Source organism: Triticum urartu, chromosome 5A (assembly GCF_056163025.1).
Source record: "Triticum urartu cultivar PI428250 chromosome 5A, HENAU_Tu73, whole genome shotgun sequence".
NCBI classification, from domain to species: Eukaryota; Viridiplantae; Streptophyta; class Magnoliopsida; order Poales; family Poaceae; genus Triticum; species Triticum urartu.
The window spans coordinates 649,851,157-649,923,245 of NC_141877.1; the positions used below are offsets into that span (position 1 = coordinate 649,851,157).

The following is a 72,089-nucleotide window of genomic DNA, read 5'->3' on the forward strand; positions in this document are numbered from 1 at the left end:
CACCAGCAACTGAGCAGGTACCAGTTAATGATTTCCTCGGCAATGGAAGGTACATGGCTTAATGGACCGACCAGCTCGTGCCTGTGCAATTTGTATATGATGTCCCATGACCTATATCTAAAAAAGACCATTCTGCCTTTTTTATGAAAGGGGTACGGGCTAATCTCAGCCGTTGATGTGTTTATGAAGGATGTAGCGAAGGAGAATTGTTAACAAAAATGGCCCAGCATCACCCGTCTCCCTGCAACTATAATTGCTAGCCCTCAAGCCCTCAATCTTCACATCCCAAGTGGAGAGGCTTTTGGTCAAGTACCACCCCCATTGTAACGCCTGCCACCAACAATGTCATATCGCAAGGTAGGAAAGATTTTTGGATTTTTTTTTCTTTGAGAGTACGCCACGACGTACCATATTTTTATAGAAGACATAAAACAATTACAAGAGACTAAATCTCGCTGTGAACAGCAAGTGTAGAACACAACCACACACATTACACACAAGACAATGAGCCTGTTCTAAGCAAAACATCAAAGTCGCATCTCGACCGACACGAGTCACCTCGCAGAGCAATGATTGCAATCAGACCTTCCTTGCTAACACACCAACCACCCCTGAATTTCCAAAAGGACATGGCGAGTGGGTGGCGAGACTCAATTGGTCCCAAAAAACCATCGTCTTTCACTCACCAGCTACGACATGCATTACGCCGATGCGGATCTACTTGGACTAGTGGCAAGCATGGAAGAACTGCAAAACATAACCTCCAAGTCGCGTCTCCCCACATGATGCTCCCAACAGAGTAACAAAATCGAGACGCCATCGTCGCCGATCCGGAAACAAATATAGGCTTTCGCCCACAGACAACAACCCAAGCAAGAAAGGAGAGATGCCGACACACCTTCGCTACACCTCCAAGAGGAATGACACCCACAGGCACCGTCATTGCCGCCACCGAACGAAGACAAGCACGATTTTCGTCTGTAACGTCAAGCACCTCCATCCTTGCCCACCGAATGGAGGCCACTATCCATGACGAGTCACCCCGCCACGACCGCAACATCTTTCCAAAGTGATCATAATGTCGTGGAATACTGACACCCTGCACAGCCAATGACACATAGCCCTTCTTCCTCCTCCCTCACGGCCAAGAACTTGCAGCTCTAGAACATGCCCCACTTCCAGCGCAGCCAAGGACCGCCACACCACTCCAGGAACCCACGCACCAGCTCCAGTATGTCGCAACACGGCAACCGCATCCCTGAGCCCCAGATCAGGCAACCATAAGCCCCAGATTAACCCAAAGCCGCAAATCGAAAACGCTCCTCCGCCTCCAACGGGTTTGTGGCACCACCAGGAGACCGTCGCGCTATCCAAACTACCTCAGCAGCACACCGGTCGATACCACCAGGAGGCCACCACGCTCACCAATCCACCTCAACGGGACCCCGCTGACGGCAATAGGAGGCCGCTGCCACACACCTAGCCGAACCGCGCCGCATTTGTCCTCTCCCACGCCGGTGGGCCACCAACATCTCCTCCGCGAGATCTTGAACGCACTCCGCCACGCCGTAGAAGCCTTCCCACGCCGCCCACTTGACGTCGTTCCCCCGGGTGAGGGGGGCATGCGGGAGCACAAATGGGGGGATTTCACTTTGACGAAAAATAAAAGCACCTGGTGGGAATCGAACTCCCAACCTCATGATACAAACTACTGGCTACAGATGGCTAAAATGCAGCACTAATGATAAGGTAATAACTACAATGGGCAAATCCATTGATTTATTTTTCATATTTTCAACATTTCTTAGAAAAAGGTGAACGAAATTTCTTACAAAATGCGAACAATGTTTGAAAATATTGATCAAATTTGGAAATTCTAATACAAAATTTTAAAATGTTAAAAATATTTTGAAAAAGGGAACAAAATTGAAAACGAGAATATTTATTAGAAATATGAACAGTTGTTTTGAAATTGCGAACAAGTTTAGAATTCTGAACCATTTTTTGAACTGTTAGCAAAAAATATTAAACTGAATTTAAAATACACACCGAACATTTTTTAAAATATACGATGATTTTTTTTCCAAATACATGTTACAATTTTTCAATACATGATGAACACTTTTTCAATGTACCGTGGCATTTTTTGAAACTTTAACAATTACTGAATACCTGAACAGAAAGTATAAAGTGATGAAAAAAATATAATACATGATGAACATTTTTCAGTTACATTATGAACATTTAAAAAATATATTGAACATTTTTATAATCTAGGATCTACATCTTAATAAATACACCTTAGCATATTGAACAATTTTATAATATAGGATGATTATTTTATGATACACGACAAACATTTGTGAAAATATATAATGAATTCATTTTTGGAATTGGTTGACAAATACGGTCACTGATTTGAAAAAAGTTCGTCGATTCAAGAAATGTCTCCGCTATGAAAATTGGTTCTCAAAATTCAAAAAATATCACCTTTTTCCAAAATGCGCTCACCATTTTTTTCAAAATACAAAAATTGTTCAGTGAAGGCATGCTTTGAAAACTGAAAAACAGAAAAATGTAGGTATATTTTTGAAATTCAAAAATAAACAAATTTAAAAAATATGAAATAAAATTTCATATGCAAAACAAAATTATGAATTTATGAAAATATAAACAATAAACCGAAAAAGGGAAAAGTCAAATAAAACGAAAAAGGGAAGATAAGAAACATAAAAAACAAAATAGGAGAGAAAATAAAAGGAAAAAGAAAGAAACACGGTTCAGGAATCTCGTAGAAGGTTCACAAAACTAGAAAGAAACCGGCTAGGAATCTGAGGTTCCTATAACTGGAAATGCTTTTCTTTGCAACTTTTTTAGTGAACTTTTTTAAAAATCTTTGAAATATTAAAATTCATAATTTTTTTCCAAAAATCAATAAAGTTTTTTCGAATCTGCGAGTGCCTGGGCCGGCCCAACAGGCGCCCAATGCGAGCGATGTCCTATTCTAGTTGGGCGGAGGCCTACATATTTTTTATTTTCTTTTTTATATTTTTTCTTCTCTTTTTTTCATTAATTTATTTTTCTAAGTTTTGAACTTTATTGTTCTTTTTGACCTGTTTAGAATTTTGAAATATTTTTTGGAATACCAAAATAATAGTTTTAAGTATCTATTTTAAATTCTTGTTTTAAGAATATATTAACTGTTTTTTGAAAAAAAACTTAAATTATGATTTTTATCTGTTTGTATTTATTAGTTATGATAGTAACTTAAGATAACAGTTTTATGTACCTGCTTAAATTATAATTATAAATAGTTTCCCCCCAAACTCGATATGGATGTCTACCATGGGCATGCCCACCTACTGGCAAAAGTTTGGGTCGTTCCAAGAATGTCCAAAAAAACTCCATCTTCAACATGTGGTGTGTGAGTAGGCAAGGAGGCTTTGTTTGAGAGCAAGTTGTTTCACTATATCTGTCAAATGGCATGAATTTTTTTCATTGGCTCGTATGAAAAATTCAATCACACCATGCCAAGTTGTTTTGGGCTTTGCTACAAGTTTGTTTTTTCTGGTGTTTTCTGAGTCAAAAAGGGCGATAAATGGTCTAGATAGGCGAGGGAGGCTCCATCTGAGAGCACATTGTTTCTCGATATCCTTGAAGTGGCCCAAATTTTTTCCATGGCCTTGTGTAACCAATTCAAGGTACCATGCCAAGTTGTTTTGATGTTCAATGAATTTTGCATTTTCTCGAGTTTTCTCAGTCAAAAAGGTCGATAAATGGCTGGACATGTCACAACTTGCGTATGGTGACAAAAATTGTTCAAACCTGACATGGATGCCTAACATTGGCATGCCCACCCACTTGCATAAGTTGGGATCATTTCAAGGATGTACAAAAATAGACCATACTGAATGGAGGGTGTTCAGGTAGGGCTAGAAGACTTTGTCTGATAGCACGTTGTTTTTGTACTTCCTTCAAATGGACCCAATTTTTTCATGGACTTGTATGACGCATCATGCCAAGTTTTTTTTGACAAGTTCTGGATTTGGTGGAGTTTTCTCGGTTAAAAAAGCTCGATAAATGACCGGACGTGTCGCAACTTGTATACGATGTCAAAAGTCGTTCAAACCAGACATGTATGCCTATTATGGGCATGCCCACCTGATTGCAAAAGTTGGGTTCATTCTAAGGGTGTTCAAAAATAGACCATATTCAACGAAGGGTGTTTAGGTAAGCCAGAAGGGTCCCTTTGAAAGCACATTGTACGTCAAATGGCCTCAAAAATTTCCCACCAGCTTATATGACCAATTCAAGGCATCATGCCAAGTTGTTTGTATTTTTGACAATTTTGCATTTTCTGGAGTTTTCTCTATGAAAAATGGTCGATAAATGGTTGGATGTGTCGCAATATGCCAACGATGTCAAAAGTCGTACAAATCTGGCCAAGATGCCTCATATCTCCATGCCACACTGCTGCAAAAAGTTGGGATCATTTATCCATAGTCTAAAAAACCTACCAGCTAAGACGAGTGTGCCACACTAGGCAAAATGGGTGCATCCGCGAGCATATAGTATTTCCTAATTTGAATGTTTTTTCATTTTTAATTTCCATCATTATCAATCTGCATCAACATTTTTTGATGTCCTAACCATTTCATGGAATTTGATAATAATTTTGGAATTTCAGATTGTGTATGAAAATTTTAGAAACTTTAACACTTTTTTCATTTTTTACAAATTCCTAATAATTGATGAAATAGTCTGAACACAAATTGCAAACAATACTTTTTTTAAAAAGTCATCAACTTTTTTGGAAACATAAACATTTCTTCAATTTGCGAACATTTTTTTAAATGGGACATATTTTGCTATTCCGGAACACTTTTTAAAATTATAAACAATATTTGAGCACAAGATCAGTTTTGGTATCCAAGACAAATTTTAAATTTTTTGAATAGGTTTCAAAAAGAACATACAGTTTAAAAAGGAGAATAACAAAAAATAGAAGAAAAGAAAAATAAATAGAAAAGAAAAAATGGTTAGGTCTTGGCCTAACTAGCGGACGACATTGTTCCCGTTTCAGCCAGCAATCCGACCCATGGGCAGCATCGCCCATGGGCTTTTGACCCGAATAGATAGTGTATGGGTCGCCATCTTCACCCATGGGTAAGCCCGATAGGCAACCCGATTAGTCATGGGTAGGATATGGACATGAGGTCCTGTCATGGGTCGCCCAATGGGTCACACGATTAATATTAATAAACATATAAATGTTTTACTTTACATGACATCTGAGCAATTTTTGTGAAGATTTGGTTAGAATATGATGCATCCATATTGCTTTGTTACTTTTGGATAAAAAAGGAACCATCAATAAATTGACGCTTAGCTAAGTGACAGCTCCTCTTCGTCACCATCAGCGCCACTTAGGGTAGGGGTGCCCAAAGGTGCGCAATAGTGGGCCAGTCCAGCTTTGCTCGCGTCCATATGCTAAAAAACAAACATCAAGGAAAATATACAAGGACAGGGATTTGAACCCACATGCTACCACAAGGGACTTGGCCTAGTAACTACCACATCACTATGACTTTGATGTGTTCGTTCCGAAAACAAAGTATATGACCATTGTTTCGGTCCCAGTTCAAATCCTTTATTTTAAGAAAACATAAATTTGAAAAAGAATCCACATTTTTCAAAGTTCATCGATTTTGAAAAACAATTCATGGATTTTCAAAGAAATGTTCACAAAAATCGAAAATATTTCATCAACTTTGAAAAATGTTTATGGTTTTCAAAAGTTCACCAGATTTTGAAAAATATCACAGACATGAAAAAAGTTCATCGATTTTGATAAAGAACTTTAAAACTTTTACCATATTTTGAAAATATGGTTCATGGATTTTTAAATAGATTCATTGATTTTTAAAAAGAAAGTTCACGAATTTGTAAAGAGTTCACCGGATAATGAAAACAGTTCACATATTTGAAAAAAGATTACGAATTTGAAAAAAGTTCATTGATTTTCTAAAAAAGGTCCATGAATTTTCAAAAAAAATTCCATCGAATTTGAATAAACTGTTCGTCGAGTTTGAAAAAAGTTCATCAATTTGCCAAAAAAACTCATCGATTTTGAAAGAACACTGACAAATTTGAAATAGTTCACTAATTTTGAAAAACAGTTCATGAGTTTGGAAAAAAAGTTCTTTAAAAAGTTCATGAATTTGGAAAACAAATCACACATTTCCAAAAAGTTCATCAATTTGTGGCATGAAAAGGAAATAAAAACCGATATAAACGGTTTGGGGGCACGGACATATAAAAGAAATAAAAGTAGGAGAAGGTAGTAAATGGTCGCAATGGATCAGCTGGCCGGGGTGGTTACTATCGCGCACACACTTTTTGCAGGTTTTGGCTGAAAAAAATAAGGCAGAATGGATCGACCCAGTGCATATGAGGGGTGTGCGTCCATTTGCAAATTGTATTGTTGTGGGAACTTAGGGCGCCGAATAGGATTTGGTTAGCTAAGTAGCCACAACAGAGCAAGTTAAAAAAGTAGCCTCAACGGAGCAACAATGAGGCAAAACATGAATTTGTCGTAAAGATACTCTACACGTATCTTTGAAAGTATTTTTGGATTTCATGGATTGAGACTGGAATTTGTCACTTCGTATGACAAAGAGATATCTCTAAGCCCTCTCGGTAATACAATATTCCAAGAAGCTTGCAAACATGTGACTAACGAATGCTCTGTCTTCCGCATATCATCTTTGGTGTTCTGCAACTGCCTCAATTGCTACACCGCCAATTGTTCTAACTGAAGGGCGACACTTTTCCTCCTGCCATGGTGATGAAAGGAAGGCATGTTTGACTTTCTCCCATTGTTCATTCCTTCTCTGTCCCGGTGACAATGAAGTGATGGCAAGGTCCCCTTCCCGGGACCGTGGTCGTCCGTTTCTGCTTTGCCGGCCAATAAGATCACTAAGGTTGACCATCCAGCTGGATAGGTTTGGCCATTCCTTTCTATTGAAAATGAGTCAGTTGTTTGCGTGATTAACCTTCCTTAGGCTCCGAGTAAGTGGTTTTGTCCCCAGTGAGGGGGATTTTTGGCCTAGAGGTGAAGCTTAGAGATGGTAGATTGTGGATCACATTGCAATCTCCCTCTCGTGTCTAGGGTCTTTTCTATAAAGTACTCCGGTTGAGTGTATTTCTGCATTTCTTTGGGGTCCTTTCGCAAAATGTATTCCAAAATGTTTGATGAAGCTGGTCCACATCGTTCTGGACCGTTTCCTGTTAAAAAGGGAAAAAACCAAAGATTTGTTAATTTTATTTTTATGGAAATTTAAATACCAAATTTGAACCAATCCAAACTAGTATAGAAATTTCTCGTAAATGAAGTTACATATTTAGAATCCAAAAAGCATATTTTGGCGGACATTTTTCTAGTTACCCGAGCCTGATTTAATCCAAATACCTTCAAATTAATTCAAATACAAGGCGTGCTACGCGTCTGCCGGCTAATCTTTTTATAAAAGATCGGTCGGCTGATCTTTTTAAAAGATCGGCCGGCTGATCTTTTTAAAAGATTGGCCGGCTCGCAGGCCGTTAGATTTGGCGTAGCAGCGTCCTCCATTATTGGAACATAGGTCTTATTGCAGAAAATTTCTGCAATGATGATCTTGTTGCAGAAATTTTTGTAACTGAGGTTTTGTTGTAAAAAAATGTGCAACAAAGGGCTTTTTGCAGATTTTTCTTTTTGCAATGAAGGCTTTGTTGCAGATTTCTTTTTTCGTCTTCACTCTTTTTTGTAACATAGGTGATGTTACGGGAGAAATTTTTGCAACATTGGTTTTGTTGCAGAAATTGCAAAATAAATCGCCAGAAGTCAGGAGTCAAGATGGCAACGGGGACGAAACCAATCGGGTTTTGCCTTCCCAAACCCATCCCCATGAAAATATCGGAAGCCCGTCCCCGTCCCCGTCCCCGTCACCGTGCGCAGGACTAGCCTTTTGCCCGTCCCCTAAGGGTGTGATCAGTTGAAGGGATGGCCTGGAATGGCACGGGTCCGACTCGCCCCTAGCCCCCGTTCTCGCGTTCAGTTGAAATCAGGACCAGCACGCACTCGTTCCTCCCGAGCGAATATTCCGCCCAGATGCGGAACGAAGTCATACCTCGAAAACGGCCGGACCACGCGGAACGGCTGCCTCCCTCGCACTCGTCCTCAGCCCCGCAGGTGCGCCGCCTCCCTCCCTTCCCCCCCTTGGATCTGGGCAGCGCTGCCAGTCAACTCTCCCCGTCGGCCGGCGGCTGCCTCCCCCTCCCCCTCCTCTCCCCCCTCCTCTCCCCTCCTCCCCCACTCCATGGATCTGAGCTGCAGCGGCCCTCCCTTCCCAGTCGGCCAGCGCCAGTTCGTCCCATCCCTGGCCGCCCGTTCCTCCTCTTCCCGGCCGCGGCCGGGTCCTCCTCTCCATGGCAGCCGGTTCCTCCCATCCATGTTGGCCGTTTCCTCCCTTCCGGATGCCTGCTAATCTCTCTTTCTCTATCGTTTTGCAGCAGCTCGACGGAAGGACTCCAAGCAGCGGGTGCTCGACGGCGGGAGCTGCTGTTTTTGTTGCACTAGCTGCAATGGCTGCTGTTTTTTATGCTTTTGGGAATTTCTTATGTGAACTATATGGTTGTATGTGCAACTTGTTGAAAATTATGTTATGTGCTGTCATGCATGTGTTATAAACTTGTCAATATCTATTGTTATGTTGTTTTTAATCAAATTACAAACGAAATGCTGCTGAAATTTTAAATTTTAGGTTGTTCCTTTTTCATTACGTGCTTCCAACCAAATAGCAGAACGGAACCGAAGGAGTACTATTTAATTATTATTTATTAAAAATGTTAGACACATAAAAATAGCCCGAGTTAGGATGCGGTGCTGATATCTAGTCCCGTCAACGAAAGAAAAACAGAGGGGCGTTTTCGAAAAGTGGCATAGGACACCTGGCCACCTGGTGGGGTGGGGTGGCCGGTTGGGTGGTGGCGTTGGGACGTTTTCAGAAAAGTAGAGGGACGTTTTCAAAAAAATGCACAGCGGTTTGGGCGGGGTGGGGCGGGGTGGGGTGGGGTGGGGTGGGGTGGTGGCGTTGGGGCTAGGTGGAGTCCGGTGGTGAGGCTGCCTCCTCTACATATTTCCCCCCTCTCCTGTTTCCATCTAAAACAAACAAATTCTGTCTGCTCGCTCCCCCCAAATCCCCAGCCCGCCGCTGTCCTGTCAACCTCGCCGGCACCGTGGTCGATCGATGGGGGACTCCGTCGATGTCATCCCCGATTGGGTGGGCGACTTGGGCGAGTCCGTCGGCCCCGTCGACTACGGCTGCGTGCGCCGGTGCCGTCACCGCCGCCTCGCCACCTACCTCTGGCTGCACGGCTTCCGCGACGCCCTGCGAGGGTACGTGCATCCCCACCCCCTCCGTCCTCCTAAACTGCTTCGCTCGCTCACCGGCGGCCGCCATTGCCCAATCAATCAATCACTCGCAGGCTGCTCAACGAGACGGACGCGTACATGAGCGTCATCCACCTGTCGCGGCTGGTGCAGCAGGGGCTGTGGGACGACGCCGTCGCCTACGTCTCCCGCTTCCTGCGCCCGACCTCGCACCCGCAGAGCGACGAGGCCCAGGTGCTCCTCCACTTCCTCGTGCAACACGCGGCCTTCGCCAGCATGGTCGCCGGCAAGCCCGACCGCAACCTCAGCTACTTCAACCACAAGTACAACACACGGTACCTCAAGCACGACGACTCCGTCTCCTTCGACTGCCTCAGGATCCGCTCCATCGTCCTCTCCATTCTCCATTCGGAGCAAGTCAGGTACTAGCACTAGCTAGACGATCACATCTTCAGTTCATGTCTGCCTGTCTGTCGATTCCTGCAATTTTCAAGCCATCTTCAGTTCCTATCCAAAATTTTCATCTTTACATCTTCTCAACTTTAATACTGTACTGTTACACACATATATGTGCAAGCAGATCCTCGCTGGACTGGGAGCGCGTTCGTTGCAAGGCGTCTCAAATCGTCCAACACTTGGCTTATAAGGCTCCAGAGTTGAGAAACGTGGCCCTATTGCCGGGCGGCCCGATGATGCCGCACGATGTGCTTCCCATCGGATTCAGGTGATTCCGGCTCCATACTCTATCAGTTTGGTCGCCCATGTTCACTTGATACATTCCATTCTTGGAAATGTGTAAAACTTGGCTGTCGATTTCACTGTAACTCACTTTGATTGCCCTGCAATCTTGCTTGGCCTAGGTACCGTCGGAGGCGTCATGTGAAGGAACAAGACCTGCCAGGACCTAAAACACTGGCCAAGATCTACCTTAGGACCAAAAAGGGGTAAAAATATGACCTTGAAACATGGCAAATTCAAGGGGTCCCTCGATTCTGCTCTTGCTGGCTCTTTCTTGACCAACTCAGCACATGTTCCATGTTTTGCAGGCTGCCTTCGTCGACCCGCAGACATGAATTAAACAGTGGTACAATGCCCTATTTACAAGCATCTTATGACTAAGCAATATACTTCCTTGTAGATTCTATGTCCGTGTCTCTGTGATGCTAAAAGCCATCGTTACTGTTTTTGGTGGCAGGATTGACGGACAAGACAAGGAAGTGGCTGATAGATCTTATTGGTAAAACTAGCCTCTGCTCTTCTGTCCTTGTCTTGTTTACTTTGCATTTTACACATCTAGACCTGTGCTCGACTTTCCAGATATATTTGGTAGCAAGCTATGAGGCCCTTTGATTTTACTCTTCCAAAAAACCTCTCGGATCATGTATATGCATATAAACTGATCAACTTGTGTCATCTTCAGATGAAAGTTTGCAAGCTGGTCTGGAACTTCAGTCAAGTGAAAAGGAGAAGGAAGGTAGCCTTAGCTTACTCATCTCAATTGTCATTGTTCCTACTTATTATACGGGATCTCCACTACCCGTCTAATTTGTTAAATCCTTTCAGGCTATGTTTGCACAGCATTTTCCCAAACCAAATTTAGTGGTTCCTTCTCTTTCAACTTCACAATTTTCTCTTATGATATGGATACTGTAGCTCTGTTAGTTATGCGCAAATGCCTCATTTGCATGTTTGAACCAGGTCTTTGTTCTTGCTTCACCAATTTTTATTATTATCTTTCAGTCATTTTCTTGATTATTTGTTGCTTTTAAAATGCTCCATTAGGTTATGCTTTGGATCTTCCTGTTTTGTGGCTTATATATGACCATTAGTACCTCAGTGAATTGTTTTGTTCTTATGTGAATTACCGACTCTTACCTGTAGATAGAAGTTACCTTTTAAGTATCTGTAGTAAAAAATACATTGTCCTTTGATTTTTCAAATCTGCCATTCTTACGTTGGTTGCTCTGCATTCTCTGTTTGTTTGATGTGCACATAATCCAGAACTGCAGTCTTGGTTGGTCTTGATGATGTTCTTTTTGTATTAGTGCTGGGCTGCTTGCTGCCATTTTTGACCTTTTAACTGGTTGCAGGTGTTCCTGGTGCTACAGCCTCGCATACCATGTCGAATACCTTGACAGATCTTACTAAAAACTCTGTGTCTGGGACCTCATCATTGACAAATGCAGGTATGTTAGTCGACCGCCCTTGATCATTTCCCACCCAGGACGTCCATCTATTTTTGCTCAATTGATCCCTGAAATCAGGGGAGACATAAACTATGGCAGCACGGTCAATAGACACCTACGACCAAGAACATATGCCACATACATGTTAATTAAGAGTAGTTTAGCATGAACTAATAAAAGTTAGCAGTACAAGCTCTGACTCTGGCGATCTTTTATGCTGGGTCCACCCCTGCCTGAAATTGTTTGTTATTAGAAATCACCGAACATATGCATCAAGGGGATATATTCACTATTGATGGTAATATTTGATTTAGTGATGATGTCCAGTGGTTGAGATGTCAACAATTATTCATCGATATCTATATATTGTTGAGAATAGCCACAAAAATGTGTAGGCATGTTTTGGAATTCATAGATACATCTTATAGTTGGCAGATAATAGCCAAAGTTCTGTTTTTTTTTATATTGGTCAGTGTCGTAGAGGAAGCACATTACAATTTAAGGCACTCAGTTTTACTTGACAGTTCACACTGGCCTCACAATGTATAATACCAAGCCGTGTATGTGTTGTGTGCCTATCACCATGTAAAACCATGTCGTGCTACAGTCTGTTCCACTACTTACCTTCTCATTCCTATGTACAATGTTTGCCCCTGACTATAGCATCTACTTTAAAAGATCTGCAGTGGAAAGGTTTCCCCCTTGAGTTTTTCAATCTATCATTTTTAATGGATTTCTTCTCTTTGTTACTGTTTTAGCTACATTATAATTCTTAATAACACTTACCATAAGGCTCATGTTGATTTTTTGCCCTTTATCAATGCTTGTTTACCTGTTGCCTTTACTAACTACTGGATCTGTTGCAGGTGCTCATGTTGCTCCAGTTTCGCAGACTATGTCTGGTACATTGACAGTTCCTGCTAATATATCCGGTATCTCATTTGTGACAAATGCATGCAATTTTTTTCCACTATCATAGACTCATAGTGTATCAAATGTACTCATGGGCTACATGCATCAGCATAATGATTTTTGCTTTGTTGATGGCATGCAGTTGTTCATATGTTCCAAAAGGCTGTTGCCAATTTCAGTCTATAACATATGTGCCTGTAATCATTGCCATGTTTCATTATAATGCAACACTTAATAATTTATTGTTTGATCCATGGTCCCAACACTAATAATTGATTTATTGTTTGGTTCACATGCACATTGTCTGCCCGTAGTTACAGAAGTTAGTCTTAAAGTATCTCTACACATTGGGGAACATCCCTCCCCTTAAGCTTTCCATTGCCAATCTTTTATTTATCCATTCACATAGTGTACCTGTTTTATGCAACAACACCATCATGCTTTGATGGTGTTCATTACACTTCCTTAAGTACCTGTACCTGCTGCACTTCTAATTGCTGAACTCGTTGCAGGTGCTCCTGTTGCTGCAGTTTCACAGACAGTGAACTTGACAAGCCATGCTGAGAACTCTGGGATCTCGTCAGTGATAAATGCAGGTAAGTTGTGTGAGCACTGCCAGTTGTTTCTATATCAGGATGAAACTCATCTGCTCAGCTGATGCCTGATATTGTTAGTTGCGAGCACATCAAATGTATATTCAAGTAGATGCATGCATTACTGATAATATTATATGCAATACACCATGTTTCAGTTTCATTTGTTCAGTCCAGAGGACTGGCTGTGCTGCTTTCTGCTGTCGTTTTACCACTTTGTTCCATTGTAAATTTATTACCTTTTGAATAAGGGTTGTGGAAGGCATCGTTTTGTCTATCAAGTATATCTGTTATCTGTTTTTGTTGCTTTGCTTATATTACGTCCATGGTAGTTTCAGGACTGAGTTTGGATTGGAGAGGCTAATTTTTCATGTTTATACTGCATAACAATACTTCAAGCAATCATTTTTAACGCTATATATAGTTCCTGCTTAAAAATAAAATAAACGTTCCTCATAGGAAGAAAGTGAATAAGTTGAGATTCTTTCGTGCACAAGCTTCTTCACCTTGGGTCCTTGTAAAAGCTGCATGTTATGGCATGGTGTTAGTTACTACTTAATCCAGTGATCCTTAAGAGTATTATTAATTCTTGGGAAGGCACAAGCAAGGTTGTGAGTTCGAAAATCTCCAACCTCAGAAAGCATCAAAGGACAGAAGAAGCAACTTTTGAGCATCCAAAAATGCAACGGACAAGTGGGGCTTTTGGTGAAGCATGTCTGGTAAGAAAGCAGGTTTCATTTCCTTAGTTGTTGTTGTTGGTTCCTAGTGTTCCTTTCTTATATATATACCAAGTAAGTTGGACATAGTCTTGGCTCACTCCATGCAGCCTACAGCATTAGTAAACAGGGGGCTTTCATTTTGTGTTACTTTGTACGCATCATCTGGCAAGGTGTGCTACTATTAACCGGTGGCATACATTTGTGGGAGTGCAGGCATCAGTGACTAAGGCTGGAGCTGGGTCACGCGCTGGTACTGTCCTGGAACTGGAAGGTCCTAAGCAAGAAGTTGAGCACCGCTAGCTTCTGGACTTGCGAGTGAAGAGGCGTTTTTTTATTTTTATGAAACAAGATGCTGTTGGAACAAAAGGAAAAAAAATTCTGCTGCTGCGTGTACTGCACTCTGCTTATGTGACCCTGGAATCTAATGTTATGTTATATGATGATGCAACTATTTTTATGAGTTTCTAATGTCAGCATATTAGTTTTTATAAGTTTCTCATCCATTAATAATTAAGAGAGTTTTTATTTGAGAGAAAATTAAGAGAGAGTTAGACAAAAGCCTTCACAACCAACAAACGGGCATTTTCAGTTAGACAAATCTCTCCTCAAAATCCTTGTAGTGAAACGTCATTATACTCCTGGATGTTGGAGTACCCGCCTTCCTGGTGATTCAAGGGTGAAGAGAGCCTCCCTGTTGTTTGTTTGGCATGTTACGAGGGCTTCTCGGGGGCTCTCCGTGCCGTCCGATCTGCTTGGACGGCACGTGCTCGAGCGACTCGGCTGGGAGCACCCATGTCGGTTCACTAGTGGCCCGGCTGAGAACCCCCATGTTGGTTCACCAATGGGCCACGTCGAAGCGGCCCACGGCGTATGAAAGGAAAATTCTCAAAGACTTGGCTTATAACCGAAGATATTAGAAACCATCTACCCTGTACATAGCCAACCAGGATGTGACCCTAGACCCCTCGATATCGCTCTACTACCGCTTATAGAGGTACTACCACTCGGGAGCAGTACTACCGCTTAGAGCAGTACTACTGTGAAATACGTGACGAGTTTCAGAAGCATTTTCCCAAGCGGAAGTAGCTGCGGTAGACCACAACGGAAGTACCGCATGAAGCAGTACTACTGTGGTACCGAGCAGCATTACCGCTTGGGTGCTGCAAAATAGCCCAAGCAAAACAGAAAAACCAGGTAAGACCGAAATTGTCATAACTTTTGCAAATGGGCACCGAAATCAAAGGGTACGACAAGCCACATGAATAAAAGATATGATGATTTGGGCAAAGGAGTGTTCTAAAGAAACTAGAGGAGCTCCCCATGATTTGTGCACTATTTAGAATTTTAGTGTTTGGATACAAAGTGCACAAAATAGGATCATCGCTCCCCCAAAATCAATAAGAACACAAAACACGTGCAAGTGAGCATAGATAAGAAACTAAGCATAGCACTTGCAACGAACATATGGTTGAGCAACATGTAAACGACACAACTTAAGAAAAGGCTCAACCAAAAATGATGGGTGTGAGTAATGGGCAAAGCACTTGATAAGACTAATATAAGGGTGAGCATTAAGCATCAAGATAGTCTTAATGATATGGGACACAAGGTGCACGAGATGTCCTGCCCCCCCCCCCCCCCCCCCCACATACACGTAGCAAATGGGTTCACAAGCTCACTAATAAGCAAATTACAAACCAAAAGTTGTGACAACCCATGATGAAGATAGTAAGTAATAGACTTGTCAAGACAAGCATGAGGACAACAATCTTCACCACAAATGAGTGCATAAAGATGTAAGGATATAAGACCCGCACTCAGGAAGGGGGGGGGGTGTCCTTTGAGAGGCTGGGAAAAGAAACAAGTAGCAGCCTCATGATGTCTACCACGCAACTTTATTCTTGTAGACTCTGTTGGGCCTCCAAGCGCAGAGTTTTGTAGGACAGTAGCAAATTTCTCTCAAGTGGATGACCTAAGGTTTATCAATCCGTGGAAGACATAGGATGAAGATGGTCTCTCTCAAACAATCCTGCAATCAAATAAAAGAAATCTCTTGTATCCCCAACACACCCAATATAACGGTAAATTGTATAGGTGCACTAGTTCAGCGAAGAGATGGTGATACAAGTGTAGTATGGATAGTAGATGTAGGTTTTTGTAATATGAAAATATAAAAACAACAAGTTAGTGATACATCTCCAATGTATCTATAATTTTTTTATTGTTCCATGCTATTATAGTATCAATCTTGTTGGATGTTTTATATGTCATTATATGCAATTATATATCATTTTTTGAGACTAACCTATTAACTTAGTGCCCAGTGCCAGTTGTTGTTTTTTTGCATGTCTTTGGCTTTTCGAAAATCAATATCAAACGAAGTCCAAACGGAGAAATAACTTTGAATTAATTTTTTCTGGACCAGAAGAGACCCTAGAAGGTTCAGGAGAAGGATAGAAGAGCCACGAGGGAGCGACAAGCCCTACAGGTGCACACCGGGGGGGGGGGCAGGCTTGTGGGCCCCTCGTGGCACAACCAACCCTAATTCCACCTCTATAAATACTCAAATATTCCCCTAACATCAGGGTAACGCTCGAAATACTTTTTCCGCCGCCGCAAGTTCCAGAACCACGAGATCCCATTTGGAGGCCTTCTCTGGTACTCTACCGGAGAGGGAATCGATCATGGAGGGGCTCAACATCAACCTTGCTGCCCTTCCGATGATGCATGAGTAGTTTACCACAGACCTATGGGTCCATAGTTAGTAGCTAGATGGCTTCTCTCTCTTTGTTCTTCAATATAATGTTCTCCTTGACGTTCTTGGAGATCTATTCGATGTAATGACTTTTTGCGGTGTGCTTGTTGGGATCCGATGAATTGTGAGTTTATGATCATATCTATCCACGAATATCATTTGAGTTTTCTCTGAACTCTTTTATGCATGATTATTATAGCTTCGTATTTCTCTCCGATCTATTGATTTGGTTTAGTCAACTAGATTGATTTTTCTTGCAATTGGAGAGGTGCTTTGTAATGGGTTCGATCTTACATTGCTCAATCCCAGTGATAGAAGGGGACAAAAAACGTATGTATCATTGCTATTAAGGGTAAAAAGATGGGGTTTATTCATACATGAGTTTATCTTGTCTACATCATGTCATCTTGCTTAGGGTGTTACTCCATTTTCTATGAACTTAATACACTAGATGCATGCTAGATAACGGTCGATGTGTGGAGTAATAGTGATAGATGCATAATTGTTTTGGTCTACTTGTCTTGGACGTGATGCCTATATATGATCATTACCTTGGATACCGTCATAATTATTTGTTTTTCTATCAATTGCCCAATGGTAATTTGTTTACCCACCGTATGCTATTTCCAAGAGAGAAGCCTCTAGTGAAAACTATGCCCCCCGGGTCTATCTTTTACCATATATTAAAACCAAAAAAACCTTGCTATGTTTTTCTTTTATTTATTTTATTTTGTATTTTTGCCCGATCTATTTATTAAATATCATACAATTTAATCTTGCTCGTAACTATCAAGGGATTGACAACCCCTTGTTTAGGTTGGGTTGCAAGGATTTGTTGTTTGTGTGCAAGTACTGCTAATGAGTTGTTGCTTGGTTCTCCTACTGGATTGATAACCTTGGTTCTTAACCGAGGGAAATACTTATCTCTACTATATTGCATCATCCTCTCCTCTTCAGAGAAATCTCAACGTGGGTCACAAGTAGCAGGTAGCAACTAATAAAATGGAGTACAAACGGTATTGCAATGCTTGAAAACAAGGCCTAGGGTTCATAATTTCACTAGTGCAATCTCTCAACGGTGTTAATATAATTTAATCATATAACAATCCCTCACGTGCGACAAAGAATCATTCTAAAGTTTCTATCGGAGAATGTAGGAGTAAAACGTGTATCGACCCCAATGCATAGATTACCCCAATGTCACCACAGGAATCCGCAAGTTCAATACCAAAACATACATCAAGTAATCGACTCAATAGAATACCCCATTGTTACCACGGGTATCCGCATGCAAGAAATACATCAAATGATCTCAAATCCAATATTCAATCGAACATAAGGAAACCTCCAAGAGGAAGACTCAATTGATCACAACAAAGATAGAGGAAAAAACACCATATGATCTAACTATATTAATAAAGCTTGCAGTGCATCAAGATCGTGCCATATCAAGAACACGAGAGAGAGAGAGAGAGAGAGAGAGAGAGAGAGAGAGAGAGATCGAACACATAGCTACTAGTGCATACCCTCAACCCCGAGGATGAACTAATTACACATCACCATGAGGACGGATGAGAAGTTGGTGGCGATGGTGATGGTGATGGAGGAGATGTCCCCGACGGCGTTCCGGTGCCACCCGAGGAGAGGGGTAGGGGGCCTCTCCTTCTTCTTCTTCCTTGGCCCTTCGAGGGGAGAGGGAGCTCTCCCCTAGATTAGATCTCTCTGTTGTCTTTTATTTTTTGGAGCCCTTCACCATTTCTTGTATTCTCGGTGATCCATAACTCTGATTCGGCTGAAATTTTGAGGGGATTTTATCCAAAAATTATCTCTCGTGCGGCGAAAGAAGGGCCAACCGACTTACAAGGTGCCCATAAGGCATCCCGGCATGGCCAGGGGGTAGGCCGCGCCCTGTTGTCTTGTGGGGCCCTCGAGCACCGTCTTGCGTTGATTCTTCCTCCCAAAAATCACATATAATGCCTAAAAAATCTCCATAAATTTGTATCGCGTTTGAACGTTGTTTGGTACGGATTTTCTGCGAAACAAAAAACATGCAAACAACAGGAACTGGCACTGGGCACTAGATTACTAAGTTTGTCCATAAAAATAATATAAAGTGCACCAAAACCATATAAAACTATTATAAATATGGCATGAATACTTTATAAATTATAAAAACGTTGGAGACGTATTAACATCCCGAAGCTTACTTCCTGCTCGTCCTTGAGGAGGTAAATGATAAAATAAATAATTTATGAAGTGTGAATGCTAGCATAGTGCATACGCTTGATCAATGATAATTTCAATCACTTCTCCTAGCACCAGAACAACAACTCTTTCTCATAAAACTCATCATGATAAAGTAGAAATCATTTCACATGTTATGGTTCAAACAATGCATTCTCTTGAAACGTAACAATCTATGTTCTTAGTCACTAAATTTTTTTAATGCACCTTATTTTCAACAAAGTCTAAGTAAGAGCTCCACATACTCAATTATCATATAGTCTTATATGATTGCTAGTACTCAAAGCATATTTTTTTTAAAAATAGTATCCATCAAACACAGAGAAAGATAGGGGCTTAATGTTTCGCCTTGCTCCTTCTTGAGCTTGCGTTGATTTTTCCCTTGAAGAGGAAATGGTGATGCAGCAAAGTAGACATATGTATTTTCCTCAGTTAATAACCAATGTATCAATCCAGTAGGAGGCACAAGCAAGTCCCCAATATATGCACCTGCACAAACTAACAAACACTTGCACACAACGCAAAAAAGGGGTTGTCAATCCCTTCATGGTCACGAACAAGAGTGAGATCTAAAAGAGATAGGTATAAAAGATAAATAAAAGAGCAAACTAAAGTAAATATAAATAAATTGCAGCAAGGTATTTTTGAGGTTTTTGGTTTATAGATCTGAAAATATATGATGGAAAATAGACCCGGGGCCATAGGTTTCACTAGAGGCTTCCCTCTTGAATAAAGCATACGGTGGGTAAACAAATTACTATTGAGCAATTGATAGAAAAGCGCATAATTATGACGATATCTAAGGCAATGATCATGAATATAGCCACCACTTCCATGACAAGTAGACCGAAATGATTCTGCATCTACTACTATTACTCCACACATCCACCGACTCCTGCCTGCATCTAGAGTATTAAGTTCATAAGAATAGAGTAACGCCTTAAGCAAGATGACATGATGTAGAGGGATAAACTCAAGCAGTATGATATAAACCCCATCTTTTTATCCTTAATGGCAACAATACAATACGTGCCCCACTGCCCCTTCTGTCACTGGGAGAGAACACCGCAAGATTGAACCCATCACAAAGCACTTCTCCCATTGCAAGAAAACCCAATCTAGTTGGCCAAACCAAATCGATAGATTGATTACTAAGCTATCTTAATCCTGCATAAAAGAGTTCAGAAAAGACTCAAATAATATTCATATATAATCTGATCATAAATCCACAATTCATCGGATCTCAACAAACACATCGCAAAAGAAGATTACATTGAATAGATCTCCAAGAACATTGAGGAGAACATTGTATTAAAGATCAAAGAGAGAGAAGAAGCCATCTAGCTAGTAGCTATGGACCCTTATGTCCGTGGTAAACTACTCACGCTTCATTGAAAGGGCAACAAGGTTGATGTAGTGGCCCTCCGTGATCGAATCCCCCTCCGGGGAGTGTCAGAAAAAGCCCCAAGATGGGATCTCACGAGGACAGAAGCTTGCAGCAGCGAAAAAGTATTTTTGGTGTGCCCTCTGGCATAGGGGGATATTTGGGTATTTATGGAGCAATAATTAGGTAAATACGATGCACGAGGGGCCCACAAGCCAGGGGCATGCCCCCATGGCTTGTGGCCGCCTCGTGGGTCTTCTGCCCTCCTCTCCAAGTCTCGTGGGTTTCTTCTGGTCCAAGAAAAATCACCATAAAGTTTTATTCCGTTTGGACTCCGTTTGATATTATTTTTCTATAAAATTCAAAAACAAGGAAAAGCATAAATTGGCACTGGGCTCTAGGTTAATAGGTTAGTCCCAAAAATAGTACTCCCTACATTCCTAAATATAGGGTGTATAGTTTTTGGCGTGGAAATTAAAGAACAAACGTGGAGGGAAAATTTCACAAGTTTTGGGCGGGATTAAAGCTTACTAATTGACATGAGAAAATAGAGGAGCTTGCCTGATATAAGGAAATGTAATCAAATCCCTAAAAAAATATCCAAATGAGTGGTGCAATGCAATACACCTTATATTTCGGGGTTTTTCTCAAAAATCTATACACCTTATATCAAGGAATAAAGGGAGTATAAAATAGCATATTAATGCATATAGAACATCCAAAACAGATAATATAATATTATGGAACAATCAAAAATTATAGTTATGTTGGAGACGTATCAAGCATCCCCAAGCTTAATTCTTGCTCATCCTCGAGTAGGTAAATGATAAAAGAAGATTTTTTGATGTGAATGCTACCTAACATATTTATCAATGCAATTTTCTTTATTGCAGCAAGAATATTTAGATCCATAAGATTCAAAACAAAATTTTAATATTAACATAAAACAATAATACTTCAAACATACTAATAAAGCAATCATGTCTTCTCAAAATAACATGGCCAAAGAAAGTTATCCCTACAAAATCTTATAGTCTGGCTATGCTCCATATTTGTAACAATTCTTTGTGGAACCAATTCATCTTTATCATTAGGAACAACAGTAATACCTCCATCCTTAGGGACACAATGGACATGACTTACCCACTGACTATTAGCAACGGGATAAATTATACCTGCCTCTAGAAGCTTTAGTATTTCTTTTCTTACCACTTCTTTCGTCTTAGGATTTAACTGTCATTGGTGATCAACAACCGGTTTCGTGTTTTTCTCCGATTTTATTTTGTGCTGGCATAGAGTGGGACTAATTCCCTTAAGATCATCAAGAGCATATCCAATAGCAGAACGATGCTTCTTCAGAGTTTTCAATAATTTCATTTCTTCATGCTCTGAAAGGTTAGCACTAATAATAACAGGATATATCTCTTTCTCATCAAGAGAAGCATATTTAAGAGTATCAGGTAAAGGTTTAAGCTCAAACACGGGATCTCCCTTGGGTGGAGGAGGATCCCCTAGAATTTTAACAGGCAAGTTATGTTTCAAAATAGGTCCCTGTTTAAAGAATACTTCATTTATTTCCTTCTTCCATTCATAAACATATCATTTTCATGGTCTAACAAATATTGTTCTAAAGGATCATTAGGAGGCACGGCAATAGAAGCAAGACCAATAATTTCATCTTTACTAGCAATTCTTTATCATGGGGTTGTCTACGAAATTTAGCAAAATTAAACTCATGAGACATATCCCCCAAACCAATTGTAACAACATCCTTTTTGCAATCTATCCTAGCATTAACAGTATTCAAGAAGGGTCTATCAAATATAATGGGACAAAAGTCATCTTGTGGGGAACCAAGAATAAGAAAATCAGCAGGATATTTAACTTTCCCACACAAGACTTCAACATCTCTAACAATCCCAACTGGTGAAATAGTGTCTCTATTGGCAAGCTTAATTGTAACATCAATTTCCTCTATCTTAGCAGGTGCAATATCATGCACAATTTCTTTATATAAGGAATGAGGTATTGCACTTGCACTAGCACCCATATCACATAAGCCATGATAGCAATGATCTCCTATTTTAACATGCCTACAACGGGTCTATGTTTATTTTTAGTATCAGGTCTAGAAATTCTAGAAGCTTCATCACAGAAGTAAATAGCATGCCCATCAATATTATCGGCCAAGAGATCTTTAACCATAGCAACACTAGGTTCAACTTTAATTTGCTCACAGGGTGTAGGTGTTCTAGTATTACTCTTACGAACCATAGTTGAAGCTTTAGCATGATCCTTTATTCTAACAGGGAAAGGTGGTTTCTCAATATAAGGAGTAGGAACAATAGAATCATTATAAGTGATAGTCTTTTCTTCAACTTTAATAGGTGCAACTACTTTTACTTCAATGGGAGGATTATATTTAAACCACTTCTCCTTATGGAGATCAACATGAGTAGCAAATGATTCACAGAAAGAAGCTACTATCTCAGAGTCAAGTCGATATTTAGTGCTAAATTCACGAAAAGCATCGGTATCCATAAAAGATTTAACACAATCAAACTTAGGCGTTATACCTGACTCCTTACCTTCGTTGAGATCCCAATCTTCAGAGTTGCGTTTAATTCTTTCCAATAAACCCCATTTGAATTCAATAGTCTTCATCATAAAAGAACCAGTACAAGAAGTATCGAGCATGGAGCGATTATCGAGAGAAAGCCGAGCATAAATTTTTTGAATAATAATTTCTCTTGAGAGCTCTGATTGGGGAATGAATATAACATTGACTTAAGCCTCCCCAAGCTTGAGCGATGCTTTCTCCTTCGCGAGGCCAAAAATTATATATATAATTACGATCACGATGAACAAGATGCATAGGATAAAACTTTTGATGAAATTCCAATTTCAATCGGTTGTAGTTCCATGATCCCATATCATCACATAGACTAAACCATGTCAATGCCTTTCCCTTCAAAGATAAAGGGAAGACCTTCTTCTTGATAACATCCTCGGGCATACCTGCAAGCTTAAATAATCCACAAACTTCATCCACATAGATTAGGTGCAAATCGGGATGTAATGTTCCATCTCCTGTAAAAGGATTAGCTAGCAGTTTCTCTATCATACCCGAAGGAATTTCAAAGTAAACATTCTCAATAGGTTCAGTAGGTTGAGGAGCAACTCTTTGCTCTACTGGTCAGGTTGAAGATACCCCAAACAAGACCCTCAAAGGATTATGTTCCATAGTAACAAGTGACAGTAAACTTTAGCACACTATATGAATTTTTCCTTACCAAATTCCACCTACCAAAGGCGCTTCACTCCCCGGCAACGGCGCCAAAAAAGAGTCTTGATGACCCACAAGTGTAGGGGATCTATCGTAGCCTTTTCGATAAGTAAGAGTGTCGAACCCAACGAGGAGCAGAAGGAAATGATAAGCGGTTTTCACCAAGGTATTCTTTGCAAGCACTGAAATTATCGGTAACAGATAGTTTTGTGATAAGGTAATTTGTAACGGGTAACAAGTAATAAAAGTAAATAAGGTGCAGCAAGATGGCCCAATCCTTTTTGTAGCAAAGGACAAGCCTAGACAAACTCTTATATAAAGGAAAACGCTCCCGAGGACACATGGGAATTATCGTCAAGCTAGTTTCAATCACGTTCATATGATTCATGTTCGGTACTTTGATAATTTTATATGTGGGTGGACCAGTGCTTGGGTACTGCCCTTCCTTGGACAAGCATCCCACTTATGATTAACCCCTATTGAAAGCATCCGCAACTACAAAATAAGTATTAAGGTAAACCTAATCATAGCAGGAAACATATGGATCCAAATCAGCCCCTTACGAAGCAAATCATAAACTAGGGTTTAAGCTTCTGTCACTCTAGCAACCCATCATCTACTTATTACTTCCCAATGCCTTCCCATAGGACCAAACAATGGTGAAGTGTCATGTAGTCCGCGTTCACATGACACCACTAGAGGAGAGACAACATACATCTCATCAAAATATTGAATGAATACCAAATTCACATGACTACTTATAGCAAGATTTCTCCCATGTCCTTAGGAACAAACGTAACTACTCACAAATCATATTCATGTTCATAATCAGAGGGGTATTAATATGCATAAAGGATCTGAACATATGATTTTTCACCGAATAAACCAACTAGCATCAACTACAAGGAGTAATCAACACTACTAGCAACCCACGGGTACCAATTTAAGGCTTTGGGACAAAGATTGGATACAAGAGATGAACTAGGGTTTGAGATGAGATGGTGCTGGTGAAGATGTTGATGGAGATTGACCCCTCCCGATGAGAGGATCGATGGTGATGACGATGGTGATGATTTCCCCCTCACGGAGGGAAGTTTCCCCAGCAGAACAGCTCCGCCGGAGCCCTAGATTGGTTCCGCCAAGGTTCCGCCTCGTGGTGGCGGCGTTTCGTCCCGTGAGCTAGCTTATGATTTTTTCCTCGACGAAAGATCTCATATAGTAGAAGATGGGCATCAGAGGCCTGCTAGAGGGCCCACGAGGAAGGGGGGCAGTGGGTGGCCCCCCTCTGGTACTTTCTTCGCCCAATATTTTTTATATATTCTGAAAATAATTCCCATGGAGTTTCAGGACTTTTGGAGTTGCGCATAATAGGTCTCTAATATTTTCCCCCTTTTAAGCCCAGAATTCCAGCTGCTGGCATTCTCCCTCTTCATGTAAACCTTATAAAATAAGAGAGAATAGGCATAAGTATTGTGACATAATGTGTAATAACAACCCATAATGCAATAATTATCGATATAAAAGCATGATGCAAAATGGACGTATCACATATGCCCACGCACGTGGGGAGGGCTTGGAGCACGCGCGCGCCGCTCACATGGCCGACCCGGCCCCGATGAGGTGCCGGCAAAGAAGGACGCGCGCTGCGTGTCGTGCTCATCTTGAAACCACGTGTCCCACAAGTCGGAATCGACGGCGTACCTAGGGTCGTAGTAGAGGTCGTCTGGCAGGAGGCGGCGACACCATTTGATCTCCTCGCGGCATGCACGACCGCTCGTCGGGACCGGCGGGATAGGCACCCGATCCCTGGACAGATGCTAGTTATTGGGGAGATGAACATCGCTCTAGGGGAGCGGCGTCCTCATCTCCCAATAACGACGGCAAACATCCACGTGGATGTACTGCCGGTCCGCTCGCCGTCGGCCGTAGGGCCGATGGTGAATGGGGCAGGCGCGGGGGCCCTCCGTGGGCCATGCCGTGGGGGTGATGCAGGCTCAACTTTGACGCCACGGCGGCGGCGGCCCGAGGACGAGCCAGCCTCGTGGTCGCGCGCCCCCTTGCGGCCGGTGTTCCACCACCCCATGGTTGTCGGTGGCCGGCGAGCCCGAGAAAGGGGAAGGGAGAGCTAGGGTTTGGGTGTCGGGTTTCGAGGAGGCCGCGACGACTGGAGTGGGGGCATGGACTGCGGTCGGTCCACGGCTTCCCATTTAAGAAGGACGCCGACCACGCATCTGGGCGGATGATAGGTGGGGCCGACCACACGTGCATATTTATGTTGGGCGATGGGAGGTAGGTGGCCGCCTGCCACGCGGCCCCGATGTGGATGAGCGGCGTGTCCGTTTGCTGTCCGCCTGGACCCAAGTCGGACGCATGTTTGCGCTCGAAATGAGTCGGGCCGGACACTAAACGAACAAGATGGGTCCAGGGTGTCGCGCGCTGGGTCGTGAGGTCTGTTCGTTTTACCCCAAACGAACGGGGCGGACGGGATGAGGTCGCGCGCAGGAGTTGGCCTGAGACCCCTAGCATGGATTCCACTGGCGGGTACACAACCAGTACAAGCTGCGGAGGACCCATAGAGATCACATTGAAGGACCAGTTCTTGCGCGGGTGCATGGTCTGGATGGCGCCGTCCATCTTGCTGGACTCGGAGGACTCGTACTTCTGCTTGACGCAGATGACAGCGAGGTGGTTAGCGGCGGCATTGTCTGAGGGCACGATAAAGGCGAGGAGCTCAGTGACATAGATGAACCGTAGTCCATGATGAGGGCCCAACAACGCTACCCGGCGAGGTAAGGGGTGAGGAAGAGGGTGAAGGAGAAATTGGTGCTATCCGTCGTGGTTTGGATCTGGGCGATGGTGACTGGTGAGAGGAATGTGGCGACCGAGCACACCGTAACCTCTCTGTGAACCACTACCAGCAGACCGAATTGACCCATACCCCCATGCGACCCCACGAGAAGACCAAGTCAAAATAGTGATGCAAAATCAAAATCGAAGCCTCAATTGATTCTCAGCGCTTCCCACCCTACGGAGCTTAGTGATATACTCCCTCCATTTTGAAATAAGTGTCTCAGATTTAATACAACTTTATACTAAAGTTAATACAAAGTTAAGACACTTATTTTGAGATGGAGGGAGTAGTAGATATCGCTGGCTTCTCAACATTGCATTGGGTCGGTAACTAACTATTTCTATAAGGATTTTTACTTTAATGAACTTGTTAGTACTCGTGAATGCCTGCTAATAGTTCTAATTATAAATGCATTATATTTTAAGTCAGGGATAACAATTCTTTATTATTTTATTATTTCAGTATCCGCTCCAAATTAAACTTCAGTACTTTATTATTTTGTCAAACGACATTTTGGTTACATTTTTCACCAATTCTTTGCTGAGAGCACAACTCCAAAGAAAACCACAAGAAAAGAATACACACTTTAATAGAAATCCAACTTCCATAACTGCTTTCACTAGTTGGAGTAATAGTTTCTCTATGTCTTTATTGTCTACGTTGTTGGTTTCTCAATTGGCTTCTTGTGTGTGCACATTTTTTATTCTTCTTTGTTTCCGCACAATTAGATATTGTGTCGTCTCTAGTCTCTTCTATAACAAATAGTGCACAAACATCTAGAAAATTTCTTGCTATCAATAAATTGATGTACTCTTCTTGGCAATACCAAAACTTGCATCCATTCTACATATAATTCTGAGCAAAGTATAACTTATAAATTGCAACGAATCTAAAGAACAACCGTACATAAAGAACACCCATCTGGTATATTTCGGTGTGCTCGAAACTCACCAGCTGCGGAAAAGTGGTCACACTTGATGACCGGCAGCGGGGAGCCGACGAGCTGCTGGGCTAGTGCTGAGCCCAGCCGATGGCCGGATGTGCTTCTGCCGGTGATCGGTCAATGAGTGAGATCCGAGTGCCGAGAGGAGGAGGACATACCAAGATGCGGCGAAGAATCATTGTGGGAGCTCCGCGATGCGGTCCCTGTCGAATCCATCCAAAACCCGAAGGTGTCGGTGGCATGGATGCGTCAAATCTGGCACCTGCGACGAGGGTCGTAGATCTGCCGATTTAGACGGCGGCGGCAAGAGAGGACTAAATCCGAGAGGAGGACGAGCGCGGCGGGTCCTACTAGGGGTCGGTAGTGGCACGTGGTGGCCGATGGAGGCAGAAAGGGAGGCGCCAGAGTAGATGCGAGTGGGATGGGATAGGTGTGGCTGAGGGAAGAGGCGACTATTTTTGCTCGAGCAGGTGGGCAGCCAACTAAATATAGGAGCCCGTGGTGTCGTGGAGTAAAAATATTTTTCTCCTCTTCGGCTAGGAGCCGGTAGAGGAGTAAACTGAATTATTATTTTCTCCTCTAACCGGTTTTAGGGATCAACTGAAGTTGCTCTTAGGTCTTAGCCTTGACGAAAGGTCATACCGAGTCAAACCGGATGATATGCTTAATTTTCAAGTTAAGTTTTGCAAAAGAACGACCAAGGAGCAAAATTCCAAACTGAAGTGGGAGAAAATTTAGGAAAGAGGAACGACTTAAAAGGGCTATGCATGCAACATTTAGAGAGAAAAAAACAAGTTTGGACAATGATGGTCTCGCTCGATCTCATGCATGCCCAACCACAACCAGGAGACCTTAATTAGCAGACACGAAATATTCATCGTTCCTTTCTAGTTGCAGAACAGAATGGCAGACAATAGCTGTTTAGGGGTAGAATACGTTCTGTTGAAAGCTAGCCGAGAAACCATCCATGAGTGTGCTCAATCAAACTCCACGTACATATACATAACAGGCGCCTGAACTGAAGCACTGCTACAGCTCCGGCAACTTGGGAAGGGAAAGGATACCATCAAACAGCGAGTAGTAATCAGGCACACCGTCTTGACGTGCAGGAGCAGGCGGCAGAGGAGGCACGACAGCGCCTTGCAGAGCAGGAGGAGGCACCGGAGCATCTTGGGGTGCGCCTTGAAGAGCAGCAGGAGGAGGAGGCACCGGAGCCTCTTGGGGTGCGCCTTGAAGAGCAGCAGGGGGAGGCACCGGAGCCTCTTGGGGTACGCCTTGAAGAGCAGCAGCAGGCGCCGGAAGGGTGGATGCAGCAGGGGGAGGCGCTTGGTGTGGCACGGCTGCAGCAATGATGGCCTGAGCAGGAATAGGCGCTGGCGCTTGTGCTTGTGGAGGAGGTGCAGCAGGTTGACCTTGCATTGCCAAGGCGACAAGACCCCCAATGTTGTCCAGGATTCCTTCAAGCGAATTGATCCCCAAGTTGACATTGCTCCTCATGGTATCCAGCACTTGTTTTCCGTCTTGCAGCTGCAATGCACACGCACTTCAGTTCAGTTAGCGATCGATCCATGTTTCAGTTTGAAACAGGACAGAGAGAGGAGAGGACACAAGTCCAGGACAGGAGAGCACTGGAGCAGTTAGTTAATTTGCAGCATGATCGGATCGATCGACTCACTTACCTTCTGGTAAATCAAGTGAAGGGGATCAACTGCAGGGATCGCAGTCAGCTTGGGAGCCTTTGAGACGTTGACGTCGACGGCGTTGGCGCCGTGCCTCTTCTTCTTGCCACGACCTTTCTTGAGCGCATCGCGATAGCGCAGCTGCGCCTCTGGAGTCATGCCAGGGCACTCCTCCAGGTGCGCCGTCATATCCACCCCGATCCTGCACTCCTTGTACTCCTTCACACTGCAGACGAGGCACCGCACATGTGGGTGCCTTTTGAGTCCGGGAACAGGCACGCCCAAACTCAGAGCAAATTCCCACAAAGCAGACTGCTTCCCTTTCGGGCGCTGGTGACTGAAATGCAGAGCAGGAGTATATATGAGGCATCTCATACGGAGCAATTGACATGCACATGCATGGTAAGTACTCCCTCCGTTCCTAAATATTTGTTTTTCTAGGCATTTCAAATGGTCACAAGATACGAATGAATGTAGACTTATTTTAGAGTGTAGATTCACTCATTTTGTTCCGTATGTAGTCACTTATTGAAATGTCTAGAAAGACAAATATTTAGGAACGGAGGGAGTAGATGCAATCATCGGTTACGAGTGTAATGTACGTGTACATACCCAATGACATTTGGCAGATAAAGCCGCATATAGTCGTTGATAAGCTTCATCATAAGCTCCGTCCCGCAGTGGGCATGAGCAAAGCTGGATTCACATGCATATACACACGTCTTGGTTAGTACTCCAACATAAGAGTATCTCACATGCATGCATGGCTAGCTGGCTGAAGAGGAAAGCAAGGAAACAAGTTTGTATACCTGGTTCTCGATCCCACACTTGTCTCAATCTTGGCTATCTCCTCAGACAGCTTACCAGTATCAGCATAGGCGGTAACAACAGCTTTGAGCGGCAAAATCTTCTCAACAAAGATCCGCGCTGAGTCCTCGTACCTCCCTCCATTAATTAGATCCATCAGCTGTAGACCAAATCAGCAGGAATAAATTTGAGAGAAAGAAAATAACTAGGTAATCTATTGCATATATGTGTGTCTCAAAGCCAAACCTGACGCCTCCATATGGTAATGAAGGGCGTAGGATGAATCAGAGATGGGTGGACATTGTCCTGAGATCTTGGCATCGCATTGGCGATGTGTTGCTCCAGCAGGTTCCACTGATTCGTTTCAATGAAGTTATTAACGTCAGCCACATTATACACCCCATGAGCAAACATCCTACACATTTACAAAACAAAAAACAAAACAATAGATGAGTGGATTCAGCATTGCTGACTGAATCTATGAATAACAATGCATGCGAATCAATTGCAACATACAATATAAGTATATAGAGAAATAGGGAGATAACACTGCTGCCGCTATAGCTAGCTTGTATAGCAATGTTGGCACAGCCGATCGATGGAGGTTACATGCATGCATGAGCAGTACTGTACCAATGCATCTACGGAGAATCAGTTTCATCCACTTAAATAACCAGAGCATGATCCCCTTGAGGCCGGCACAAAACATTGGAGACAAAAAAAAGAGCCAGCTTTGGAGACTCACTGGTGCTGCTGGTTAGGATCAGCCAACATCTCCTCCTCCTCACCATCATAATCAACGGGAAGCACCCCCGGATCCATCAAGCTGCTGCAGCCAGTTAAGGGAGCAAAAGGAACCATGCATCAGCAAAGATCCATCTACGGAGAAGCAACCAATTCATCAAATTGACAAACCAGAGCATGATCTACAGGAACCAGAGCATGATCTACAAGAAGCAGAGCATGTTCACGCGCAATCAAGCTGTCCTCTTGGGATCAAACCATACTACATAAGTAGATTCGGGGATTTACAACTTACGGTTGCTCCGCGAGGATGTATTCCATATGTTCCTCCTCATAGTCGACCAGAAAGCTGTTGGGATCAAACCTGGAGACAAACAAAAACGACTAGGAAATTGAGAGAGAGGTCGGCGTGGAAATATGTTGGCGAGCAAAACCAGAAACGCCGCCGGCCGGATCCATCAAGATGTAGCGAGGGAGCAAAACCATGAGCAAAGGAAGGTCGGTCAGCGCCCGGTGCGCGTGGCAAGGGCCCTCCATCCCGCCGCCGCGCCACCCTAGGGGACGATTCGGGTGCCCCCAGGGCGGTGTGACGTACGGCGAACGCGGAGGCCATGCTCGACCAGCAAGAGGGGGCTGAGACCCTCCTAGACACGCAGATTTGGCCCCGGCGGTACAGGGGAGCGTGCGGGAGTCATCATAACTTAAAAAGGAGGTACCTTTCGTCAATGGGATGGTCGTCTTCCTCGTCGGCGCCGTGGCCTCCTCCGCCTCCGACTCCATGCGCGGGCGCGGGCAGATCCATGACGAGTCGACCTGCTCTGCTGCAGGGAGGCAGGGGTTAGGAGGGGGAGGGGGGCGGAGGAGGGAAGGAGCCTGTGGGGAGAAGCCAACCTGCTGTGCTCCGGCGGAGAAGCGGAGCGGAGCGGAGGGAGGAGGAAGAAAGACGCAGGCAGGAGTGGGAATTGGGGTTTATACACCAACACCGCAGTGGCTGGCGGATCCATGCCCTCTCCCTCCTGGGCCGCCGCCCGCCAGCCCAGGCCCATGTTGGAGCCGAATATCCATCCAAGCCCAACGCATTTTTTCTGTTTAATTTATTTAATTTAAAGAGTAGAAGGTGTTTTCTCTAGTGTGTGCGACTACAGCTTAAATAAAAGTGCATTATTTACAACAACAACAACAACAACAATAAATATTGCACTAAAGAAAAATACACATATGCTGCTAGCCCACGAGCTCCGGTGCTCTCGATATTTGAACATTTTGAAATTCGTGTTTTTCAAGTTTCAAACACAATGTGAAATTTTTCCGCATACCCGTGGCAAGTTTTGGCAGAAATCTGGTGTTGCTTTGGGCTATAAAAAACAAATTTCTGCCAGTATATAGGAGAAAAACGGTGCCATTTCTGTCAGAAATTTCCCGTTTTTTGTATTTCCCAAAATAGAAAATACAAAAGTATTTCCTTTCCAGATTTTTACCATGCCATAGGGATGTGTGTATGTATTCACGTATTTGTTTTAAGATATGTTTGAGCAAGGAAGTATGTTTTCCAAAAATTTCAAATACCAAGAGCCATGGGGCTTTGTAGCTGCAGGCACTTTTCATGGACCTTGCTCGATAGTGATAGTGGGTCTGGGCTTATAGGAAGAGGCGCACGACAAAATAAGATACAAATCTGATTTCTTCATCGTCAAATGTAGTCATCCAATTATTGAATGAATACTTCTCCAAAAAAAAATTGATTGAATCTTGTTGCCATCAGGGAGGAATAATTGTTCAGTTAATCCCAAAGAAACAAATAACATATCTATTTATCCAGACATACATTTTATATACTTCATCATATATCACATGCATGCATACATTTGCCGCTGATTTTCGGACATATAACTCATCACTGTCAAGACCTAAGCAACAAATTAGAGCAACTCCTAAAAGCGTCTCTCTCTCCATCTTCAATCAACAAGTCCACAAGGATACACCACCCCAGCCTGACTAGCCTAGACTCCATCCATATGCATGCCCTCCAGCTTCAGATGCCTGCACATCAACATACATAAAACTCCACATAAGAACACAAATCCTCCTTCCTTCCTCTTTACCAACTGCACCCAACACACATATGTATAGTGTCCAACTTACTTAGTTAATTCATCCGGGAAAAAACTGAACAAGTTTGGCCATTTCATTCACGAGCATCTTGAGAAATCGCCATAACTTGCGCTCGTGTTTGATTTTATTCTGGTATAACATGGGAATAACCCCTATTTCAACCTACCAAAGGTGTGCGCAAAATCAATTTGAATTTCACCCCTACATTTATTTATTATTATTAGTATATTATTGCACATTTAATTAACCACGCTCAGTTTCTTCACTCGGTATCTTAAGGCGTTGCTCCCAAAAGCCCCACTTGTTCCTTGCATTCTTTAGTTTAGGATCCTGCTAGAAAGTTTTCTGTTCCGTCCACCGATTCTTTCTGAGACCGGAAGCTTCTGGACTCAAATGCTTACTTGTGTGTGCCCAACAGATAATATCCTTAAGGAACTTGACTCAAATATTATGTATGATCCATGCTTTCTTAACAATGATCATTTCAACACAAAAGGTGACAACAGAGGCATGTGCAAAATTAAAAGGAAGGAGCCCGACTTTTATTAGTTTGTCATGAGAAACAAGGGTTTTCAGGAACACGTCACTGTAAAAGCCAGCGCTTACACAAAGTGTAAACATGAATGGTTAGCCTCCGCAATGCAAACGTAGTCCTCAAACTATCATGGATATAACATATGCAAAAAAAAAACAAAAGGAACAAAGAAGTAGGCAAGTAGCTAACAAATGCAGACTCATAAAGAGATATCTTCCACAATATCCATAAGCTATATTTCCACAGGAAACAAGTGGCAAAAAGGCAGGTAAAGGTAGCAAGGCCACCTCTGTAACTGAACAAATGAAATTAAAATACGGATATCACATGTTATATTTACAATGCAAGCAGACACTTGACTATATATTTGTTGTTTTCTGACAACAATATCAGGGATCAACTGAAGCAAAATGGAGTTTCTTCCTGGTATAAAAACAACTGGTGGTGTTCAACTAGTTTAGCTGCATTTGTCACTGATGCGATTCCAGTGTTCTGAGCACTGTCTGCGAGACTGAAGCAGCAAGAGCACCTGCAACAAGTTCGGTAGTTAGAAACGCTAGCAGGTAACAAAGTACCGGCGAAGTGCAGACTGTCAAAGCTTGATTGTTGACGTTCTCTACAATTAATACTTCAGGAATTAACTGTGGAAGTGTGTTTATGTGTGAGAAATGGGCGGTCAACTTATTTACCTGGATTTGTGACCGATGAGATACTAGATACTTCCGCACATGTTGTAAAGATGCTGACATAGTTTGCACCTGCAACAAATCTGGCAGTTAGAATTGGCAGCAGAAAGCCAGGAGCTGACCAAGTGCAAAGAACAACATCAAGCAAACAACAAAAGAATGACAGAACGGAAAACTCCAGGGGAAAGTGTTCCCATAGTACCACAGATCTTTTAGAGATAGCCCCTATAGTAATAAATAAGGGCAAGCAATGCACATATGAACCAAACTGTAAGGCCTGGAAGTGGAACAAAACTTAGCACTACAAAGGTATTACAGGCTAGTTGAACCAACTTCTTCTATGATTCAACTAAAACTTTGGCCAATATATTTTCAAAGGAACCTTGGTTATTAAATATGATTTTTTTGCAGGGTGGTTATTATTTATGGTTGATATACTTTTTGGAGGAAGCCATAAATAGTATTAAAAAATATTAAAGGAATCCTAAGTGGCATATGAATGATTATTTTGGGACATCTAAACTACCAGGCAGCAATGACATGCATTTGGTGATCGCTAGAAACAAACAATTCAGGGATAAGTTGTGACGCAAATGGAGGTTTGAGAATGACTGAGGGTGGTCAACAAAATTACCTGCATTTGTCAACGACGAGGCCCCAGAATTTTTAGTAAGATGTGTTGCGGTACCAGACATGGTGTTCAACACTGGAGCACCAGGAACACCTGCAAGGCATTCAACAATCAGAACTGGTAGTAATTAAGCAGCCAGGCAGTATAATAAAGTAATAAACTGCAAAAAATAACATCATCAAGCCAGATCGGGATAGTGGTTCTGAATTTACCATGCACAAAAGCAGACACAAAATGGCAAACAAGTGACCATAGAACGAAAGAATGCAAACGCAAAAGGAAACGTATTTCTACCGTGCATCGTTCAAAACATATGTGTTGCAATGGGTCATAGATAATGGCCACATAGCCACATAGGCCACAGCATAGGAATATCTAAAGCATAAACATCGGGAATCACTTTGGAAGCAACAAATATAGAAATGGCGCACTGATACAAATATGGAAATGAGGCACAGTAGTAAAAAAAGTGCACCAAGAATTAATTCATTCTAATTTGGCATATAATTAACCAATAGGGCTATGGTCTCCAACATATGATGTGAAGTGTGACTCTATTTTTTTAACTGATTCTAAAATTGGAAGGGAAGGAAACGTTATTGTGCAGATGTGTGCCAAAAGGATTCAGCCTATTAGAGAGCTAGTAAGGAGCACATATAAGCAGTGGAGATAATGACAAAAATGACTGTACTAAGCCAAGGTTACCTTCCTTCCCACTTGATTGAAGTTCCAGACCAGCTTGCAAGCTTTCATCTGAAGATGACACAAGTTGATCAGTTTATATGCATATACATGCATGATCCGAGAGGTTTTTCGAAATAGTAAAATCAAAGGGCCTCACGGCTTGCTGCCAAATATATCTGGATTGACAATAAGTCGAGCAAGCTATAGATGTGTAAAGTGCAAAGTAAACAAGACAAGGACACAAGAGCAGAGGATGGTGTTACCAATAAGATCTGCGTGCCACTTCCTTGTCTTGTCTGTCAATCCTGCCACCAACAACAGTAACGATGGCTTTTAGCATCACAGATATAGAATCTACAAGGAAGTATATTGCTTAATCATAAGATGCTTGTAAATAGGGCACTGTACCCCTGTTTATGTCGTGACTGCGAGTTGACGAAGGCAGCCTGCAAAACATGGAGCATCTGCATGAGTTGAGTTGGTCAAGAAAGAGCCAGCAAGAGCAGAATGAATTTGCCATGTTTCAAGGTCATATTTTTACCTCTTCTTGGTCCTAAGGAAGATCTTGGCCAGTGTTTTAGGTCGTGGCAGGTCTTGTTCCTTGACGTGGCGCCTCCGACGATACCTAGGCAAACAAAATTTCAGGGAAATCAATGAGAGACTTATTTATTTTTATTAATTGTATCAAAGTTAGTTGCAATGAAATTGGCAGACCCGTTTTACACATTGCCTAGAATGGAGTGGATCAAGTGAACATGGACAAGCAAACTAATGGAGCCGGAATCACCTGAATCCGATGGGAAGTACATCGTGTGGCATCGTTGAGCCGCCCGGCAATATGACCAGGCCTTTCAACTCAGGAGCCTTGTAAGCCAAGTGTTTGACGATTTGAGAGGCCTTCCAGCGAACGCGCTCCCAGTCCAGGGAGGACCTGATGAAACAGTGGTACAGATTAAAGTCGAGAGACATAATAAAGAGGAAAAATTGCAGGAATGGACAGGCAGGCAGGAACTGAACTGAAGATGTGATCATCTAGCTAGTGCTGCTACCTGACTTGTTCCAAGTGGAGAATGGAGAGGACGATGGAGCGGATCCGGAGGGCGTCGTGGGAGACGGAGTGGTCGTGCTTGAGGTACCGTGTGTTGTACTTGCGGTTGAAGTAGGTGAGGTTGCGGTCGGGCACGCCGGCGACCATGCTGGCGAAGGGGGCGTGGTGCTTGAGGAAGTGGAGGAGCACCTGTGCCTCGTCGCTCTGCGGGTGCGATACCGGGCGGAGGAAGCGGGAGACGTAGGCGATGGCGTCGTCCCAGAGGCCCTGCCGCACCAGCCGCGACAGGTGGATGACGCTCATGTACGCGTCTGTCTCGTTGAGCAACCTGCGGGTGATTGATTGATTGATTCGGAGAATGGAGAGGGCGAAGCAGTTTAGGAGGACGGAGGGGGTGGGGATGCACGTACCCTCGCAGGGCGTCGCGGAAGCCGTGGAGCCAGAGGTAGGTGGCGAGCCGGCGGTGACGGCACCGGCGCACGCAGCCGTAGTCGACGGGGCCGACGGACTCGCCCAAGTCGCCCACCCAATCGGGGATGACCGTGACGTCTGACGTGGCTCCCCAACGACGAATCCATCGTGCCGGCGGCGGGCTGGGGCTGGGGATTTGGGGTGGGTGTGTGGGGAGGCTCCAATCGAATACTGTAGCGCACAACACTGTACGCTGTAGACCGAACACTGTTCATGTAGATCTGACCGTTGATTCTGGCTAGGATGGTGTGGAGAGAGGGGCCAGTCACCGTACTGTTCATCGAGCAAGGCACTGGATCTCATTCCATATAAGAGGAGGCAGCCTCATCACGGGAACCCGCACCCCACCCCGCCCAAACCCATGTGCAATGTTTTCGAAAATGTCCCTCTATGTCTTTGAAAACGTCCCGACGCCATCACCCTTAGAGCATCTCTAACACGCCGACCCGCAAAATAACCGCCCGTTTAGGCTTTCGGGCAAAAAAAAAGTGGCCTGATCAAACACTGTGTCGACCCGCGGTCTCTAAAAAAGGATTGCGGGGCGGGGCAAATCTTTGCCGTCGACCTTTAGATACACGGGGTGGGAGGCCGACCCCTATCGGCTGTGAGATTTGGTGGGAGGGACATTTCCGTGCGATAGTTCCCGCTTCCCCTTCCCTCCGCCACCAACAACCTCCCTCCGCCCGCTCCGGAGCACCTTCATCGGCTTCCCTCTGCCGCCATGGAAGCCTCCCAATCATCGCCTGTCACCGTGAAAGTCATCCACGCGCCAACCCCTCCAGCAAATCTCGTCGTCGGCCATGTTGTGCCCGTGGCCATTCAAGGCTCCACCGCACCACCCCGCAAGTGGCAGGGCAACGTCGTCGTCCAGGGCGGCGCTCCTGCAGCCCCCGCCGAGAATCCGGTCCGGCCCGCGCCGGCGAAGAAAGCGAAGGTTTCGGGTGTAAAATGCAAGAAGCTTGCCGGAAGAGCTACCCCGCCAACACCTCCCCCGATTGCGCCGGCAAGAACTACCTCGATGACGACGTTGCCGTCGCCGCCCCTGAGTTTCGGGTCTTTTACCGCTCAGGTTTGCGGGCTCTATCCGGCTGCAGCCGATTTCGGACTTTAAACGCGTTTTTCTCTGCCCTTATCCGTGGTTTAAGGGTCGAGGCCTTAAGGGGTCTGCTAGGGATGCTCTTACCCCACCCGCCCCAGGTGGCCAAATCCCTTATGCCACTTTTTGAAAACGCCCTTTTGTCTTTCTTTCGTTGACGAGACTAGGATGTGTTTGGTCGCTCGCACTGTTTTTAGGCACTTTGCATACTTGTCCCATCAGGGCTTGGTTGAGCATATGCAGGCAAAAAAACCAACATCTGCATGTTGATTTGTTGCATGCATATCCTCCCCCTGCATCACAGCAACGGCTCTACTCACTGTGTTTGGTTGCTCGCATTATATGTGGTCACACGAGTGCACGCTTTTTGATTGCATGCGAGCATAGAGTTGTGTTCACCTTATAACCTACTTGGTGAGCTTACCCACTACTACTACACCTTACACACGATCACACCGAGCACACCAACGTCACAGCGTTGCAATGGCGATGAACTGGACGAAGATGATGAAGTTCTTCAGCCCAAACTGAAGATCCACCTTGCCAACTTCACACTGTTGCATGCCTACTTTCGCACAAACTTGGAGCAAACTTCTTCTGCACCCCACCCCGCTTTCGGTCTACGAGGGTATGTAGACACACTCTCCCCTCTCGTTGCTATACATCTCCTAGATAGATCTTGCGTGGTGATACGTCTCCAACGTATCTATAATTTTTTTATTGTTCCATGCTATTATATTATCTGTTTTGGATGTTTAATGGGCTTTATTATACACTTTTATATTATTTTTGGGACTAACCTACTAAACCAAGGCTGTCGGTGTCAAAACCGGCGGATCTCGGGTAGGGGGTCCCGAACTGTGCATCTAGGCCGGATGGTAACAGGAGGCAGGGGACACGATGTTTTACCCAGGTTCGGGCCCTCTTGATGGAGGTAAAACCCTACGTCCTGCTTGATTAATATTGAAGATATGTGTAGTACAAGAGTAGATCTACCACGAGATCAGAGAGGTTAAACCCTAGAAGCTAGCCTATGGTATGATTGTATGTTGTGATTGTTGTCCTACGGACTAAAACCCTTAGGTTTATATAGACACCGGAGAGGGTTAGGGTTACACAAGGTCGGTTACAAAGGAGGAGATATCCATATACGTATTGCCTAGCTTGCCTTCCACGCCAAGTAGAGTCCCATCCGGACACGAGACGAAGTCTTCAATCTTGTATCTTCATAGTCTAACAGTCTGGCCAATGGAGATAGTCCGGCTATCCGGAGACCCCCTAATCCAGGACTCCCTCAGTAGCCCCCGAACCAGGCTTCAATGACGACGAGTCCGGCGCACAGTATTATCTTCGGCATTGCAAGGCGGGTTCCTCTCCAAATTCTATGTACCTGTCAAGATAATGTCCGGTTCCTTGTGACGGTTTGTACTCCTTGGCTTCTACGCCCAATAATGGCCACTGTCCATGTGTCGAGCGAATGTGAAGAGCCAGGGTGTTTTCACATTTACCCCCTAGCTATGTAAATGAGCCGCCTATTTAAAAAGACGAGGATTCAAATCCAAATCACATCATCCTCCCTTGCCGAGTCTTCATAGGAGCGTACCCGACAGAGATCCATTCCACCATGGCCGGTCGACGCAGCTCCTCCTCTCGCACCCCTAGTTCCAAGCCTGGAGATTGGGAGAGATGTTCCATCCCGCACAGCAAATTGGTGATGCTTCAATCCAAGGGATTTCTTCCCCTAGCGTACCTGGTTCCGGTTCGAGCCGGGCTTGCCACCTACAATGGCAGAGAGCAAGCGGAGAGCCGTCCCAATCCCTCCAAGGGAGAGCGGGTATGCCTTGTCCCTTATCTGGTAAGAGGGCTCGGATTCCCAATTCATCCGTTTCTCCGGGGGCTTTTGGAGTTCTATGGCCTCTAGCTGCACAACCTTACGCCTGCCTCCCTGCTGCATATCGCGGGATTCGTAGCCCTTTGCGAGTTATTTTTGGGCTATGAGGCTCATTTCGCTCTGTGGAAGAAGCTGTTCTGCCTTGTGCCCCGTTCTAAGAAGGGATCAATATATCAAGTGGGCGGAGCCGAAGTGTGGCGTATTGCCGGGACCGGATACCTGTCCGGGACCCCGAAGAAGACGTCCGAAGACTGGCCTTCAGAACGGTTTTATATAAAAGATGTCCCCCTTCCGGACCCTATTCGGATCGGCCTTCCTGAGTTCGACAATGCCCCTTGGAAGAAGCGCTGGAGCTAGCGTCCACGGAGCTCCCTAGATGAAGACGACAGGGACATTCTTTATCTGATGAGCCGGATAAGTTCTTTAGCTCGATCCGGATTGACCATGATCGAGGTCATGGCTATATGCATTATGCGGGGGGTGCAGCCACTCCAGTATAGAGGCCACCCCATGTGGGATTTCAACGGGGAGGATGACGCCACCCACCACGACCGCAATGGGCCGGGATCGGCTGCTGATCTAATAAAGATCTTGTCCACTTTGTACAAGGGAGAAGAGGAGGAATTCCTCCGTGTCAACCCGCAGGGCGGATTCTTTATGTACAATCCTCCGAGCTGGGTAAGCGGAGACTTTTTCTCACCCATCCATTTCGTATTCCCGTAGTTTAAGTATTCATTCTAGCAATTTCATCGCAGGAGTTGCGCCAGGTAGTAAAGGAGATAAACAGCCCTCCTCCACAGCCCGAGGACCCTGGACGGTCCCTTGACCCGGCCTCCCAGGAGGATCCGGACATATCCATGGAGCTGATTGACGGGGTATTTTACCAAGGGAGTAATGACAATACCTTGGTGGCCATTACGGCCGATTACCCTGGGCTAGTTCCAGCTGTTGGAAATATGCCCTAGAGGCAATAATAAAAGGATTATTATTATATTTCCTTGTTCATGATAATTATCTTTTATTCATGCTATAATTGTGTTATCCGGAAATCGTAATACATGTGTGAATACATAGACACCAACATGTCCCTAGTAAGCCTCTAGTTGACTAGCTCGTTAATCAACAGATAGTCATGGTTTCCTGACTATGGACATTGGATGTCATTGATAACGAGATCACATCATTAGGAGAATGATGTGATGGACAAGACCCAATCCTAAACATAGCACAAGATCGTATAGTTCGTTTGCTAGAGTTTTCCCAATGTCAAGTATCTTTTCCTTAGACCATGAGATCGTGTAACTCCCAGATACCGTAGGAATGCTTTGGGTGTACCAAACGTCACAACGTAACTGGGTGACTAGAAAGGTATACTACGGGTATCTCCGAAAGTGTCTGTTGGGTTGACACGGATCAAGACTGGGATTTGTCACTACGTATGACGGAGAGGTATCTCTGGGCCCACTCGGTAATGCATCATCATAATGAGCTCAAAGTGACCAAGTGTCTGGTCATGGGATCATGCATTACGGTACGAGTAAAGTGACTTGACGGTAACGAGATTGAACGAGGTATTGGGATACCGACGATCGAATCTCGGGTAAGTAACGTACCGATTGACAAAGGGAATTGTATACGGGGTTTCTTGAATCCTCGACATCGTGGTTCATTCGATGAGATCATCGAGGAGCATATGGGAGCCAACATGGGTATCCAGATCCCGCTGTTGGTTATTGACCGGAGAGCCATCTCGGTCATGTCTACATGTCTCCCGAACCCGTAGGGTCTACACACTTAAGGTTCGGTGACGCTAGGGTTGTAGAGATATGAATATGCAATAACCCGAAAGTTGTTCGGAGTCCCGGATGAGATCACGGATGCCACGAGGAGTTCCGTAATGGTCCGGAGGTGAAGAATTGTATATAGGAAGTGCAGTTTCGGCCATCGGGAGAGTTTCGGGGGTCACCGGTATTGTACCGGGACCACCGGAAGGGTCGGGGGGGGAGGGGGTCCACTGGGTGGGGCCACCCATCCCGGAGGGCCCCATGGGCTAAAGTGGGGAGGGGAACCAGCCCATAGTGGGCCGGTGCGCCCCCCTTGGCCCACCCCATGCGCCTAGGGTTGAGAACCCTAGGGTGGGGGGGCGCCCCACCTGGCTTGGGGGGCATTCCACCCCTTGGCTGCCGCCCCCCTAGGAGATCCCATCTCCTAGGGCCGGCGCAGCCCCTAGGGGGCCAATATAAACGGGGGGGAGGGGCAGCCGCACCCTTGAGTCTTGGCGCCTCCCTCTCCCCTGCTACACATTCCCTCTCGCAAAAGAACGGCGAAGCCCTGCTGCGGTGACTGCTGCATGTTGGGGAACGTAGCATAAATTCAAAATTTTCCTACGTGTCACCAAGATCTATCTATGGAGTCATCTAGCAACGAGGGAGGAGTGGATCTACATACCCTTGTAGATCGCGCGCGGAAGCATTCAAGAGAACGGGGTTGATGGAGTCGTACTCGTCGTGATCCAAATCACCGATGATCCTAGCGCCGAACGGACGGCACCTCCGCGTTCAACACAGAGCAGCGACATCTCCTCCTTCTTGATACAGCAAGGGGGAAGGAGAGGTTGAGGAAGATGGCTCCAGCAGCAGCACGACGGCGTGGTGGTGGTGGAGCTGCAGTACTCTGGCAGGGCTTCGCTAAGCTCTATGGAGGAGGAGGAGGTGTTGGAGAGGGAGAGGGAGGCACCAAGGCGTGGGTTGAGAGGCCCTCCTTTCCCCACTATATATAGGGAGCCTGGGGGGGGGGGGCGCCGGCCCTAGGAGATCCAATCTCCTAGGGGGGCGGCGGCCAAGGGAGGAGTCCCCCCCTCCCCCAAGGCACCTAGGAGGTGCCTTCCCCTCTTAGGACTCTTCCTTCCTTATCTCTAGGCGCATGGGCCTCTTGGTGCTGGTGCCCTTGGCCCATGTAGGCCAAGGTGCACACCCCTACAGCCCATGTGGCCCCCCGGGACAGGTGGCCCCACCCGGTGGACCCCCGGGACCCTTCCGGTGGTCCCGGTACAATACCGGTGACCCCGAAACTTGTCCCGATGGCCGAAATAGCACTTCCTATATATAATTCTTTACCTCCGGACCATTCCAGAACTCCTCGTGACGTCCGGGATCTCATCCGGGACTCCGAACAACATTCGGGTTACTGCATATACATATCCCTACAACCCTAGCGTCACCGAACCTTAAGTGTGTAGACCCTACGGGTTCGGGAACCATGCAGACATGACCGAGACGTTTCTCCGGTCAATAACCAACAGCGGGATCTGGATACCCATGTTGGTTCCCACATGTTCCATGATGATCTAATCGGATGAACCACGATGTCAAGGACTTAATCAATCCCGTATACAATTCCCTTTGTCTATCGGTACAATACTTGCCCGAGATTCGATCGTCGGTATCCCGATACCTTGTTCAATCTCGTTACCGGCAAGTCCCTTTACTCGTTCCGTAACACATCATCCCATGATGAACTCCTTGATCACATTGTGCACATTATGATGATGTCCTACCGAGTGGGCCCAGAGATACCTCTCCGTCACACAGAGTGACAAATCCCAGTCTCATTCGTGCCAACCCAATAGACACTTTCGGAGATACCCGTAGTGCACCTTTATAGTCACCCAGTTACGTTGTGACATTTGGCACACCCAAAGTATTCCTACGGTATCCGGGAGTTGCACAATCTCATGGTCTAAGGAAATGATACTTGACATTAGAAAAGCTTTAGCATACGAACTACATGATCTTGTGCTAGGCTTAGGATTGGGTCTTGTCCATCACATCATTCTCCTAATGATGTGATCCCGTTATCAATGACATCCAATGTCCATGGTCAGGAAACCGTAACCATCTATTGATCAACGAGCTAGTCAACTAGAGGCTTACTAGGGACATGGTGTTGTCTATGTATCCACACATGTATCTGAGTTTCCTATCAATACAATTCTAGCATGGATAATAAACGATTATCATGAACAAGGAAATATAATAATAACTAATTCATTATTGCCTCTAGGGCATATTTCCAACAGTCTCCCACTTGCACTAGAGTCAATAATCCAGTTCACATCGCTATGTGACTAACACTCAAGGTCACATCACCATGTGACTAACACCCAAAGAGTTTACTAGAGTCAATAATCTAGTTCACATTACCATGTGATTAACACTCAATGAGTTCTGGGTTTGATCATGTTATGCTTGTGAGAGAGTTTATAGTCTACGGGTCTGAATCTTTCAGATCCGTATGTACTTTGCAAATTTCTATGTCATCTTGTAGATGCAACTACTACGCTACATTTGGAGCTATTCCAAATAACTGTTCTACTATACGAATCCAGTTTACTACTCAGAATAATCTGGATTAGTGTCAAAGTTTGCATCGGCGTAACCCTTTACGACGAACTCTTTTACCACCTCCATAATCGAGAAAATTCCTTATTCCTCTAAGGATAACTTAGACCGCTATCTGGTGATCTACTCCTAGATTACCTTTGTACCCTCTTGCCAGATATGTGGCAAGGCACACATCAGGTGCGGTACTCAGCATGGCATACCGTATAGAGCCTATGACAAAAGCATAGGGGACGACCTTCGTCCTTCCTCTTTCTTCTGCCATGGTCGAGCTTTAAGTCTTAACTTCATACCTTACAACTCAGGCAAGAACTCCTTCTTTGACTGGTCCATCTTGAACACCTTCAAGATCATGTCAAGGTATGTGCTCATTTGAAAGTACCATTAAGAATTTTTTGATCTATCCTTTTAGATCTTGATGCTCAATGTTCAAGTAGCTTAATCCAGGCTTTCCGAAAAATACTTTCCAAATAACCCTATATGCTTTCCAGAAATTCTACGTCATTTCTGATCAACAATATGTCAACAACATATATTCATCAGAAATTCTATAGTGCTCCCACTCCCTTCTTTGGAAATACAAGTTTCTCATAAACTTTGTATACACCCAAAACTTTGATCATCTTATCAAAGCATACATTCCAACTCCGAGATGCTTACTCCAGTCTTTAGAAGGATTGCTGGAGCTTTGCGTACTTATTAGCATCTTTCAGGATTAACAAAACCTTCCGGTTGTATCACATACAACCTTTCCTCAAAAATCGTCGAGGAAACAATGGTTTTTGGCATCCTATCTGCAAGATTTCACAAATAATGCAGTAATTGCTAATATAATTCCAACAGACTCTTAGCATCGCTACGAGTGAGAAAGTCTCATCGCAGTCAACTCCTTGAACTTGTCGGAAAACAACTTAACGACAAGTCGAGCTTTCTTAATGGTGACATTTACCATCATTGTCCGTCTTCCTTTTAAAATCCATCTGTACTCAACAGCCTCACGACCATCGAGCTGTTCTGTCAAAGTCTACACTTTGTTTTCATACATGGATCCTCTCTCGGATTTTATGGCCTCGAGCCATTTATCGGAATCCGGGCCCACCATCGCTTCTCCATAGCTCGTAGGTTCATTGTTGTCTAGCAACATGACTTCCAAGACAGGATTACGTACCACTCTGAAGTAGTATGCATCCTTGTCATCCCACGAGGTTTGGTAGTGACTTGATCTGAAGTTTCATGATCACTATCATAAGCTTCCACTTCAATTGGCGTAGGTGCCACAGGAACAACTCCCTGTGCTCTGCCACACACTAGTTGAAGAGATGGTTCAATAACCTCATCAAGTCTCCACCATCCTCCCACTCAATTCTTTCGAGAGAAACTTTTCCTCGAGAAAGGACCCGATTCTAGAAACAATCCCTTATTGCTTTCGAATCTGAGACAGGAGGTATACCCAACTGTTTTGGGTGTCCTATGAAGATGCATTTATCCACTTTGGGTTCGAGCTTATCAGCCTGAAACTTTTTCACATAAGCGTCGCAGCCCCAAACTTTTAAGAAATGACAGCTTAGGTTTCTCTAAACCATAGTTCATATGGTGTCATCTCATCGAAATTACATGGTGCCCTATTTAAAGTGAATGTGGTTGTCTTTAATGCCTAACCCATAAACTATCGTGGTAATTCGATAAGAGACATCATGGTATGCATCATATCCAATAGGGTGCAGTTATGATGTTCGGACACACCATCACACTATGGTGTTCCAGGCTGTATTAGTTGTGAAACAATTTCCACAATGTCTTAATTATGTGCCAAACTCGTAATTCAGATATTCATCTCTATGATCATATCATAGATATTTTATCCTCTTGTCACGACGATCTTTCAACTTCACCCTGAAATTACTTGAACCTTTCAATAATTCAGACTCGTGATTCATCAAGTAAATATTCTCAACATCTACTCAAATCATCTGTGAAGTAAGAACATAACGATATCCACTACATGCCTCAGCACTCATTGGATTGCACACATCAAAATGTATTACTTCCAACAAGTTGCTTTCTAGTTCCATTTTACTGAAAACGAGGCTTTCAGTCATCTTGCCCATGTGGTATGATTTGCATGTCTCAAGTGATTCAAAATCAAGTGAGTCCAAACGGTCCATTTGCATAGAGTTTCTTCATGCATATCTACCAACAAACATGGTTCGCATGTCTCAATCCTTTCAAAAATGAGTGAGTCCAAAGATCCATCAACATGGAGCTTCTTCATGCGTTTTATACCGATATGACTTAAGTGGCAGTGCCACAAGTAGGTGGTACTATCATTACTATCTTAGATCTTTTGGCATGAACATGTGTATCACTATGATCGAGATTCAATGAACCATTCATTTTAGGTGCAAGACCATTGAAGGTATTATTCAAATAAACAGAGTAACCGTTATTCTCCTTAAATGAATAACCGTATTGCGATAGACATAATCCAATCATGTCTATGCTCAACGCAAACACCAATCTCGATGGTAGAGGGAGCGTGCGATGCTTGATCATATCAACATTGGAAACACTTCCAACACATATCGTCAGCTCACCTTTAGCTAGTCTCCGTTTATTCCGTAGCTTTTATTTCGAGTTACTAACACTTAGCAACTGAACCGGTATCTAATACCCTGGTGCTACTAGGAGTACTAGTAAAGTACACATCAACACAATGTATATCCAATATACTTCTATCGACCTTGCCAGCCTTCTCATCTACCAAGTATCTAGGGTAATTCTGCTCCAGTGGTTGTTCCCCTTATTACAGAAGCACTTAGTCTCGGGTTTGGGTTCAACCTTGGTTTTCTTCACTAGAGCAGCAGCTGAATTGCCGTTTTATGAAGTATCCCTTCGTGCCCTTGCCCTTCTTGAAACTAGTGGTTTCACCAACCATCAACAATTGATGCTCCTTCTTGATCTCTACTTTTGTGGTGTCAAACATCGCGAATATCTCAAGGATCATCATATATGTCCCTGATATATTATAGTTCATCACGAAGCTCAAGCAGCTTGGTGGTAATGACTTCGGAGAACCATCACTATTTCATCTGGAAGATCAACTCCCACTCGATTCAAGCGATTGTTGTACTCAGACAATCTGAGCACAAGTTCAACAATTGAGCTTTTCTCCCTTAGTTTGCAGGCTAAGAAAATCGTCGGAGGTCTTATACCTCTTGACGTGGGCATGAGCCTGAAATCCCAATTTCAGCCCTCGAAACATCTCATATGTTTCGCGACGTTTCAAAACGTCTTCGGTGCCTCAACTCTAAGCCGTTTAACTGAACTATCACGTAGTTATCAAAATGTGTATGTTAGATGTTCGCAACATCCATAGACAACGTTCGAGGTTCAGCACACTGAGCGGTGCATTAAGGACATAAGCCTTCTATGAAGCAATGAGGACAAACCTCAGTTTACGGACCTAGTCCGCATAATTACTACTATCAACTTTCAACTAAATTTTCTCTAGGAACATATCTAAACAGTAGAACTGAAGCACGAGCTACAACATAATTTGCGAAGACCTTTTGACTATGTTCAGGATAATTAAGTTCATCTTGTGAACTCCCACTCAGATAGACATCCCTCTAGTCATCTAAGTGATTACATGATCCGAGTCAACTAGGCCGTGTCTGATCATCACGTGAGACGGACTAGTCATCATCGGTGAACATATTCATGTTGATCGTATCTACCATACGATTCATGCTCGACCTTTCGGTCTCTTGTGTTCCGAGGCCATGTCTGTACATGCTAGGCTCGTCAAGTCAACCTAAGTGTTTCGCGTGTGTAAATCTGTCTTACACCCGTTGTATGTGAATGTTAGAATCTAACACCCGATCATCACGTGGTGCTTCGAAACGACGAACTGTCGCAACGGTGTACAGTTAGAGGGAACACTTTCTTGAAATTATTATGAGGGATCATCTTATTTACTACCGTCATTCTAAGTAAACAAGATGCATAAACATGATAAACATCACATGCAATCAAATAGTGACATGATATGGCCATCATCACTTTGCTCCTCTTGATCTCCATCTTCGGGGCTCCATGATCATCATCGTCACCGGCATGACACCATGATCTCCATCATCATGATCTCTATCATCGTGTCTTCATGAAGTTGTCTCGTCAACTATTACTTCTACTACTACAGCTAACGGTTAGCAATAAAGTAAAGTAATTACATGACGTTTATGTTGACACGCAGGTCACAAATAAATTAAGACAACTCCTATGGCTCCTGCCGGTTGTCATACTCATCGACATGCAAGTCGTGATTCCTATTACAAGAACATGATCAATCTCATACATCACATATATCATTCATCACATCCTTTTGGCCATATCACATCACATAGCATACCCTGCAACAACAAGTTAGACGTCCTCTAATTGTTGTTTGCATGTTTTACGTGGCTGCTATGGGTTTCTAGCAAGAACGTTTCTTACCTACGCAAAACCACAACGTGATATGCCAATTGCTATTTACCCTTCATAAGGACCCTTTTCATCGAATCCGATCTGACTAAAGTGGGAGAGACAGACACCCGCTAGCCACCTTATGCAACTAGTGCATGTCAGTCGGTGGAACCAGTCTCACGTAAGAGTACGTGTAAGGTCGGTCTGGGCCGCTTCATCCCACAATTCCACCGAATCAAGATTGGACTAGTAACGGTAAGCATATTGAACAAAATCAACGCCCACAACTACTTTGTGTTCTACTCGTGCATAGAAACTACGCATAGACCTAGCTCATGATGCCACTGTTGGGGAACGTAGCATAAATTCAAAATTTTCCTACATGTCACCAAGATCTATCTATGGAGTCATCTAGCAACAAGGGAGGAGTGGATCTACATACCCTTGTAGATCGCGCGCGGAAGCGTTCAAGAGAACGGGGTTGATGGAGTCGTACTCGTCGTGATCCAAATCACCGATGATCCTAGCGCCGAACGGACGGCACCTCCGCGTTCAACACACGTACGGAGTAGCGACGTCTCCTCCTTCTTGATCCAGCAAGGGGGAAGGAGAGGTTGAGGAAGATGGCTCCAGCAGCAGCACGACGGCTGGTGGTGGTGGAGCTGCAGTACTCCGGCAGGGCTTCGCTAAGCTCTATGGAGGAGGAGGAGGTGTTGGAGAGGGAGAGGGAGGCACCAAGGCGTGGGTTGAGAGGCCCTCCTTTCCCCACTATATATAGGGAGCCTAGGGGGTGTCGCCGGCCTTGGGAGATCCAATCTCCTAGGGGGGCGGCGGCCAAGGGAGGAGTCCCTCCCCCCAAGGCACCTAGGAGGTGCCTTCCCCTCTTAGGACTCTTCCTTCCTTATCTCTAGGTGCATGGGCCTCTTGGGGCTGGTGCCCTTGGCCCATGTAGGCCAAGGTGCACACCCCTACAGCCCATGTGGCCCCCCGGGACAGGTGGCCCCACCCGGTGGACCCCCGGGACCCTTCCGGTGGTCCTGGTACAATACCGGTGACCCCGAAACTTGTCCCGATGGCCGAAATAGCACTTCCTATATATAATTCTTTACCTCCGGACCATTCCGGAACTCCTCGTGACGTCCGGGATCTTATCCAGGACTCCGAACAACATTCGGGTTACTGCATATACATATCCCTACAACCCTAGCGTCACCGAACCTTAAGTGTGCAGACCCTACGGGTTCGGGAACCATGCAGACATGACCGAGATGTTTCTCCGGTCAATAACCAATAGCGGGATCTGGATACCCATGTTGGTTCCCACATGTTCCATGATGATCTCATCGGATGAACCACGATGTCAAGGACTTAATCAATCCCATATACAATTCCCTTTGTCTATCGGTACAATACTTGCCCGAGATTCGATCGTCGGTATCCCGATACCTTGTTCAATCTCGATACCAGCAAGTCTCTTTACTCGTTCCGTAACACATCATCCCGTGATCAACTCCTTGATCACATTGTGCACATTATGATGATGTCCTACCGAGTGGGCCCAGAGATACCTCTCCGTCACACGGAGTGACAAATCCCAGTCTCATTCGTGCCAACCCAACAGACACTTTCGGAGATACCCGTAGTGCACCTTTATAGTCACCCAGTTACGTTGTGACGTTTGGCACACCCAAAGTATTCCTACGGTATCCGGGTGTTGCACAATCTCATGGTCTAAGGAAATGATACTTGACATTAGAAAAGCTTTAGCATACGAACTACATGATCTTGTGCTAGGCTTAGGATTGGGTCTTGTCCATCACATCATTCTCCTAATGATGTGATCCTGTTATCAATGACATCCAATGTCCATGGTCAGGAAACCGTAACCATCTATTGATCAACGAGCTAGTCAACTAGAGGCTTACTAGGGACATGGTGTTGTCTATGTATCCACACATGTATCTGAGTTTCCTATCAATACAATTCTAGCATGGATAATAAACGATTATCATGAACAAGGAAATATAATAATAACTAATTTATTATTGCCTCTAGGGCATATTTCCAGCACTGCATCCACCACCACGCCGTCGTGCTGCTGGATCTTCATCAACCACTCCTCCCTCCTTGCTGGATCAACAAGGAGGAGACGTCACGCTGACCGTACGTGTGTTGAACACGGAGGTGCCGTCCGTTCGGCGCTAGGATCTCCGGTGATTTGGATCACGTCGAGTACGACTTCCTCATCCCCGTTCTTTGAACGCTTCCGCGCGTGATCTACAAAGGTATGTAGATGCAATCTGATCACTCATTGCTAGATGAAATCATAGATGGATCTTGGTGAAACCGTAGGAAATTTTTTGTTTTCTACAACGTTCACCAACAGTGGCATCATGAGCTAGGTCTATGCATAGTTCTCTTTGCACGAGTAGAACACAATTTGTTGTGGGCGTAGATGTTGTCAACTTTCTTGCCGCTACTAGTCTTATTTTGCTTCAGCGGTATTGTGGGATGAAGCGGCCCGGACCAACCTTACACGTACGCTTACGTGAGACCGGTTCCACCGACTGACATGCACTAGTTGCATAAGGTGGCTGGCGGGTGTCTGTCTCTCCCACTTTAGTTGGAGCGGATTCGATGAAAAGGGTCCTTATGAAGGGTAAATAGAAGTTGACAAATCACATTGTGGCTTTCACGTAGGTAAGAAAACGTTCTTGCTAGAACCCTATTGCAGCCACGTAAAACTTGCAACAACAATTAGAGTACGTCTAACTTGTTTTTGCAGCAAGTGTTTTGTGATGTGATATGGCCAAAGTTGTGATGGATGATGAATGATATATATGTGATGTATGAGATGTTCATTCTATTGTAATAGGAATCACGACTTGCATGTCGATGAGCATGACAACCGGCAGGAGCCATAGGAGTTGTCTTTATTTTTTGTATGACCTGCGTGTCATTGAGAAACGCCATGTAAATTACTTTACTTTATTGCTAAACGTGTTAGCCATAGTAGTAGAAGTAATAGTTGGCGAGTAACTTCATGGAGACACGATGATGGAGATCATGATGATGGAGATCATGGTGTCATGCCGGTGACAAGATGATCATGGAGCCCCAAGATGGAGATCAAAGGAGCTATGTGATATTGGCCATATCATGTCACTATTATTATTTGATTGCATGTGATGTTTATCATGTTTATTGCATCTTGTTTACTTAGAACGATGGTAGTAAATAAGATGATCCCTCATAATAATTTCAAGAAAGTGTTCTCCCTAACTGTGCATCATTGCGACAGTTCGTTGTTTCGAAGCACCACGTGATGGTCGGGTGTGATAGATTCCAACGTTCACATACAACGGGTGTAAGACAGATTTACACATGCAAACACTTAGGTTGACTTGACGAGCCTAGCATGTACAGACATGGCCTCGGAACACAGAAGACCGAAAGGTCGAGCATGAGTCGTATAGAAGATACGATCAACATGAAGATGTTCACCGATGTTGACTAGTCCGTCTCACGTGATGATTGGACACGGCCTAGTTAACTCGGATCATGTTATACTTAGATGACTGGAGGGATGTCTATCTGAGCGGGAGTTCACTGAATAATTTGATTTAGATGAACTTAATTATCATGAACTTAGTCTAAAATCTTTACAACATGTATTGTAGATCAAATGGCCAACGTTGTCCTCAATTTCAACGCGTTCCTAGAGAAAACCAAGCTGAAAGACGATGGCAGCAACTATACGGACTGGGTCCGGAACCTGAGGATCATCCTCATAGCTGCCAAGAAAGATTGTGTCCTACAAGCACCGCTAGGTGAAGCACCTGTTCTCCCTGCAGAACAAGACGTTATGAACGCTTGGCAGACACGTACCGATGATTACTCCCTCATTCAGTGTGGCATGCTTTACAGCTTAGAGCCGGGGATCCAAAAGCGTTTTGAGAGACACAGAGCATATGGGATGTTCGAAGAGCTGAAAATGGTTTTTCAAGCTCATGCCCGGGTCGAGAGATATGAAGTCTCCGACAAGTTCTTCAGCTGTAAGATGGAGGAAAACAGTTCTGTCAGTGAGCACATACTCACTATGTCTGGGTTACATAACCGCTTGACTCAGCTGGGAGTTAATCTCCCGGATGACGCGGTCATTGACAGAATCCTTCAGTCGCTTCCACCGAGCTACAAGAGCTTTGCGATGAACTTCAATATGCAGGGGATGGAAAAGACCATTCCTGAAGTATTTGCAATGCTGAAATCAGCAGAGGTAGAAGTCAAAAAGGAACATCAAGTGTTGATGGTGAATAAAACCACTAAGTTCAAGAAAGGCAAGGGTAAGAAGAACTTCAAGAAGGATGGCAAGGGAGTTGCCGCGCCCGGCAAGCAAGCTGCCGGGAAGAAGCCAAAGAATGGGCCCAAGCCCGAGACTGAGTGTTTTTATCGCAAGGGAAGTGGTCACTGGAGGCGGAACTGCCCCAAATACTTAGCGGACAAGAAGGCCGGCATCACGAAAGGTATATGTGATATACATGTAAGTGATGTGTACCTTACCAGTACTCGTAGTAGCTCCTGGGTATTTGATACCGGTGCAGTTGCTCACATTTGTAACTCAAAGCAGGAGCTGCGGAATAAGCGGAGACTAGCGAAGGACGAGGTGACGATGCGTGTCGGGAATGGTTTCAAGGTCGATGTGATCGCCGTCGGCACGCTACCTCTACATTTACCTACGGGATTAGTTTTGAACCTCAATAATTGTTATTTAGTGCCAAGTTTGAGCATGAACATTGTATCAGGATCTCATTTAATACGAGATGGCTACTCATTTAAATCCGAGAATAATGGTTGTTCTATTTATATGAGAGATATGTTTTATGGTCATGCTCCGATGGTGAATGGTTTATTCTTAATGAATCTCGAGCGTAATGCTACACATATTCATAGTGTGAGTACCAAAAGATGTAAGGTTGATAATGATTGTCCCACATACTTGTGGCACTGCCGCCTTGGTCACTTAGGTGTCAAACGCATGAAGAAGCTCCATGCAGATGGACTTTTAGAGTCTCTTGATTACGAATCATTTGGCACGTGCGAACCATGCCTCATGGGTAAAATGACCAAGACTCCGTTCTCAGGAACAATGGAGCGAGCAACCAACTTATTGGAAATCATACATACTGATGTGTGCGGTCCAATGAGTGTTGAGGCTCACGGTGGCTATCGTTATGTTCTCACCCTCACTGATGACTTGAGTAGATATGGGTATGTCTATTTAATGAAACACAAGTCTGAGACCTTTGAAAAGTTCAAGGAATTTCAGAGTGAGGTTGAGAATCAACGTGACAGGAAAATCAAGTTCCTGCGATCAGATCATGGAGGAGAATACTTGAGTCACGAATTTGGCACACACTTAAGAAAATGTGGAATAGTTTCACAACTCACGCCGCCTGGAACACCTCAGCGTAATGGTGTGTCCGAACGTCGTAATCGCACTCTATTAGATATGGTGCAATCTATGATGTCTCTTACCGATTTACCACTATCTTTTTGGGGCTATGCTTTAGAGACTGTCGCATTCACTTTAAATAGGGCTCCGTCAAAATCCGTTGAGACGACACCGTATGAATTATGGTTTGGGAAGAAACCTAAGCTGTCGTTTCTAAAAGTTTGGGGATGTGATGCTTATGTAAAGAAACTTCAACCTGAAAAGCTCGAACCCAAGTCGGAGAAATGCGTTTTCATAGGATACCCTAAAGAAACTATTGGGTATACCTTCTACCTCAGATCCGAAGGCAAGATCTTTGTTGCCAAGAATGGATCCTTTCTAGAGAAAGAGTTTCCCTCAAAAGAAGTAAGTGGGAGGAAAGTAGAACTTGATGAAGTATTACCTCTTGAACCGGAAAGTGGCGCAACTCAGGAAAATGTTCCTGTGGTGCCTGCACCAATTAGAGAGGAAGTTAATGATGATGATCAATATACTTCTGATCAAGCTCCTACTGAAATTCGAAGGTCCACAAGGACACATTCTGCACCAGAATGGTACGACAACCCTGTCTTCGAAATCATGTTGTTAGACAACGGTGAACCTTCGAACTATGAAGAAGCGATGGCGGGCCTGGATTCTGACAAATGGCTGGAAGCCATGAAATCCGAGATAGGATCCATGTATGAAAACGAAGTATGGACTTTGACTGACTTGCCCGTTGAGCGGCGAGCCATAGAAAATAAGTGGATCTTTAAGAAGAAGACATACGCGGATGGTAATGTGACCATCTATAAAGCTCGGCTTGTCGCTAAGGGTTATCGACAAGTTCAAGGGGTTGACTACGATGAGACTTTCTCACCGGTAGCGAAGCTGAAGTCCATCCGAATCATGTTAGCAATTGCCGTATTCTATGATTATGAGATATGGCAAATGGACGTCAAAACGGCATTCCTTAATGGTTTCCTTAAGGAAGAATTGTATATGATGCAGCCGGAAGGTTTTGTCGATCCTAAGAATGCTGACAAGGTGTGCAAGCTCCAACGCTCGATATATGGGCTGGTGCAAGCATCTCGGAGTTGGAACATTCGCTTTGATGAGATGATCAAGGTGTTTGGGTTTATGCAGACTTATGGAGAAGCCTGCGTTTACAAGAAAGTGAGTGGGAGCTCTGTAGCATTTCTCATATTATATGTAGATGACATACTTTTGATGGGAAATGATATAGAGCTTTTGGACAACATTAAGGCCTACTTGAATAAGAGTTTTTCAATGAAGGACCTTGGAGAAGCTGCTTATATATTAGGCATCAAGATCTATAGAGATAGATCAAGACGCCTGATAGGTCTTTCACAAAGCACATACATTGATAAGATATTGAAGAAGTTCAATATGGATCAGTCTAAGAAGGGGTTCTTGCCTGTGTTGCAAGGTGTGAAATTGAGCTCAGCTCAATGTCCGACCACGGCAGAAGATATAGAAGAGATGAGTGTCATCCCCTATGCCTCAGCCATAGGTTCTATTATCTATGCCATGCTGTGTACCAGACCTGATGTAAACCTTGCCGTAAGTTTGGTAGGTAGGTACCAAAGTAATCCCGGCAAGGAACACCGGACATCGGTCAAGAATATCCTGAAGTACCTGAAAAGGACTAAGGAAATGTTTCTCGTTTATGGAGGTGACGAAGAGCTCGTCGTAAAGGGTTACGTCGACGCTAGCTTCGACACAGATCTGGATGACTCTAAGTCACAAACCGGATACGTGTATATTTTGAATGGTGGGGCAGTAAGCTGGTGCAGTTGCAAGCAGAGCGTCGTGGCGGGATCTACATGTGAAGCGGAGTACATGGCAGCCTCGGAGGCAGCGCATGAAGCAATTTGGGTGAAGGAGTTCATCACCGACCTAGGAGTCATACCCAATGCGTCGGGGCTGATCAAACTCTTCTATGACAACACTGGAGCTATTACACTTGCCAAGGAGCCTAGGTTTCACAAGAAGACCAGGCACATCAAGCATCACTTCAACTCCATTCGTGAAAATATTCAAGATGGAGACACAGATATTTGTAAAGTACATACGGACCTGAATGTAGCAGATCCATTGACTAAACCTCTCCCTAGAGCAAAACATGATCAACACCAGAATTACATGGGTGTTCGATTCATCACAATGTAACTAGATTATTGACTCTAGTGCAAGTGGGAGACTGTTGGAAATATGCCCTAGAGGCAATAATAAAAGGATTATTATTATATTTCCTTGTTCATGATAATTGTCTTTTATTCATGCTATAATTGTGTTATTCGGAAATCGTAATACATGTGTGAATACATAGACACCAACATGTCCCTAGTAAGCCTCTAGTTGACTAGCTCGTTAATCAACAGATAGTCATGGTTTCCTGACTATGGACATTGGATGTCATTGATAACGAGATCACATCATTAGGAGAATGATGTGATGGACAAGACCCAATCCTAAACATAGCACAAGATCGTATAGTTCGTTTGCTAGAGTTTTCCCAATGTCAAGTATCTTTTCCTTAGACCATGAGATCATGTAACTCCCGGATACCGTAGGAATGCTTTGGGTGTACCAAACGTCACAACGTAACTGGGTGATTATAAAGGTATACTACGGGTATCTCCGAAAGTGTCTGTTGGGTTGACACGGATCAAGACTGGGATTTGTCACTCCGTATGATGGAGAGGTATCTCTGGGCCCACTCGGTAATGCATCATCATAATGAGCTCAAAGTGACCAAGTGTCTGGTCACGGGATCATGCATTACGGTACGAGTAAAGTGACTTGCTGGTAACAAGATTGAACGAGGTATTGGGATACCGACGATTGAATCTCGGGCAAGTAACGTACCGGAGAGATGTATCGGTCATGTCTGCATGCTTCCCGAACCCGTAGGGTCTACACACTTAAGGTTCGGTGACGCTAGGGTTATAGAGATATTAGTATGCGGTAACCCGAAAGTTGTTCGGAGTCCCAGATGAGATCCCGGACGTCACGAGGAGTTCCGGAATGGTCCGGGGGTGAAGAATTGTATATAGGAAGTGCAGTTTCGGCCATCGGGAGAGTTTCGGGGGTCACCGGTATTGTACCAGGACCACCGGAAGGGTCCCGGGGTCCACCGGGTGGGGCCACCCATCCCGGAGGGCCCCATGGGCTAAAGTGGGGAGGGGAACCAGCCCATAGTGGGCTGGTGCGCCCCCTTGGCCCACCCCATGCGCCTAGGGTTGAGAACCCTAGGGTGGGGGGGCGCCCCACCTGGCTTGGGGGGCACTCCACCCCTTGGCCACCGCCCCCCCTAGGAGATCCCATCTCCTAGGGCCGGCGCACCCCCTAGGGGACCTATATAAAGGGGGGAGGGAGGGGCAGCCACACCCTTGAGTCTTGGCGCCTCCCTCTCCCCTGCTACACCTCTCCCTCTCGCAGAAGAACGGCGAAGCCCTGCTGCGGTGACTGCTGCATCCACCACCACGCCGTCGTGCTAATGGATCTTCATCAACCTCTCCTCCCCCCTTGCTGGATCAAGAAGGAGGAGACGTCACACTGACCGTACGTGTGTTGAACACGGAGGTGCCGTCTGTTCGGCGCTAGGATCTCTGGTGATTTGGATCACGTCGAGTACGACTTCCTCATCCCCGTTCTTTGAACGCTTCCGCGCGTGATCTACAAAGGTATGTAGATGCAATCCGATCACTCGTTGCTAGATGAACTCATAGATGGATCTTGGTGAAACTGTAGGAAAATTTTTGTTTTCTGCAACGTTCACCAACACCAGCCTCACAGGTGACTGAGACTGAAGTCCCAGCACTTAAAAAGGGATCCGTCCTTGTGCTCTTTTTTTATTGCCGTATAACAGCCGTGTCTTGCAGGGGAGGTCCTTGGGGCAGAAGGCCGAGCCTGTGGCAACTAGCCAACAAGGGGCCGCTAGGCCAGGCAGGCTGAAAAGATTCGTAGTCTGGATTGAGGCACCGGCGCAGCGGTATGGCACGCCGTCTTTATTGCAAGACATTATTTACAGAGGCATATTAATGCCCATGCCTTCTTTTCAGGAAAAAGAGCGCTCGCCGGACTATACCCGGAGAGGCTACCAATCGCGCCTCCACAAGCCAGGCTCCAAGGCCGAACTCAGAGGTGGGAACGAGTACAAGGCGTGCGTCGGGTGCTCCTCCGACAGAGGATACGGATAGACTGTCCGCCACCCATTCCGAGGTGGAAAGTGCCATGAACCACAGGCGTCGCCGGACTGTTCTTCGTGACGCTTGTTTCTCCCAAGAGGCATTGGATGCCTTCAACTCGGGAGACGCACACCTCCGTGCCGCTCAAAATGGTCTAGCCAGAGCCACAGAGCAGTATGTAAACGACATACGGGTGTGAAAATTTGATGATTATATATATCAGTAGCCCCTGAGACTTGAAACAGTTAGGATAACTGATTCAAGGATCATTTGTTATGTAGGTTCTTACAAAAAAGAATACTCAACTGTCCCAGGAGTTGGAAGAGTGCAAAGCCCAACTTCAGGTCGCACTGGCCGCAGCAGGGGAGCCCAAAGAGACCCCCTCTGGTAACATATCCGTCAAATGATAAGTATCATATTAGAGTGCGGCTTTATATGCAGTTCTGACGATAAAATTGCAGATGACGCTGGAGTGAATCCGGATAAGCAACAACTCATACGCCAGCTGAAGGCCGGTGAGAGCATGCTTACAAGGGTGAGGCAGGAGAAGAATGATCTCCAAGATGCCAACACCAAGCTGGGCGTGGAACTAAAAGATGTCCGTGCCCAACTGTCGGACTCTGTTAAGGAGAATCGGCGGCTTCGACGTGGTATATTTAGTAAGTGCTTGAACGAACTTTGAAAAAGAGTTCGGTGAGGAAGCTGGCTGACAGAGTTATGTCTGTAGGTATGCTAACAGGTCGTCCTGCCGAGGAGATGCCTAGTTCAACGGGTGATCTTCTTCCCAAGCTCGCACAGTTGCACGAACGAGTTCGGCAGGTGATGCAAGGCGTTGCCCAGGCCTTGTGGTCGTCCGTCTCCATACCCGAAGGCCTTGGAGAGCTTGCAGAAAAGCTGAAGGGAGCACGGCGGCGCTTCCGATTATGGAAGATATCGGCCTGCCATCAGGGCACCAGGGAAGCTTGGGCAATGGTGAAGACACGGTACACGAAGGCTGACCCGAACCACATGGCCGAAGTCGGACCTGTGGGGCCTGATGGCAAGGAGATCCCTGTGAATTTAGTGTACGACCAAGTAGAATTGGCCGCAAAGTATTCCCAATAGGATTGTAGACTAGACAGCCTATTGGAGGGCATTGAAGAGGAATTCAACCAGTCAAATTGACTATGTAATTTTAAAGTGACATATATGATGTCTTCTAGCCGGATTGTAGATCGTTTGTCGTGGCGGACCTTTTCGCTTCAACCTCGGGACCCGACAGTCCGGAGTGTATCCGAATACCCTCTCGGTTATATAAGAACCGGGGCATGCGTGGAGACCAGGTGTAGGGGTCATTAGTGCTTTATCAGACAAGTGCCCAACTAGTTATGTTATATTACATGGGTAGTAAGAAACATCTTCCAGAGAGAATAGTTCCGTTAAGGGTTCCTTTCCCTGGGTAGGCATGCCCTAAAGTGCATGTCCGAACTGCGACAAGAAGCACAGTGAAAACGTCTAGGGGCAGATATGGATAATAAATAAAAGTCATCTTTTGTTCACCGACCGAATATTCTCTTAAGAACGCTAGCTTTCGGCTTCACCCAGTCTGAGGTACACGTCCGGCTGACCCGGCGGTAACAATCGCAGAGGTGCTCCCCTTATGCCCTAGCCGAATTAACGGGAACGTATGGCATAAATACAAGAGCCAGGCAACCCAGCTTGGCCAAAACTTAAGTCATATCGATGCATATAATGGTGAAAAAAGGTACATGCGGAAGTATAACACATGTGGTGGGCGTGGGGCCCAGGTAAATAATTTAAGCTTCTGTGAGAGAAGCCCCGAGGTATCAAGAGTGCGGCTAGCGCATCTGTGATGTATGAGTAAGGCACAAGGTGACCCTTGAAGGCCTAGGGAAATAAAAGAAAGAAAGGGAAACAAGACAGATGATGCATATGCAGAAAATGGACGAAAGGAGGGGACTAACATAAAGTCTGGAGCTAGGCGTAGAATCTTCGGAGCCTGGCTATGTTCCATGAGTTCGGCTCGAGTCGACTGGTCGATGCATCCCGCAGTCGGTACGCTCCACCGGTCAGAACTTGGTCGATAATGAAGGGACCTTCCCATTTGGGCTCAATCTTGTTCTTTTTCTTATCTGGCAGCCGTAGAACTAGTTCGCCAACGTTATAAGTTTTGGCCCGTACTTCTCTGCTTTGGTATCTGCGAGCCTGTTGCTGGTAAAATGCGGAACGGGCTTTGGGTACGTCGCGCTCTTCCTCCAATGTGTCCAGACCGTCTTGTCGATCGAGCTCGGCTTCTCTTTCTTCGTACATGCGCACTCGAGGTGAGTCATGAATTATGTCACAGGGCAGGACTGCCTCTGCGCCGTACACCATAAAATGGTGTATATCCGGGACTACAATTCGGCGTGGTCCGCAGTCCCCAGAGTACGGAGTCGAGCTCCTCTACCCAGTGCGTATCGGACACCGTTAAGGAGCACACTAATCGGGGTTTAATGCCCCTCATTATAAGACCATTTGCTCGTTTGACTTGACTGTTGGTTTGTGGGTGATAGACTGAAGCGTAATCGAGCTTGATGCCCATTTTGCTGCACCAGATTTTTACCTCATCGGCCGTGAAGTTCGTGCCGTTATCAGTGATGATGCTGTGGGGGACGCCGTAATGGTGTACAACCCCGGATATGAAATCTATCACCGGTCCGGATTCGGCTGTTTTTACCGGTTTAGCCTCTATCCATTTGGTGAATTTATCCACCATGAACAATAAGTATTTTTTCTTGTGGGTTCCCCCTTTAAGGGGTCCGACCATGTCAAGCCCCAGACCGCGAAGGGACATGTAATGGGGATCGTTTGGAGGGCGGTGGGTGGCATGTGGCTTTGATTTGCAAAGAGCTGGCAACCGGTGCAACGTTGGACCAAGTCATGTGCATCTGCCCGGGCCGTTGGCCAATAAAATCCTGTGCGGAAGGCCTTGCTTACAGGAGCCCGGGCTGCGGCGTGATGACCGCCGAGTCCGGTGTGAATTTCTGCCAAAAGATTCCGCCCTTCCTCTTCAGAGATGCACCTTTGAAGGACTCCGTTAGCGCTTTTTTTGTACAATTCTCCCTCGTGGACCCTGTAGGCTTTGGATCACCGCACTATGCAGCGTGCCTCATTTTGGTCCTCCGGAAGTTCCTGTCTAATTAGGTAGGCCAGGAATGGTTCTGTCCACGGGGCAATAATGGCCATTATTTCGTGGGCTGATTGTGTTATTTCGGTGGCGGAGCCTCCGATTGTGTCAGAGAGTTCGGTATCATGTATTTTGGCCGGGTCCAGACTGTTGTTATCGGTGTCCCCTTCCCATGATACAGATGGCTTGAAAAGCCTTTCCAGAAAAATGTTGGGAGGGACCGCGTCGCGTTTTGCGCCAATGCGGGCAAGGATATCCGCCGCCTGATTGTTTTCCCGAGCCACATGGTGAAATTCGAGCCCCTCGAACCGAGCTGACATTTTTAGGACGGCATTGCGATAAGCGGCCATTTTTGGATCCTTGGCATCAAAGTCTCCATTTATTTGGGATATCGCGAGGTTTGAATCCCCGCGCACCTCTAGGCATTGAATGCCCATGGATACTGCCATCCGGAGACCATGTAGAAGGGCCCCATATTCGGCTGTGTTGTTGGAGTCCGTATACATTATCTGCAGTACGTATTGGACGGTGTCTCCTGTTGGGGACGTCAAAACGACGCCAGCCCCCAGACCAGCCAACATTTTGGAGCCATCGAAGTGCATGATCCAGTTTGAATATGTGTCGTACTCTTTAGGGAGTTCGGCTTCTGTCCATTCAGCGACGAAGTCAGCCAAAACTTGCGATTTAATAGCTCCACGTGGCTTGTAAGTTATGTCGAACGGGAGGAGCTCAATGGCCCATTTGGCAATCCGGCCCGTCGCGTCACGGTTGTTTATAATATCGTTAAGTGGTACTTCCGAGGCTACCGTTATCGAACACTCTTGAAAGTAGTGTCGCAGCTTCCGGGATGCCATAAATACCGCGTACGCTATCTTTTGATAATGCGGGTACCATGATTTGCATGGAGTAAGGACAGTGGACACGTAGTAAACCGGCTTTTGAAGGGGAAATTTGTGTCCGTCCACTTCTCGCTCGACGACAAGCACTGCGCTTACAACTTGATGAGTTGCCGCAATGTATAATAGCATTGGTTCGCCAATGTTTGGCGCGGCCAGGACTGGGTTTGTTGCCAATATGGCTTTTATTTCATTGAGTCCAGCCGTGGCGGCGTCCGTCCACTCGAAGTGTTCGGTGCGCCGGAGGAGACGATAAAGGGGTAATGCCTTTTCTCCCAAGCGGGAGATAAAGCGGCTTAGAGCCGCCACGCATCCAGTCAATTTTTGTATTTGTTTGAGGTCTGTTGGGGTAGCCAACTGTGACAACGCTCGTATTTTGGCCGGATTAGCTTCAATCCTCTACTGGAGACAATGAATCCCAGGAGCTTTCCTGCTGGTACGCCGAAAACGCATTTTTCTGGATTGAGCTTGATGTCATATGTTCGGAGGTTGTCGAATGTGAGCCTCAAGTCGTCTACTAGAGTTTCAACATGCTTGGTTTTAACGACCACGTCATCCACATATGCCTCCACTGTTTTGCCGATCTAGTTTGCCAGGCATGTCTGAATCATGCGCTGATATGTCGCACCGGCATTTTTTAGCCCGAAGGGCATTGTGTTGAAGCAGAATGGGTCGTATGGCGTGATGAATGCCGTTGCGGCTTGGTCTGGCTCTGCCATTTTGATTTGATGGTAGCCGGAGTATGCGTCGAGGAAACACAATGAATCGTGTCCTGTGGTACCATCGATGATTTGATAGACGCGGGGGAGGGGGAAGGGATCCTTTGGGCAGGCCTTGTTAAGGTCCTTAAAATTGACGCACAAGCGCCAGGATATGTCCTTCTTTGGTACCATGACCAGGTTTGCTAGCCAGTCCGGATGTTTTATGTCTCTGGTGAATCCGGCCTCCAATAGCTTGGCTAGTTCCTCTCCCATGGCTTGTCTTTTAGGCTTGGAGAAACGTCGAAGAGCCTGCTTGACTGGCTTGAATCCTTTTAGGATATTTAGACTGTGTTCAGCCAGCCTGTGTGGGATTCCTGGCATGTCTGAAGGGTGCCAGGCAAAAATGTCCCAGTTCTCGCGTAGGAACTCTCGCAGTGCAGCGTCGACATCAGGGTTTAATTGTGCCCTGATGGAAGCTGTTTTTGTAGGGTCCGTTGGATGGACTTGGAATTTGACTATTTCATCCGCCGGCTTAAAGGAGGTGGACTTGGATCTTTTATTGAGTATCACGTCGTCCCTGTTCACCGTGGAGCGCAGCGCAGTTAGTTCTTCGGCCGTAAGGGTTTCGGATAGTGCCTCGAGGGCCAGTGCAGCTGTCTTATTTTCGGCGCGGAGTGCTATGTCTGGATCACTAACAAGAGTGATGGTTCCGTTGGGCCTGGGCATTTTGAGCTTCATGTACCCGTAATGGGGTATGGCTTGGAAGATTGTAAATGCCTCCCGCCCTAATAGAGCGTGGTATCCGCTGCTGAACGGGGCCACTAGGAATGTAATTTCTTCGGACCTCTAATTATTCGGCGTGCCGAATACCACGTCTAGTGTGATTTTTCTAGCGCAGCGTGCTTCCCGACTGGGGATGATTCCTCTAAAGGTTGTGCTGCTTTGCTTAATGCGGCTCCAGTCTATTTCCATCTTTTGAAGAGTTTCCTCATAGATGAGGTTTAATCCGCTGCCGCCGTCCATGAGTACCTTGGTGAGTCGAAAGCTGTCCACGATTGGACTGAGGACCAGTGCGGCTAGTACTCGGGCTATTCGGAATTTAGGTTCGTCACTGGCATTGAAGGTAATAGCCGTGTCGCTCCAAGGATTTATTTCTGCTATGTGGCAAATTTCGGACATGCTGCGGAGTGTTCGCTTCTTTCTATTATTTGACGCGAAGGTCTCAAAGACCGTTAAGACCGTATTGTTGTCCTCGGGGTGGTGCTCTGTGGTTTTTGGGAGGAGTAGATCCTCACCACTTTTGGCCACCTGCCGGAGTATCCAGCATGCTCTAAAGCTGTGCATCGGTATCACATCTGCTGTACTATGAATTTTGCAGGGTCCATTGAGCCATCCCTCCAGTACGGTTCCTTGCCCCGTAGAGGGCTTTTGCTTTTTGGTAGTTAACCCAGGTGTATTGTGATAATGCACCCTTTTATTTCGGACTGGGTTTGTATTCCGGGCCGGATTATCCCAAAATTTTATTTCGGTTTTCCAAGCACTTTCCATCTCACAGTACTTTCATACCATGGACACCAAGTCGGCAAAGCGTGTAATTTCGCGACGACTTATGGCGTTGAGGATTCCCTTGTCTGTGCAATTATTGAAGAAGAATGAAATTGCGTCTTCCTCGCGGCAGTCCTTTATCCTGTTCTTGACCAGGAGGAATCTGGCCCAGTAATGGTGTACTGTTTCTTCGGGCTCTTGCCTAATTTGGGATAGATCGCGTATGTTTGGGTGGGTGGGTGGAATTGAATCCGAATCCTCACCCAATCTGAGGCTCACTGGCCAAGGAGTTTCCGAACTCGAAAGTTTGGATTCTTGGATGTTTTCTGGTAAATCTAGCCCGCTGCCTGATTCTAGGTTCATGCTTTGAGTGACATCCTCCCCTCCGCGGGTATCCAGCTTGGAGGGATCGGGAATCCAGACATAGCTAGTCCTTAAGATGGATGAAGGGTTGCCGCATTGTTCTTCCACCACTGCAACGTGATGGGTGACCTGGGGAGACTTAATTTCTCTCAGATCGGGTTTACGCCCAATCTGATCGTAGTCTGTAGCGACTCCCAGGGCGGCGATGCGATCCAAGAGCTCGTTCAGGGAAGAGAGCTCCATTGGATCTAATTGCTCGGCGAGTTCCGAGTGTTGGGGAACATAGCAGAAATTCAAAATTTTCTACGCATCACCAAGATCAATCTATGGAGAAGTCTACCAATGAGGGAAGGAGAGTGCATCTACATACCCTTGTAGATCGCTACGCGGAAACGTTCAAGTGAACGGGGTTGATGGAGTCGTACTCGTCATGATCCAAATCACCGATGATCCTAGTGCCGAACGGACGGCACCTCCGTGTTCAACACACGTACAGCCCGGTGACGTCTCCTATGCCTTGATCCAGCAAGGGGAGAAGGAGAGGTTGGGGAAGACTCCATCCAGCAGCAGCACGACGGCGTGGTGGTGGTGGAGGAGCGTGGTACTCCAGCAAGGCTTCGCCAAGCACCGCAAGAGACGAGGAGGGAGAGGGGTAGGGCTGCGCCAAGAAGGAGAGGAACTCATCTGTTGGCAGCCCCAAGTCCTCAAGTATATATAGGGGAGAGGGAGGGGTGCGCCCCACCTAGGGTTCCACCCTAGGGGTGGCGGCCATCCCCAATCCCATCTAGGGTGGTGGCCAAGTGGAGGGGGAGAGGGAGGCGCACCAGGCATGGGCCTTAAGGCCCATCTGCCCTTAGGGTTTGCCCCCTCTTCCCCTTAGGTGCATGGGCCTTGGTGGGGAGGCGCCCCAGCCCACTTAGGGGACGGTCCCTTCCCACTATTGGCCCATGTAGGCCTCCGGGGCTGGTGGCCCCACCTGGTGGACCCCCGGACCCCTCCGGTGGTCCCGGTACACTACCGGTGATGCCCGGAACACTTCCGGTGGCCAAAACCATACTTTCTATATATTAATCTTTACCTCCGGACCATTTCGGAACTCCTCGTAACGTCCGGGATCTCATCTGGGACTCCGTACAACATTCGGTAACCACGTATATCTATTCCCTATAACCCTAGCGTCATCGAACCTTAAGTGTGTAGACCCTACGGGTTCGGGAGTCATGCAGACATGGCCGAGACAACTCTCCGGCCAATAACCAACAGCGGGATCTGGATACCCATGTTGGCTGCCACATGTTCCACGATGATCTCATCGGATGAACCACGATGTCGAGGATTCAATCAATCCCGTATACAATTCCCTTTGTCTAGTGGTACGATACTTGCCCGAGATTCGATCGTCGGTATCCCGATACCTTGTTCAATCTCATTACCGGCAAGTCTCTTTACTCGTTCCGTAACACATCATCTCGTGATCAACTCCTTGGTCACATTGTGCATATTATGATGATGTCCTACCGAGTGGGCCCAGAGATACCTCTCCGTTTACACGGAGTGACAAATCCCAGTCTCGATTCGTGCCAACCCAACAGATACTTTCGGAGATACTTGTAGTGTACCTTTATAGCCACCCAGTTACGTTGTGACGTTTGGAACACCCAAAGTATTCCTATAGTATCCGGGAGTTGCACAATCTCATGGTCTAAGGAAATGATACTTGACACTAGAAAAGCTTTAGCATGCGAACTACACGATCTTGTGCTATGCTTAGGATTGGGTCTTGTCCATCACATCATTCTCCTAATGATGTGATCCCGTTATCAATGACATCCAATGTCCATGGTCAGGAAACCGTAACCATCTATTGATCAACGAGCTAGTCAACTAGAGGCTTACTAGGGACATGGTGTTGTCTATGTATCCACACATGTATCTGAGTTTCCTATCAATACAATTCTAGCATGGATAATAAACGATTATCATGAACAAGGAAATATAATAATAACTAATTTATTATTGCCTCTAGGGCATATTTCCAACAGTCTCCCACTTGCACTAGAGTCAATAATCCAGTTCACATCGCTATGTGATTAACACTCAAGGTCACATCCCCATGTGAGTAACACCCAAAGAGTTTACTAGAGTCAATAATCTAGTTCACATTACCATGTGATTAACACTCGATGAGTTCTGGGTTTGATCATGTTATGCTTGTGAGAGATGTTATGTCATCTCCCAGATGCAGCTACCACGTTCTATTTGGAGCTATTCCAAATAACTGTTCTACTATACGAATCCAGTTTACTACTCAGAATAATCTAGATTAGTGTCAAAGTTTGCATCGGTGTAACCCTTTACGACGAACTCTTTTACCACCTCCATAATCGAGAAAATTCCTTAGTCCACTAGTTACTAAGGATAACTTTGACCACTGTCCTGTGATCCATTCTTGGATCACTCTTGTACCCCTTGACTGACTCATGGCAAGGCACACTTCAGGGGCGGTACACAGCATAGCATACTGTAGAGCCTACGTCTAAAGCATAGGGGACGACCTTCGTCCTTTCTCTCTATTCTGCCGCGGTCAGGTTTCGAGTCTTACTCAATGTTCACACCTTATAACACAGCCAAGAACTCCTTCTTCGCCGATCCATTTTGAACTCCTTCAAAATCTTTTCACGGTATGTATTCATTTGAAAGTACTATTAAGCGTTTTGATCTATCCTTATAGATCTTAATGCTCAATACTCAAGTAGCCTAATCCAGGTTTTCCATTGAAAAACACTTTTCAAATAACTCTGCATGCTTTCCAGAAATTCTACATCATTTCCGATCAACAATGTGCTAACAACATATACTCATCGGAAATTCTATAGTGCTCCCACTCACTTCTTTGGAAATACAAGTTTCTCATAAACTTTGTATAAACCCAAAATCTTTGATCATCATCAAAGCGTATATTCCAACTCCGAGATGCTTACTCCAGTCCTTAGAAGGATTGCTAGAGCTTTGCATACTTGTTAGCATCTTTCAGGATTGTTAAAACCTTTTGGTTGTATCACATACAACCTTTCCTCAAGAAAATCGTGAGGAAACAATGGTTTTTGACATCCTATCTGCAAGATTTCATAAATAATGCAGTGACTGCTAATATAATTCCAACAGACTCTTAGCATCGCTACGAGTGAGAAAGTCTCACCGTAGTCAACTCCTTGAACTTGTCGGGAAACATCTTAACGACAAGTCGAGCTTTCTTAATGGTGACATTTACCATCATTGTCCGTCTTCCTTTTAAAATCCATCTGTACTCAACAGCCTTACGACCATCGAGCCGTTCTGCCAAAGTCTACACTTTGTTTTCATACATGGATCCTCTCTCGGATTTTATGGCCTCGAGCCATTTATCGGAATTCGGGCCCACCATCGCTTCTCCATAGCTCGTAGGTTCATTGCTGTCTAGCAACATGACTTCCAAGACAGGATTACGTACCACTCTGAAGTAGTACGCATCCTTGTCGTCCTACGAGGTTTGGGAGTGACTTGATCCAAAGTCTCATGATCAATATCATAAGCTTCCACTTCAATTGGTGTAGGTGCCACAGGAACAACTCTTTGTGCCCTGCTATACACTAGTTGAAGTGACGGTTCAATAACCTCATCAAGTCTCCACCATCCTCCCACTCAATTCTTTCGAGAGAAACCTTTCCTCGAGAAAGGACCCGATTCCAGAAACAATCCCTATTGCTTTCAGATCTGAATTAGGAGGTATACCCAATTGTTTGGGGTGTCCTATGAAGATGCATTTTATCCGCTTTGGGTTCGAGCTTATCAACCTGAAACTTTTCACATAAGCGTCGCAGCCCCAAACTTTTAAGAAACGACAACCCAGGTTTCTCCAAACCATAGTTCAAACGGTTTCGTCTCAACGGAATTACGTGGTGCCCTATTAAAGTGAGTGCGGTTGTCTCTAATGCCTAACCCATGAACGATAGTGGCAATTCGATAAGAGACATCATGGTACGCACCATATCCAATAGGGTGCAACTATGATGTTCGGACACACCATCACACTATGGTGTTCCAGGCGGTATTAGTTGTGAAACAATTTCCACAGTGTCTTAATTGTGCGCCAAACTCGTAACTCAGATATTCATTTCTATGATCATATCATAGACATTTTATCCTCTTGTCACGAAGATCTTCAACTTCACTTTGAAATTACTTGAACCATTCAATAATTCAGACTTGTGTTTCATCAAGTAAATATACTCAGTATCTACTTAAATCATCTGTGAAGTAAGAATATAACGATATCCACTGCGTGCCTCAGCACTCATTGGACTTCACACATCAAATGTATTACTTCCAACGAGTTGCTTTCTTGTTCCATCTTACTGAAAACGAGGCTTTTCAGTCATCTTGCCCATGTGGTATGATTTTCATGTCTCAAGTGATTCAAAATCAAGTGAGTCCAAACGATCCATCTGTATAGAGTTTCTTCATGCATATCTACCAACAAACATGGTTCGCATGTCTCAATCCTTTCAAAAATGAGTGAGTCCAAAGATCCATCAACATGGAGCTTCTTCATGCGTTTTATACCAATATGAATCAAATTGCAGTGCCACATTTGTGTGGTACTATCATTACTATCTTATACCTTTGGCATGAAAATGTGTATCACTACGATCGGGATGGTATTATTCAAATAAACAGAGTAACCATTATTCTCCTTAAATGAATAACCGTATCGCGATAGACATAATCCCATCATGTCTATGCTCAACGCAAACACCGAACAACGATTATTTAGGTTTTAATACCAATCTCGATGGTAGAGGGAGCGTACGATATTTGATCAACCTTGGAAATACTTCCAACACATATCGTCATCTCACCTTTTAGCTAGTCTCCGTTTATTCCGTAGCCTTTTGTTTCAAGTTACTAACACTTAGCAACCGAACCGGTATCTAATACCCTGGTGCTACTAGGAGTACTAGTAAAGTACACATTATAATGCATATCCAATATACTTCTGTCGACCTTGCCAGCCTTCTCATCTACCAAGTATCTAGGGTGGTTCTGCTTCAGTGACTGTTCCCCTTATTACAGAAGCACTTAGTCTCGGGCTTGGGTTCAACTTTGGGTTTCTTCACTAGAATAGCAACTGATTTGTTGTTCCATGAATTATCCCTTTCTTGCCCTTGCCCTTCTTGAAACTAGTGGTTTTACTAACCATCAACGATTGATGCTCCCTTTTGATTTCTACTTTCGCGGTGTCGCGAATAGCTCAAGGATCATATCTATCCCTGATATGTTATAGTTCATCACGAAGCTCTAGTAGCTTGGTGGCAGTGACTTTGGAGAACCATCACTATTTCATCTGGAAGATCAACTCCCACTCGATTCAAGCGATTTTTGTACTCAGACAATCTGAGCACAAGCTAAAGATTGAGCTTTTCTCCCTTATTATGCAGGCTAAGAAAATCGTCGGAGGTCTTATACCTCTTGACGTGGGCACGAGCCTGAAATCCCAATTTCAGTCCTTGGAACATCTCATATGTTCTGCGATGTTTCAAAAACGTCTTTGGTGCCTCAATTCTGAACCATTTAGCATTACGCACTGAACTATCATGTAGTCATCAAAACGTGTATGTCAGATGTTCGCAACATCCACAGACGACGTTCGAGGTTCAGCACACTGAGCGGTGCATTAAGGACATAAGCCTTCTACTGTCTGCATAATTGCTACTATCAACTTTCAACTAATTTTTCTCTAGGAACATATCTAAACAGTAGAACTAAAGCGCGAGCTATGACATAATTTGCAAAATCCTTTTGACTATGTTCAGGATAAACAAGTTCATCTTATGAACTCCCACTCAGATAGACATCCCTCTAGTCATCTAAGTGATTACATGATCCGAGTCAACTAAGCCGTGTCCGATCATCACGTGAGACGGACTAGTCATCATCGGTGAACATCTTCATGTTGAACGTATCTACCATACGACTCATGCTCGACCTTTCGGTCTCTTGTGTTCCGAGGCCATGTTTGTACATGCTAGGCTCGTCAAGTTAACCTAAGTGTTTCGCATGTGTTCCGAGGCCATGTCTGTACATGCTAGGCTCGTCAACACCCGTTGTATTCGAACGTAAGAATCTATCACACCCGATTATCACGTGGTGCTTCGAAACGACGAACTTTCGCAACGGTGCACAGTTAGGGAGAACACTTCTCTTGAAATTTTAGTGAGGGATCATCTTATTTAAGCTACCGTCGTTCTAAGCAAACAAGATGTATAAACATGATAAACATCACATGCAATCAAATAGTGACATGATATGGCCAATATCATATTGCTCCTTTTGATCTCCATCTTCGGGGCTCCATGATCATCATCGTCACCGGCATGACACCATGATTTCCATCATCATGATCTCCATCATTGTGTCTCCATGAAGTTGTCTCGCCAACTTATTACTTCTACTACTATGGCTACCGGTTAGCAATAAAGTAAAGTAATTACATTGCGTTGTTCAATGACACGCAGGTCATACAATAAATAAAGACAACTCCTATGGCTCCTGTCGGTTGTCATACTCATCGACATGCAAGTCGTGATTCCTATTACAAGAACATGATCAATCTCATACATCACATTCATCTTGGCCATATCACATCACATAGCATACCCTGCAAAAACAAGTTAGACATCCTCTAATTGTTGTTTGCATGTTTTACGTGGCTGCTATGGGTTTCTAGCAAGAACGTTTCTTACCTATGCAAAAACCACAACGTGATATGCCAATTGCTATTTACCCTTCATAAGGACCCTTTTCATCGAATCCGATCCGACTAAAGTGGGAGAGACAGACTCCCGCTAGCCACCTTATGCAACTAGTGCATGTCAGTCGGTGGAACCAGTCTCACGTAAGAGTACGTGTAAGGTCGGTCCGGGCCACTTCATCCCACAATGCCGCCGAATCAAGATTGTACTAGTGACGGTAAGCATATTGAACAAAATCAACGCCCACAACTACTTTGTGTTCTACTCGTGCATAGAAACTACGCATAGACCTAGCTCATGATGCCACTGTTGGGGAATGTAGCAGAAATTCAAAATTTTCTACGCATCACCAAGATCAATCTATGGAGAAGTCTACCAACGAGGGAAGG

At 44.9% G+C, this 72,089-nt stretch overlaps 2 protein-coding genes across 3 annotated transcripts; one reads left to right on the plus strand and one right to left on the minus strand.

Moving 5' to 3' along the window:
- Positions 1 to 9,160: 9,160 nt before the first annotated feature.
- On the plus strand, positions 9,161 to 14,300 carry LOC125511388 (uncharacterized). 2 transcript variants are annotated; one of them, XM_048676741.2, is made up of 12 exons: positions 9,161 to 9,436; positions 9,526 to 9,852; positions 10,011 to 10,154; positions 10,291 to 10,374; positions 10,477 to 10,514; positions 10,626 to 10,667; positions 10,851 to 10,904; positions 11,521 to 11,616; positions 12,483 to 12,518; positions 13,041 to 13,124; positions 13,719 to 13,840; positions 14,054 to 14,300. In XM_048676741.2, exons 1-12 carry the CDS (start codon positions 9,288 to 9,290, stop codon positions 14,138 to 14,140), a joined length of 1,263 nt encoding a protein of 420 aa, XP_048532698.2. In that variant the 5' UTR covers positions 9,161 to 9,287; the 3' UTR covers positions 14,141 to 14,300. The 2 variants fall into 2 exon arrangements, with proteins under 2 accessions (XP_048532698.2, XP_048532697.2); XM_048676740.2 differs by having other exon boundaries at positions 9,162 to 9,436; positions 12,483 to 12,548.
- Positions 14,301 to 33,365: 19,065 nt separating this feature from the next.
- Positions 33,366 to 36,771, minus strand: LOC125507568 (uncharacterized). Its single transcript, XM_048672110.2, has 10 exons — positions 36,640 to 36,771; positions 36,231 to 36,557; positions 35,969 to 36,112; positions 35,723 to 35,806; positions 35,590 to 35,627; positions 35,445 to 35,486; positions 35,203 to 35,250; positions 34,501 to 34,590; positions 33,870 to 33,938; positions 33,366 to 33,709 (listed from the first exon to the last, which is right to left on the minus strand). Exons 2-10 carry the CDS (start codon positions 36,530 to 36,532, stop codon positions 33,651 to 33,653), a joined length of 876 nt encoding a protein of 291 aa, XP_048528067.2. The 5' UTR covers positions 36,533 to 36,557; positions 36,640 to 36,771; the 3' UTR covers positions 33,366 to 33,650.
- Positions 36,772 to 72,089: the final 35,318 nt, after the last annotated feature.

What these genes read in the sequence shown, in the direction of transcription:
- LOC125507568 (XM_048672110.2), bottom strand. Translation starts at nt 36,532, where the DNA reads ATGAGCGTCATCCACCTGTCGCGGCTGGTGCGGCAGGGCCTCTGGGAC. An exon ending in GTACTTCCCATCGGATTCAG is followed by an intron (nt 35,807 to 35,968) that starts GTGATTCCGGCT and finishes TTGTTTGCCTAG; the next exon opens with GTATCGTCGGAGGCGCCACG. An exon ending in CTCGTCGTTGACAAATGCAG is followed by an intron (nt 33,939 to 34,500) that starts GTAATTTTGTTG and finishes GATTTGTTGCAG; the next exon opens with GTGCAAACTATGTCAGCATC.
- LOC125511388 (XM_048676740.2), top strand. Translation starts at nt 9,288, where the DNA reads ATGGGGGACTCCGTCGATGTCATCCCCGATTGGGTGGGCGACTTGGGC. An exon ending in CTCCATTCGGAGCAAGTCAG is followed by an intron (nt 9,853 to 10,010) that starts GTACTAGCACTA and finishes ATGTGCAAGCAG; the next exon opens with ATCCTCGCTGGACTGGGAGC. An exon ending in CTCATCATTGACAAATGCAG is followed by an intron (nt 11,617 to 12,482) that starts GTATGTTAGTCG and finishes GATCTGTTGCAG; the next exon opens with GTGCTCATGTTGCTCCAGTT.